This window comes from Heterocephalus glaber, unplaced genomic scaffold (assembly GCF_053883595.1).
Source record: "Heterocephalus glaber isolate CG9 unplaced genomic scaffold, H.glaber_assembly_v1.0 deba00001429, whole genome shotgun sequence".
NCBI lineage: Eukaryota > Metazoa > Chordata > Mammalia > Rodentia > Bathyergidae > Heterocephalus > Heterocephalus glaber.
In genome coordinates, this window is record NW_028258294.1 from 20,865,916 (window position 1) to 20,938,004 (window position 72,089).

The 72,089-nt window shown below is 35.4% G+C and overlaps 2 protein-coding genes and 1 pseudogene across 5 annotated transcripts; 1 reads left to right on the forward strand and 2 right to left on the reverse strand.

Moving 5' to 3' along the window:
• Nucleotides 1–3,541: 3,541 nt before the first annotated feature.
• Nucleotides 3,542–26,131, reverse strand: LOC101725179 (caspase-1). 4 transcript variants are annotated; one of them, XM_004874014.3, is made up of 9 exons: nucleotides 26,046–26,131; nucleotides 25,182–25,448; nucleotides 22,060–22,107; nucleotides 18,418–18,533; nucleotides 17,599–17,772; nucleotides 16,826–17,060; nucleotides 16,228–16,371; nucleotides 5,190–5,299; nucleotides 3,542–4,136 (listed from the first exon to the last, which is right to left on the reverse strand). In XM_004874014.3, exons 1-9 carry the CDS (start codon nucleotides 26,050–26,052, stop codon nucleotides 4,038–4,040), a joined length of 1,200 nt encoding a protein of 399 aa, XP_004874071.1. In that variant the 5' UTR covers nucleotides 26,053–26,131; the 3' UTR covers nucleotides 3,542–4,037. The 4 variants fall into 4 exon arrangements, 3 of the variants coding, with proteins under 3 accessions (XP_004874071.1, XP_021107230.1, XP_021107231.1); XM_021251571.2 differs by having other exon boundaries at nucleotides 25,957–26,083; XR_015451644.1 differs by lacking the exon at nucleotides 3,542–4,136 and adding an exon at nucleotides 6,043–6,205 and having other exon boundaries at nucleotides 5,201–5,299.
• A 6,699-nt stretch (nucleotides 26,132–32,830) lies between these two features.
• LOC101700439 (histone acetyltransferase KAT2B pseudogene) lies at nucleotides 32,831–38,370 on the forward strand (annotated as a pseudogene).
• A 10,119-nt stretch (nucleotides 38,371–48,489) lies between these two features.
• On the reverse strand, nucleotides 48,490–51,013 carry LOC147827906 (caspase-4-like). Its single transcript, XM_087212034.1, is given in 3 exon segments — nucleotides 48,490–49,521; nucleotides 50,793–50,942; nucleotides 50,997–51,013. Coding segments are annotated over 3 exon segments (648 nt in total). The 3' UTR covers nucleotides 48,490–49,040.
• Nucleotides 51,014–72,089: the final 21,076 nt, after the last annotated feature.

The following is a 72,089-nucleotide window of genomic DNA, read 5'->3' on the forward strand; positions in this document are numbered from 1 at the left end:
TGAATGAGGATGCAATGATCATAAAAACAGAGGGAATAATGTAGAAGAAAAATCTCAATACCCCAGCTTCAGTCTTTAGAAAATTGATATAATGATCTGACACATTAGATAATACTACTTCTTAGGTAATTTAGTTAACAATGATCAAATACCTAGGTTGTTTATATTTACCAAACCACTTAGTTTTGTCTATTGCCTTTCACTTTTCTCACATCTATTATTTAGTGGTGTTATGATTTCAATCCAATAATCAATGAAGTCAACCTGTTTAGCCAAACAGGTAGCCATTGCTCTAATTTAACTTACTGTTCCACAGACAAATGCCTATTTAGATTCACGAAGAAGACAAGAAAAGAAAGCAATCCACTGCTGCATTTGAGGAGCTTAAATTAAATGTAAAATAAAATGCAATGCCTGGAAAGAATTGTAGTACAGAAAGAATCAAAGGAGTGACACAATGCAATAGCAAGGAAATATACGTGGGGTGAATACAGTCAATACACTTTTTGACTATGTGTGTAAACTGAAATCATGCTTTAGAGGGCATATAAATCACTTTTCCATCTTTGGGACAAAATATTCAACATCCAAAACCTTAAGAAAAATTGTACTTTGGCTCATGGTTTTCAGGACATTTGGCCCATGGTTGGCTGTCGCCAAGAGAGAAATGGCATAGTGGAAGGGACTAGAGGAGAAAACCTTTCAACCCATGACAACCAGGAAGCAGAGAAAGAAGAGAAGAGCCAGGGTCAAGAATATATCCATCTAGGTCGCACCCTCAGTTACTCATCTCCAACCAGACCCCACCTTCTGACAGTTCAGTCATGTATAAATTCACTAATGGATTAAGCCACTGGTGAGTATATAACCCCCATGATTTCATCACCTTTTAAAAGCCCCATCTCTGAATACATGAGCCTTGGGGAGGACATTTTTATCTAAATCATAATAGAGGAATTAATAGACAAATAGATAAATATATTACAAGAAATTTTAAAACTTGTCTGAAAAGTTTACATTTTTTTGATAGCTAATAATTAGCTATTACATGTTCTAGAAAAAGAAAATTACCTTAATTTACACCTAGAATTTGAGAACTGATCATTAACTAACTGATCATCTTTCTTGAAAACCTTCAGATAAACTTATGTCATGCTAATAACACAATACTTCTCTGTAGATATGTGAAAGAATCTGTATGTTCTGAGTCTGTTTAAGATCAGTCTGTCAGAGGACAGGAAACTGATTTCTTAAACAACTACAGATTATTTAGATATGGTACAAGGTGAAGAAATACTAATATAGTCCAATGTGTTCATGCCATGCTCAAATGATGGGAATAAGCCACAGAAGTGGTGTTACATGTTTGAATACCAGCAGCCTAAAAACCTCATGATTTTCTATCTTATGCTCTTAGCAGCTTTTTGGTATAGACAAGTGACCTGAGAGTAGAGTACAGGATGGATCAGAGGGTTAAGTCCAGCAAAGAGGGAAAGAGAGAGGGAGAGAGGGAGGGAGGGAGGGAAAGAGGGGGGGAGAGAGAGAGAGAGAGAGAGAGAGCAGACAGACAGAGAGAAAGAGAGAAAGAGACAGACAGAGAGAGAAAGAGAGAGAGAGAGAGAACCCTGATAGCAATCAGAGAAATATTGTGCCAGGCTTGTTAATCAGGGACTACAGAGACAGGGGAAATTGGAGTTACATTAAACACACCAAGAGTATAATTCAATAAAACAGGTAGGAAAGGGGTATGAACTCAAAGGCTCTCTGATATATTTCTTATGACCTGAATGACAAATTCAGAATCAAGAGGAAGAGGAGAAGATTTCCAAGTGCATTTATAAATTTTTCAAGTTTTTTCACACACAATACTTTACCCTCCCTTTATTATGAGGAACGAAAAAAAAACTCCTTTCTGGTTTAAAGAGGTCTGGAGTCCATATTCCTGTTCAGTGTCTCTACCTCCATACCAGTTACACACAGTAAGAAGGGGAAGAATTTCACTTGTACACTACTGGCTTGCTCCCCTTTTGTTATTTCCACCTATCACCCGGCAATAAATAAAATGTTTCTTAGCCAAGTCATTTTCAGGAAAAGACCCTGACTCACCAGCCATGGATAACAGGTTCAGTTCCTTCTTGCTGTAGTAGGGTATGGAGAGCGTCACACTGGAAAATAAGAATTGCTGGACATTTCTTAAGTACAGGGGGTGGGGACAATTAATCAGACTGTGAATCTGTTTCTCAGAACTTCTAGTTTCCTTGTTTTTAAATCCCCTCCAGTTATAACATTGGAATGTTGGTCCTGAAGTCTAGTTTCTTCCTTTTGGAAAGGAAAACTTAGAACTAGAAATGATGAAACATTGTTCTATAAGATAACTCCTCTAACTAGTGTTTCCTCCCGTTCCTTTTCTTTGTCCAGGGGTCCCAGAACTCCTACACATCCTTCCTTCTGTTTTGATCTCTTGTGTTTCCATCTCTACATGTTAAAAAGCACTAGTCCTACGAGAGTTAATGAATTTGCCTTCCAATTTCCCAGGAAAAATTAACCAAGTCACTTCTATCTTCTGCTTAAAGTTTTGATAGTATCTTTCACTCCCTGTATCTCCATCACTTTAATTTTTTATTGCAGATAGTTTCAGGGAACCCTTTTCCCTTCTCCCCCAACACGATTTTCTTTAGTTGCCTAAGATCAATGTAAGGCCTATTTTTACTGCAGGTTATAGTTCTGCCTTGGGTATCTGCCTTTTGGTGTCCTAAACAAGCATTCTTCATAGAAGCAGTTTCAGTCTGTAGTAGAAGTAATGATCACACAAAAGAAATCTGTCCTGAATAGTTAGTAACAGAGGGAAAAAGACTGGGATATGTTTAACTCTGAAAGTTTTCAAAAGGTCAGAAATTCACCTTCACTTTAAAATATTTTAGGACTAGAAAGGATTATTTTTCCAAGTGAAACTTTCGTTCTTCTAATTGAGTGGATAATTTGCCCCAAATTTATTTTCTCTTTTTCATATAAGGATATCACACCCTAGTATTTATTCATAGTATCATGTGCTGTCTGCTGATTGTTTCATACTTGTTGACTATTTTATATTCTCAAGAAGCCTACAAACTACTAGAAGCCTAGTGTTGAATCAAAATTTACTTCACTTTCCTCATATGTTTTAACAATCTTTAGAAATTTTATTCATAACTAATTATATTCATAACTTTGTTAGTAGTAAACTCTGGGTTCTGGGATGTCAGTTAACACACTGTGCTGTTGCTCTCATAACTGTGTGCCTTCTCTGTGGTACTCAACTCAGGTTCCTTCTGTGAGTGTGCCTTTTTTTTTTTTTTTTTTTTTTAATCTGTATTCCTAAAGCAGAAAGCCCAGCAAATAGTATCTTAAAAATTTAAATATAGTATTATTAGCTAGTACAACTCTTATAGGTCAGGTCAAAAGACTCTACATGCATTTCTTTACATTGCACCTCTTGTATTCCCAGTGTGGCAAAAACAAACAAACAAACAAACAAACAAACAATAAAAAACTCAAGACATCCTTTCATTTTCATTTCAGGTTTATTAGATTTTTTTAAAGAAATGTTTGTTTCCAAGAGACATGATTCTAAGCATCAGTACAGAAAGAACTTTTGGCTTCCTAGAGAAAAAGAAATAACACAAACATGAGAAAGTGTTCTGCTAAAAGATATGCAATTGGTAAGGTCTCTTTATCAATGGGGCCATACACATAAAAAGGAAGAACCCATACTAGATTTAAATGTTCCCCTAAGGGGAGCCACATCCTAAAGTGGGCTTTCAAAATCTTCTAACTACCTTGTGATTTATAGTATTTTTCCCTAAGGAATACTCATTCACTTCTGCAGAACTTTAAAAGCACTGTGCTCTGAACTGAATAGAAAAAGAGATATTCTTTCAGTACCTTTCCTTCATTTTATCAGAGAATGACTGGGTCCCAGTACTCTTCCCCCAATTTCCTTAACCCCTTAGCACACTCACACAAACCTACACACAGATATTGATACAATTCATGATATTTTAATGTCCTGGGAAGAGATAGAAATATCTTGTCAAAGTCACTCTGTCAGTAGTGGGCATCTGTGCAAAACGATCTGAATTTTCAAATGAAAATCGAACCTAAAAGAGAATGAAAAGTTTGTAGACCTTTTTCTCTGAGTGGAGAATCTTGATTTGATCTGGAAAAACTATAATAACTATGTTAAAAATAAATAATTTAAACAAAAGGGGCCTGCATCTCTAAGAACCATAGCAAGAAACATATCCAAGCATAAATGACCTTACAGACTTTTAAAATCTATTGCTGGATCTGTTAGCTACGTTGGACACTGGCAAATTAAAGTTTACTCATTTGCATAGATTTTGTTTCCATTTTTTTCTCTTTCAAATTAAAAATTATTCATTTTGATCATTTTAATCCTTATTTACATTTTTAGTTTCTCACACTAGAGAAGCTATTGTTTATTTACACATGTGTCCTATTTATTTCACTTAAGAGTATGGCCTCAATATGCTTCCATTTAGCTATAAATGTATCCAGTTTCTCGTTCTTTATGGCTGAGTAGTACTCCATTTTATAAAAAAAACCCACATCTTCTTTATCCAGTTTCCATTTGATGGGCACTTGGGCTGTTGCCAAGCTTTAACTATTACAAACTGTGCCACAATAAACATGGGTACACATATATCGCTGTGGTATGATTCTTTTAATTCTTTGGGAAAGAACCCAGCAAAGGAATAGCTGGGTCAAATGGGACCTCTAGACCTAGTTATTAAATAGGGAAGGGTGGAGAGGGTGAAGAGAGCACAGGTAATGGGGAAAAAAATAAGAACCAAGATACATCATGTATAGATAGGTACTAGCAACCAATGATAAATATACTATGTATTGTATACCTAAAATCTACCAATAAAAGAATTTAAAGGAAAAAAAAGGTTTACTCATTTGTCTACTCATGGGAGAATAAGAGTTAAAGTGCTTGTTTCCTAGGGGTTTATCTTAATACATTGGATCTCTCGTCCATGTTTGCTGACTCATCAAAGATCGTCAAAGTTCCTCTGGAGAGAATAGCATTATTGGAAGATAAACATGTCTAGAACTGCCCCCTAACATTCCAGCAGGAATAGCCAAAAGCCTGAAAAGTAGAGTAGATGAAACATGTAGAGACTCACCTTTCGGAAAATTTCCTGCAGGTCACAGCACCAGGCATATTCTTGCATATTTTTGATGAGTTTTATAATAAAAACAGACCCCCATTTGGGATGTCGCCAAGAAACATTGTCTGTAAATAAACCATATTCCAGGTCTTATGACAAGTTTTTGCTTGGACATAGAGGTAGCTCCAGTACTTTCATTCCAGTTTATGCATGTTAGTGAGAACATCCTGTTTTCTATATGCTCCCTGCCATTTTTCAATGAATATATTCAAAGTTAGTAAGTATATTTTACTGACACTGAAGACGGTGTTGTACACAGTGTAGGAATTAGGGTGGCATAGTCCCTGATTTCAAGGAAATGAAATAGGGTAGAGAGAATGGAAAAGGCAGAATAGCACAGAGGAGAATGGTTGGATCTGAAGGCTGCTATTTAATGACTTAATTGTGGCCTAAATTCAGTGGCAGGTGTCAAGCACCTGCACCAACTGGCCAGATCCAGACATCAGCAGAGAGCAGAAAGACCATCACTCTGAGCTTGGAAAGATGGTGGAGTAGTGATCAGCAGAGAGAGGGCCTCTCTGAGGCTTGGTGTTGAGAACTGAAGCCCAGCAGGAGAGAGAAGAGAAACATGGTAGTAAAGACATAGTAGACTACAGCAATTGGTGAATAGTTGGGATCAGCACTCCCTATTGGAACACAGACTTGCTGTGAGGGGAGGGCTGCTGGAATTTGCAACAGAACCAAGAAGAGTTCAAACCCATAGAGGTCAGGAAGTTCAACTCTGGCCTGGCAGTCAGAGAACAGCCTGAGCAACAGTGTACTAAGGGTGGCTGGCTGAGATTAATTGACTTTAGTCTGCATGACTCACCTCACATTGTCTACCAGTGACAGTAGAGACATGCCTTGAAGAGACATCTCTCTTTTTTTCCCTTCTCTTACTTTTCTTCTTCTTTTTCTTCTTCTCCATCTTCTTCTCCTTCCTCTTTTGCCTCTTCTTTTTCACTTTTCAGCTTTCCTGTTCCTATTTTGTCCTGTTCAGTTTTTTCAATTATTATTATTTTTATAGGTGTGTGAATACAATTTCCAGTTTTCTTGTTGCTGTTAGTTCATCCTGTCCTTGTATTTGTTCCCCCCTTCTCTCTTTTCCTCCTCTCTCCAACAGTGTATCTTCCTGTGTCCTCTAGCCTCACTTCTAAACTTTCCCTCTCCTCCTACTTCCCTAACTCATTCTAAGTATTCTTCCCAGAGGGTAAAGTTGCTATATTGATGGGCTCATTTACTACAAACATATTGCCAGTTGGTCCTTGATTTTAATGTATATCCACAAGTCTAGTTTATGCGGTTAAAAGTGACAGATTAAAAATTACCACAATTTGTTTTTTTTATAAAATGGAGTACTACTCAGCCATAAAAAATGAGAAACTAGAGACATTTATGGCTAAGTGGATGCACATTGAGGTGATACTCTTGAGTGAAATAAATAGGACACACATGTGTAAATACCAAATAGTTTCTCTGGTGTGAGAAACTGAAAGTGGAAATAAGGACTAAATGTATAATAGGTAATGTGAAATAGGAAGAAAAAGGGCAAAGGGGAAGGAAGTGGGAGGGCTAGGGGAAAGGATAGAAGAAAATGGGATTAATATGAGAAAATGGAAAAATACGAACACAATCTTTGTAAATAGGGAGGACTGGAGGGGTTGAAGGGAGGGCTGGGCAAGGGTGAAAAATAAGAACCAAGAGAAACTATGTAAAGGTGCAAATTTCCAATGATAAATGTCATTAAATTGTATACCTAAAATGTACCAATGATTAGAATGAATAATCGATAAGGTAAAATAAGAAGAAAAGGTCCAAAGGGGTAGGGGTAGTGGGAGGGGCAGGGGAAAGGAAAGAAGGGAAAGGAAAAATGATGAGAAATGGAAAATATGGAAATAAAGTCTTTGTAAATAGGGAAGGGTGGAGAGCGTGAAGGGAGGGCTAGGAATGGGGAAGAAATAAGAACCAAGATGCATTATGTAAAGGTACAATTCCCAGTGAGAAATGTAATTGTGTTGTATACCTACAATGTACCAATAAAAGAATTTAATACAAAAAAAAAAAACCACAATTTGTCATTTTCTAAGCTGTGTATGATGCTGTTGTTGATGCTGAGAGTATTATTCTGGCCAAGGTTATGTGATTGTTCTAGTTAATTTTCCTTCCTTGTATACCAAAACTGAGATTGCCTAAGGGTCACCACAGATTCAAAACCCAAAGATCAAACGAGGAATTAAACCAAAAACAACAGCAAAAAAATAGAAAGGATATGACACCTAAACAAGACACAAAGCCAGACTTCCAGCTCACCAAAGACAATTCCAGGGGGCATCGAGGTAGAACAACCCGAAAACCAATAACCTGGACTTCCTGAACTAATAACAAGGGGAATAACAAAAACAGAACAAGACTCTAGAAAAAATTAAAGGAGAAACAATTTCCCAGATAACTACAGTGATGGAGACCAAAATGAAAGACATGCTTGGAGACTCTAGAACAGAAACAGATTTAAAACAATAGAGGAGCTCAGGAACATGATGGAAAACATGGGATAGGAAAGAAATGGAATCCATGAAGCTGATTCAAATAGATATCCAGGAGATTAAAACCTCCATTGAAAGTATACACAGTAGAATGAGCCAATATGAAAATAGAATATCAGATATAGAAGATAAGACTGCAGTTAGTGACCAAGAAGAAACAGATTTCTTAAGAATTTCAAGGGACCACGAGAGATCAATCCAGCAGCTGTTAGATGATGTAAAGAATAACATAAGATTGACCAAAGCAGAAAGGGCTTTTGGGCCACCACCCATCCCATCGCTCCCAGCCCCAAGGTAGGGGCTTCTGAGCCACCGTCCCACTGCTGCTGGTCCAGAGGAAGGGGCTTCTGGGCCACCATCCAGCCCACCACTCCCAGGCCAGAGGAAGGGGCTTCCCAGCCACCATTCCTCTGGCCACTCCTGGCCCAGAGGAAAGGGCTTTTGGGCTGTTGTCTTTCCCACCTCTCCTGGCCCAGAGGAGGGCTTCCAGGCCACCTTCCCTCCCTCTGCTCCCGGCCCCTGTCCCACATCTCCCAGATCAGAGGAGGTGAGCCACGTGGGTGCCAACAGCAACCCACCCCCCCAGTTGAAATGAAAAGACATATAAATAAGTCTCAAAACAAGACTTCCAGATAACCTCCAACAAACCCAAAGGGAAAGGAGATGGAACACTCTAATGTTCAACCAACTGGACCCACTGAACTGGCCAAAAAAGGGGATCTGGAAAAAGTGAAATCAGAAGTAATTTTTCAGATAACAGCAGAGATTGTGCTCCTAGTGCAATACATGATTAATAAATCTAGAGAGGAGCTGAGGAACATGATGGAATCCCAGCATAAGAAACAAATGGAATCCAAAAAAACAGATGCAACTAGATTTCCAGGAGATGAAAAGCTCCATTGAAAGTCTACACAGCAGAATGAGCCAATGTGAGGACAGAATTTCCAGATATAGAAGATAAGACTGCAATTAATGACCAGGAAAAGAAAAATTGCTTCAAAATTGTAAGGAAACACAAGAAATCAATCCAGGAGCTGCTACACAATGCAAAGAAGAATAACACAAGACTGATTGGAGTCAAAGAAGACACAGGAGAGAGTGCAGATGACATAAAAAAAACTCTTCACAGAAGTGATGGCAGAAAACTTCCCAAGCAGGAGAAAAGAACTTAACATACAGATAAGTGAGGCATATGGGACTGCAAATAGCCTTGAGCAAAAAAAAAAATCTACACACAGGCATATAATTATTAAGATTCCAGAAACTCAGAAGAACAAAGTTCTACAAGCAGTGAGAGAAAAGAAACAAATCACATACAAAGGAAAGCCCATCAGAATCACAGCACATTTCTCAACACAAACCTTCAAGGGAAGAAGAGCTTGGAGTGACATATTCCAAGCCCTCAAAGAAAAGAGCCTCCAACCCAGATTGATGTACCCTACAAAACTATCTTTCAAAATGGATGGAGAAATAAGATACTTTCACGACAAAGAGAACTTTAGGAACTTCGTGAATACCAAACCAGCACTCCAAAAAATTTTACACAATATCCTAGGAACAGACAATAGGATCACAACCCCAGGAAGCAAAGCAGAATGAACCCATCTGGTATGACAAGAAATTAAATGTAAAGGGGGAGAACCAAAAAAAAAGAAAGAGTCATGGCAATGACAAGTCAATACGTTTCAGTTATAACCATCAATGTTAATGGTCTCAATCCACCAATAAAAAGGAATAGACTGGCAGAATGGCTCAAGAAGCAAGATCCAACAATATGCTGCATACAAGAAACACACTTATTTCAAAAAGAAACTCATAGACTGAAAGTTAAAGGGTGGAAAACAATACTCCATGTGACAGGAACCTGAAAAAAAGCAGGAGTAGCTATCCTCTTTGCAGATCAAGTAGATTTCAAACCAACACTGATTAAGAGAGACAAAGAAGGACACTACATCCTTGTAAAGGGAAGAATCCAAGAGGAAGAGATAAATATCTATGCACCAAACACTAGTGCACCCAACTATATAAAACAAACACTAAAGGACATGAAAAGTCATATATGCACTAATACAATTGTAGTGGGGGACCTCAACACCCCACTGTCACAAATAGATAGACCTACTAGACAAAAAAAAGTAATGAAATATTAGAACTCAAACAAACTCTTGAACAAATGAACTTAACAGATGTTTACAGAGCCTTCCATCCCACAAAATCAGAATACACATTCTTCTCAGCTGCACATGGGTCATTTTCCAAAATAGACCACACACTCACACATAGAACATGTTTAAGTAATTCCAAAGGAATTGAAGTTATGCCCTGTGTATTACCAGACCATAGTGCAATCTAATTGGAGATCCATAGCAAAAGAAACTGGAAAATTTTCATAAGCACTTGGAAATTGAACAACACACTTCTGAATAAACAATGGGTCACAGAGAAAATTAAAGAAGAAATCAGACAGTTCCTTCAATTAAATGACAATGACCATACAACACATTGGAATCTATGGGACACAATGAAAGCAGTCTTATGAGGGAAATTCATAGCAGTGAATACACATGTTAGGAAAACAGAACGAGCCCAATTAAACAACCTGATGCTGAACCTCAAGATTCTAGAAAGATAAAAGCAGGACAAACCCAAAGCTTATACAAGGGAGGAAATTATAAAGATCAGAGGAGAAGTCAATGCAATGGAGACTAAGAGAATGATACAAAAAAAATCAATGAAGCCAAGAGTTGGTTCTTCGAAAGAATCAACAAAATTGACAAATCCTTAGCCAACCTTATCAGAAAAAGGAAAGAAAAGGCCCAAATCCATGCAATTAGGAATGAAAAGGGTGAAATTATAACAGACCCAGCAGAAATCCAGAGGATCGTCAATACCTACTTCCAGAACCTATAAGCCAATAAGATGGAAAACACAGAAGAAATGGACAGATTCCTAGATACATATGAATTACCAAAGTTGAATGAAGACCTAAAAATTCTAAACAACCCAATATCAACCAATGAAATTGAAAAACATAATAAAAAACTTATCAACCAAGAAAAGCCCAGGCACTGATGGCTTCACTGCTGAATTCTACAAGACATTTAGAGAGGAACTGCTGCCATACTGTTTAAACTTTTCAATGAAATTGAAAGAGAAGCAATACTCCCAAATTCATTCCTGGAAGCAAGCATCACCTTGATCCCCAAAGCAGAGAAAGACCCAACTGAAAAGGAGAACTATAGGGCAATCTCACTAATGAACACAGATGCAAAAATCCTTACTAAGATATTGGGAAATAGAATGCAGAAGATCATCAAGATGATCATACACCCTGATTAAGTGGGATTCATCCCAGGCATACAGGGATGGTTCAACATATGCAAATCAATCAATATAATACACTATATCAGTAGTGCCAAGGACAAAAACCATATGATTATCTCCATAGATGCACAAAAAGCATTTGACAAAATCCAACATGCATTTATGATAAAAACCCTACAAAAAATTGGAATAGATGGTCTCTAGCTCAAACTGATAAATGCTATCTATGAAAAACCAATAGCCAAGATCATACTAAATGGTCAAAAACTGAAATCCTTCACACTAAAATCAGGAACAAGACAAGGATGTCCACTATCACCACTCTTGTTCAATATAGTTCTGCAAACATTAACCAGGGCAATTAGACAAGAGAAAGAAATAAAAAGAATAAAGACAGGAAATGAAGAAGTCAAATTGTCATTATTTTCAGATGACATGATACTATATATAGAAGACCCTAAGAACACTACCAAAAGTCTTCTAGACTTAATAACCAAATTCAGTCAAGTAGCTGGTGACAAGGTCAACACACAAAAATCAATAGCTTTCCTCTACACGAATAACAGACTCACTGAGTCTGAAGTGAGTGAGAAATAGGGCAAATAATTCCTTTCACAATGGCATCCAAAAAACTGAAATCCCTAGGAATCATCCTAACAAAAGAAATCAAAGACTGCTTCTCTGAAAATTTTAGCTCTCTGAAAAGAGAGATTGAAGATGATATCAGAAAATGGAAAGACATTCCCTGCTCCTGGGTAGGAAGGATTAATATAGTGAAAATGGCCATACTTCCAAAACTGCTATATAGATTTAATGCAATTCCAACTGAGATCCCAGTAGCATACTTCAAGGACCTTGAGAAAAAAATCCAAAAATTCATTTGGACAAAGAAGAGACCCAGAATAGCAAAAGCAATTCTATATAACAGAGACATGGCAGGGGGTATCACAATCCCCAACTTGCAACTATACTAAAAAGCTACTGTGATAAAAACAGCATGGTACTGGCAAAGAAACAGATTTGAGGACCAGTGGAACAGAGTAGAAGATGCAGAAACAATGCCAGACACACTCAGCCATCTCATCTTCAATAAAGGAGCCAAACACCCTCACTGGAGGAAAGCTAGCCTCTTTAATAAATGGTGCTGGAAAAATTGGGTTTCAACTTGAAAGAGATTAAAACTAAACCTGTATCTCTTGCCATGCACTAAACTAAAATTGAAATGGGTTAAAGATCTAAATATTAAAATAGAAACACTGAACCAGTTGGAACAGAGGTTAGGTAGAACTCTTGAAGACATTGGTATAGGAAAAGATTTTATGAACAAAACCGTAGTTGCCTGTGAACTAGCACAAACTATCAACAAGTGAACTGTTGGGAGCAATGCTACATAATTCTAGGGAAAAATCATTTGAGTAGGCCTAGTTCTCCTGCCTACAGACCAGCAATAACACTCCAAGACATACTTCCATTTTGGCCTCAAGTCACAAGGGAGATCTCAATGATCCCATGATGCTGTAATCCTCCAGGACAAGACCACACCTGTGGGAGACACCCTGGGAGGAACAAAATCTTCATCTGTGTAGTTCCTGGGAGGAACTAAAGCTTCATCTGCATAGTTCCTCATTGTTCTTAGATTTCTGCCACCCCCACCCAGTCTTTTGTTACACCTTGTTCATCCCAATATGATACTGAAATCTACATTATTCATTTGTTACATTTGTTTCTTTGGATGTACTAAATAAAAGGTGCTGCAAGCTAGGGCTTCTTGTCTTTGCTGCCCAGAGTAGCACTGATCAGACCCAAGGCTCAGCTTCTTCTCAGTCTCATTTGTCTACCTTTCCTGTAATTCGCCGTGTGCTGCCATGGCTCGCAGGAGACCAGGACTCACTGCAGAGGTTCTGGTAACGTCCCCTTCCCCTGTTCCCTACAGTGAACAAGTGGGATCTCTTCTTATTAAAAAGCTTTGGCACAGGAAGAGAAACCACCAGCAGTGTGAAGAGACAACCCACAATGTGGGAAAAAATATTCACTTGCTTTTCCTCAGATAAAGGTCTACTATCTTGAATCTATAAAGAATTTAAAAAGATCAGACCTCCCAAATTTAAAGACACAATCCAAAAATGGGCATCTGAAATGAAGAGACATTTCTCAGACAAAGAAGTAGAAATAGCAAATAAATACATGAAAAAATGTTCAGCATCACTGATCATTTGAGAGATGCAAATGAAAATAAGGCTGAGATTCCACCTCACTCCAGAAAGAATCAATGCTATCCTGAAACCAACCAATAACAAATGCTGGCAGGGCTGTGGGGAAAGAGGAACCCTGCTCCACTGCTGGTGGGAGTGTAGACTGGTGTAACCACTGTAGAAATCAGTATGGAGAAACCTCAGAGAACAAGAACTGAAAGTCCCATTTGACCCTGCTATTCCCCTGCTGGAGATCTTCCCCAAAGAATTAAAAGGATCATACCACGGTGATATATGTGCACCCATGTTCGTAGCAGCACCGTTTGTGATAGCTAAAACTTGGAAACAGCCCAAATGCCCATCAACTGGAGACTGGATCAAGAAAAATTTTTTTTAATAAAATGAAGTACTACTCAGCCATAAAAAATGAGAAATTAGAGACATTTATAGCTAAATGGATGCACATTGAGGCAATACTCTTGAGTGAAATAAATAGGGCACACATGTATAAATACCAAATAGTTTCTCTAGTGTGAGAAACTGAAAGTATAAATAAGGACTAAAATGTATAATAGGTAATGTGAAATAGGAAGAAACGGGGCAAAGGGGAAGGAAGTGGGAGGAGTAGGGGAAAGGGAAGAAGAGAATGGAATTAATGAAAAATGAGAAAATGGAAAAATAGGAACAAAATCTTTGTAAATAGGGAGGAATAGAGGGGTTGAAGGGAGGCCTGGGCAAGGTTGAAAAATAAGAACCAAGAGAGATTATGTAAAGGTGCAAATTTCCAATAATGAATGTCATTATATTGTATACCTAAAGTGTACCAATGATTAGAATGAATAATCGATAATGTAAAATAGGAAGAAAAGGTCCAAAGGGGTAGGGGTAGTGGGAGGGGCAGGAGAAAGGAAAGAAGGGAAAGGAAAAATGATGAGAAATGGAAAAAATGGAAATAAAGTCTTTGTAAGCAGGAAAAGGTGGAGGGGGTGAATGGAGGGCTAGGAATGGGGGAAAAATAAGAACCAAGATGCATCATATAAAGGTACAATTCCCAATGAGAAATGTAAATGTGTTGTATACCTACAATGTACCAATAAAAGAATTTGAGAAAAAAACAAAAAAAAAGATTGATTGGAGTCATTGAAAAAGCAGGAGATAGTGGAAACAACATTAAATTGTGGCTTCAACTACCAAAGTTGGAGGTAATAATTTCTGTGGCATAGACATATTTGAAGGACAGATGTAGTACAATAGAATTGTCTGAGAAATATTGGATTATATGACAGAAAATGCTAAATAAGAATGAAAATGGTACCAATATAATGAAAGCACAAACCCAGAAATAATTTAAGAGGGAAAGATTACATTCTATTGGAGAACAAAAAGATATATTGGAGAAAAGAATTACTAAAGAAGGGCAATATTATTTAGATAACATATTAGACACATGGAAGTAGTGGAAACATTTAAAAAGTATCCAAGGAAATGCATATAGAAAAAAGCAGTAACAATAACTGTATATATTCATGGAAATATTATTTAACCAAATCTTTTAGTGAATGATAATGGTAGTAAAATGCATGTTAATAATTAAAATCCTATTAAAATACAGATGACTTATTTGGCTTATGCCCACTAAAGAAAGAATAGAGGAGAAAAGGTGGAGCCAGGTATGTCTGCAGGTCTTTTGTGTAATTCAAAAATTAGATGATCAGTTTTCTTCAGGAAAACACTATGACATCATTGGGATTTACACAGGGGACTGTGAAGTTGAAGATAACTAAACTGGAATTTCTAAGAGTCATCTGGAGGGGTGAAAAACACAAGAGTAAAAGAGACAGAAATCAGAAGGACAGCTGTTGAGAAGTCAGGGACCTGCAGACTAGTTTGTAGCCAGTGGTGAATGTATTATAGAAGTCCAGGATCAAATGATTTAAAAAACCAATTATACCTGATATTAAGGCTGCTGAGTAAGCTGGGAAAGTATGCATAGTATCATTATTTTTGATTATTGGAAAATGTATTGTGCTCTACATCTAGACATGGTCAACATAATGCAGACCCAGGCTGTCTCTAGAGGGATGTATCTAATTAGAAAACATAATCTGTAAATTATTTGAACAGAAGCAGGATGCCATAGGGTCCATGGTGACTAAGAGAATGTGAACTCCAGCAAATTGCAAAATTCAGTAGATAAAAGAATTCAAATGTCTTTTATTTAAAACCTTAATGAACAAAGTACATTGAGTTGTTATAAAATGCAAACTCTTTGATAATAGCAGTCATTTAATGTGTGCATTACTCTTTACCATGCTCATGACTTCACATACATCATCTTATTTAATCCTCAGAACCAGAATATTATATTTGCATATATTAGTGAGTAATTGAAAGAAAGCCCAGTGAGGTTAAATGACTAAAACTAGTTTACAAAGTCCTAAATAGAAATGTCAGGATATAGTTTCAATACTCTGACTCCATAGGTTACATTTAGAATCATTCAGATTTATTTTCTATTATACACTTCATAACTCTAGTTAGAACTCACTTTAAGATCTCAATGTGCCTTGTTTGCCTTTATGTCCCTCTTTGCCTCCAACACAGTGTTCTATAAATGCATAATGTCTTGGCAACAATATTGTGAGTATTTTCTTCTGTGAAGTCAGAGTGTAATTTACTTCACTAAACATAGTTTTTCATTTAATTCCCTGTTATCTTTTAAAGTTCAAAGACAAAATATTGTGCAACAGGGTGAAATTTTACCAATTATTAATTCAGTGAAAATATATGTACACTATTTTTTGTGAATGACAACTGGAGGTGTTATGTAACAAAACTGAGTTGATCTTCAAAAGTTTCATCTAAAATTAAACACAGGTATCCATATTTTAGCAGAATGATGTGAGCTTCTCTATCAATAACCCTACAAAACTATTCTGCATAGAAATTTATTACCTGGTGTTGTAGAGTAGAAAGCAATAAAATCCTTCTCTACATGGGCTTTCTTAATGGCATCATTCTCAAAATCTTCTGGATTGAATAAAATTTTGTTTCCAGAGTCTTCTGTCAAATCCTCTACCCACACCACTCCTTCGTTCTCTGGAAAGAAAAAAATTGGGTTATTTTACTACCAACTTTCAGGAGCACTACTTGCTCCTCTAAACCTCTACTGAACTACAGCATAATTATTAATTTATTCATAACTTGGGTACATTTCAAGCATATATCACATCATACACACTGTCATTCTTTTACATATACACACACATTTCGGGAGCCATCTTATCAACAATTCTTATTTCTCCTAACCGTCAAACGAATGCCATTTAAACATCAAAACTTCAAGATTAAAAATGGTATCTCTTTAGTAATACTAACCATAAACACAATTCACAGAAGCCAAAACTGATTGAATGGCAAAAATAGATGTTTCTTGATATTTACAGCAAACACAAACACACACACACACAAAGACACTGAAAAATACTGGATGTGTACAAATAATAAAGTCAATAACTAAAAGTTTTATGTACTAATGGAGAACAGCACTCACCACCACGGCAGGCTTGGATGATGATCACCTTGGGCTTGTCCTTCAAACTTGGACAGTTCCTAGTGTTCAACACTGAAAAGATGATGTCGACTTTCAATACATCTGAGACTTCTGTAGAGTGTTTCTTTCCACAGATGCCATCTGGATTACCATGAGACATGATCACCAGGAAAGTGCTGTCAGATGTCTTGTGCTCTGGCTGGGCAGCAAATGCCTTTACCTCTGTAGCCATTTCCTGAAAAAAGTCACACCACCAATTTTGGACTGTGTGATTATGGCACCCTGAGAGTCCAATAAAGAGACAATTAAGGAATTCCCTGAGTCATTTCATCCATGAAAATCAAGGAAGTAGGAAAGAAAGTTTAAATCTCAAATCTGTGAAAAGTGATGAAAGCAAAGGTTATAGGAAGTCATCCTGAGTTTTCTAGCAGAGAGAAAGTGATCTTACTGAGTTAATAAACTACCCAATTGAAAGTTACACCAGTCTTGCTAAAAGACTACTGCATTTGAAGAGGACATTTAACATCAAGCACTTTCGAAGGGAAAATTTTAAATATGAACTATCAAGATATAAGTCTCCTGGGCCGGGGATTTAGCTCAGTGGTTTCACCACCTGCTGTGCAAGCGCAAGGACTGGAGTTCGATCCCTGGTACCAAGAAAAAAACAAAAGCAAAAAACAAGATATAAGTCTCCTAGTATGATGAACATGCTTTCTAAAATTGTTTATGAGTATAACGCACATAATCATAATCTCTATAGTTCAAAAAATTACCGAAGCAGTGAGATTTTCTCTCACAATCACTTGGTATCCCAGACCTTCTAACAGCATTTTCATATCTCTGACGTCAACTTCAGCTCCGTTCCTTCTGGGCAGACTGTCAAACTCTGTATTGCAGATGATGAGGGCAAGACGTGTGCGGGTCAACTTACCCATTATTGGATAAATCTATAAGAAAGGCAGATTGGATGACAGTTTTACTTTCTTTAACTCAATTTTCATCTTGTGTGTTTGAAATAATTTCTTCTTTAACCTTACTAAGAAACCTAATCCCATGAATAATAGATTAACATTATGGAAGGGAACTGAGGCTTAATCCAGAGGTGGGAATGGAGTTTGCAAATGCCCAGATCACAGCTGAACATCTGCCTGTATTTTTGACAAATGATATTTTTAAATATATATAATATTTGAAGCCAGAATTCCAGAAAATAAAAACTGACACCTTCACTTTCTGATTAGTGACTCTGAACAAAGTATTTATCAGTCCCCCAATCTTTAAAATGCATGATTTTTAAGGTTAAAGTCATTAATATGCAGAATTAGAGTAATATCTGACTCATAGTAAGCATTCAATACTAGCCAGTGGCATTGTTTTTATTATTTACTATTATTATTTATTCAGGGAAATAGAACTCTCTACATAAACCTGGGATTCTAGGAGGTAGGAATCTGTTAAGTAAGAGGAGCTGCTTGATGATTTTTCAGAATATCTCAATGGATTTAGTTCTAAAAACTGCTTTACTTCACAATAGACTCAAGTACTGTATATATCTTTCAGCCTGCTCCATCCTGGTATTCTGAGCACAGCACCTCTGCTGACTTTTCTTTCCATATTCTTTTGGCTGTTTCCAGAGGGCAAAGCTGAAGGTTTCCTACTGGTCTTGGGGATGTGAACACAGCTTGGTTGACCTGTACTTCTTGAGAAGCTACAAGAGATAAGAAACATTATGAATAATCACATCTCTGATAGCTACCCTTTGCGTTTTGACAAAATCAACTATATGAAGCCACAGAAGAGGAAGTGCAGTCTTAGGGGGACAACCCTGGGTTATTTGCTAATACTGTAGAGCAAATTGAATGCTAATGGAACACAATTCCAGCCAGATGACATGTCCAGTGGTTTGATACAGGGATATATATTTACCTGTTGGACTAACCATTTTGACAGATATCTTAAGTAAACATTTATAGAAAGAGAGCTCCTCCAGGCCATACATGACAAAATACTCAAACAAGGTGTTAGAAGAAAATTAAGATACAAATTTATTTCAAAAGATTTAAAGACTACTGTAGGATAAAATATGAGATTGTTAGGAGGTAGGTCTTAAATCTATTTAAATGTTTTGTGAAAGATACATTTTTTATTTATTAATTAAAGAAGCATGATAGTAGTAGATATTAGGGGTTTTTTTTTAAAGATACTCTGTCCTGTTCTTCAGGATCATTTTCTATAGTGTACTCATATAAGGAGGAGGGACAATATTGAATATACAAATAGAATGGCTAAAGAAGAATGATAAGTGGCATAATCTAGGTACATACTAGATGGAATCATCTCACAAAACACTGATTGTACAAATGTGTATGGAAAAGTTTCCAAAGTCAATATGAGAAAATCCCAAAGGCTTTTATTTGATTACAAGTATAATGCCATCCAACAATGCAATGCAATTGCTAAATAAATTAATTATTCTTTATGTCTTTTAAAATAGAAATAAACTATCAAGATATCTGGAGGATCTTTTAGAAACTAAACTGTAAAAATTAAAAACATAATCAATTTTAAAAAGGAAAGTAAAAAAAAAAACTGTTGTATACTCAGCCAAGTAAAAGAAGGCATCATTAAGAATTTTGACTGTATTTTTTTTTGTTTGATTTTTGGTACTGGGGATCAAACTCAGGTCCTTGTGCTTGTGAGGCAGGCAGCAGAACCACTGAGCTAAATCCCCAGCCCAAGAATTTTGGCTAGAGAGCCGGGGATTTAGCTCAGTAGTGCCGCCACCTGCCTTGCAAGTGCAAGGTCCTGAGTTTGATCCCCGGTACCAAGAAGAAAAATTTTGACTGGAAAAAATAAGAGCTATTTAAAATGGATGTATTGGGGAAAACAATTCAAATAATCATTTGTTGGGACAAATGTTCTATTTCTAATAATGAACTCTAGAGAACAATAGCCAAAAAAAGTAGAAATATTTAAATTGTATGAGAGCTATTTTTCCAGTAATAGGATAAGGTATTTAAATATATAATGAGTATCCCATTCTAAGAAAACATGTATGGTAAAATCACCAATAAAATGTTTAGTAATTTTTCTCTTGGTGTCTAAATTTCTTTCAAACATAAGCTCCTATTGTTTTAAGAGAAAAGGGTCACATGTGGATTGTAATTCCACAATTGTTGGTGAAAAATCTTTATAAGAAACAATAAAATAATGATTACTTGTTAGGAAAGAGGCTAGTCCCCTACAAAAGTAAGATTAGCTGCCAAGGAGCCTAGCGTGTGTTGACCCCTTCAATAAAGAAGAGACTGGCATTTAAAGGGTTGAACACAGACATATTTAAGATGTTCCTTGTCACTTGGGACATAGGCATTCCCTGCCCTACCCTTAGTACTGTGTGAAATGAGAAGTCTTTCTTAAATTTTTGTGGCAGAGACTGCACACTTTCAGTGTCTATAGTCAGAGTCCAGAAGACACTTTTCTGGCGCACAGCTAGTTTCAAAGAACAATAACTCCAGAACATAGGTGTGGCCAAAGGGTTAGTTTTAGCCAAGAGAATGCAAGAACATGTTTGGTGAGACATATCTAGACTGAGCCTAGAAAAATCTTCCACAAATTGTCTTCTATGATTTTTACAGTGTCACTGCCTGGATGGTTCTCACAGGTTTCTTTTTGTCATTGTGTGGTGCAGGTATCAGAGCCATGAGATCGAAGAAATATTAATATCTGAAGGAGAGCTACCTGCTGATCATGAATGACCATTCTGAAATTCTCATTCATAAGATGTGATTTTCTATCATATAGGAACCACTATAAATATTTGAATTTGATATTACATTTTGGATTATCTTTGGTTTTGTTTGTTTTTGTTTTTTTGGTACTGGGGATCGAACATGGGACCTTGCGCTTGCCAAGCAGCCTTGGCACCACTGAGCTAAATCCCTGGCCCATCCTGCATTACCTTAATTGAAACAGATGTGTATAGTATAAGTTATATTTCTAAATGTTTGATAGCTTTAATTTTGGAGAGTACTAGGGGTTAAATCCAGGACTTTTACACTGAGCTACATCCCCAGGCCTTTTGTATGTTTTATTTTGTAACAGGTTCTCACTACATCACAAAGAAGCCCTGGTGGGGCTCCAATTTGCAATCCTCCTGACTCAATCTCCCAGAGTGCTGAAACTGCATATATAAATCAGGATACATATTTGACTTTTCTATTGGATTCCACATAATTTTAACTGATACAGGTATGTACACTATCATTTCCATTGCTAAATTTGGGGTAACTTTAATTTGATAGTAGATGCTTCCATACCTATTTATTCATCATTTAGGTGGTCATAGAAGTTCAGTTAAAACAGGAGCATTATGTGACTTGTTCATTATCAGACATGGTTAACAGTCTGTATATAGAACAAGATTTGTAATATATGAAATATTTTTGAATGTCCTTCTAAAATAGTAATTCTGATAAATTGTATTTAGTGAAACAGTCTTTTAACAACTATATAGTATGGCAAACCATGAATCAACAAAAGTTAGAGGAGACCATGATTATGAATTAATCAGAAAGGTTTAATTTTATTATGAAGCATGAAGTCCAGTGATGGTAAAGGAAAAATTTATTTGAAAACTACAAGCAAAATATAGTGAGAATTGTGGATGGAGAATTAATGTACACAATAGGAATAGGGCCTCTGAAATACAGCAGTAGGAGTAGAAAAAAGAGATGAGTCCAGGTTTGAGAGAGGAATCAAGAAAATTTAGCCACTCCCTGAAATTTGAAAGTTAAGAATGAGAAAGAACCAAATATAAATTCTGGAAGTCAGGTTTGAACAAATGATGAAGTAAAACCATTACTCAAGGGAGCAGAAACCGGAAAAGAAGTAGGATAAGGGAAGAATGGCAAATTAAGCTCTGGGGAGGTTGAGATAAAGATGTCTCAGGGAGTTCTGAATGAATATATTTAGTAGGCAATGAAATAGTAAAATCTGACACTCAAGAGAGAAATTATGATTTGAGACATAGGGTCAGAATTTTTTAGTATAAATATGGATAGTGATGCCCAATGACAGCTTCTGGTAAAGCAGAATAAATTCAGAAGATAAAAAAGGCATAATATCAATCAATGAAAATTACTACACATAGTGCACCCTCTCTGGATTCACCCTAGTAAGTTAATGACTAGGATGGTAAGGTTTCAAAGAATATGCTTCTTTGAAAACGCAATTACCTGAGGAAGAAGAAAATACTTCTTGAGGGTTATTGTCAGTTTGTTGACCTGTAGAGAGATACAGAACAATGATATAGCACTTATGATCTCAGATGAATTTTCTCAAAGTTTTGGATACCCCCCTCTGACAATTCCATCCACAGGCATGATGGACTAAGAATCTCGTTCAAGATGAGATGCAGGGGAGCACACACTCAGCGATGGGAAACAAAAGCCTTCACACGCTCATCATTAGACACTTACTGAGTGAACAAAAGTGTCTGTAAATTACTCCCTTAATGAAAGTGGCATTGAAACATCATCAGCAATGGAGATAAAACTGCATGTGATATGTGGACATCAAAGTGGCTCTTGGGGTAAACGCTAGTGCATAACAGGCATGCACAAAGTGAAGCTGTCTAAGAGGTGGTTTTGGGCTTACAAAAAAAAAAAATTGACAACATGACCTCAGTACTCAGAAAACTACTGTTACTGAGATTTGCCACCGCAGAAAAAATTAACACGATCTTCTGCTGAAATTATAGAAGAAACTAAGTTCTAAAACTGAGATAAGTTGATGACATTGCTAGAGGAATATCTGTATCCAGTGAAGGATGAGTCAAATAAATACTTTCGCTTATAGGATATTTCAATTTGCTTCTAAAACTGTTTTTTTGTGGTACTGGGGATTGAACCCATGACCTTCAATTTTTTAAAAAAATAAAATTTCATAATCAAATAATAAGAGAACAGAATAATTATTATACTATGTATGGTTGTCTTCACAGTAGTTGCTCAGAGTATAAGACACAAACCAAAAAAGATTCTTACTAAACAGAAACAAACAGTAGCACACATCTTACTTTGAACAGCAGAGCTTTGAACAACAGCACTTTTTATTTTACTTTTTAGTTTTGAGACAAGGTTTTGCCAAGTTGCTAAATTGTCAAACTGCCTAACCTGAGATCCTTCTCCCTCAGCCTCTGAGAATGTTTTTACTATGGGCATGCACCTTTGCACCCCACTTACAATGTTTTCTGCGACCCAGAAATCATGGATTTTTGTACAAAGTCAATAAAGCTTCCTTATGAAGTTGTGAAAAGTATTTCATATATATTCATCATTCATATAGTCTCAACTCTTTTGAAGTAGTGAGAGTCCCATGGTGCACAGAGACTTCTGAGGCATAGATAGACCATTTCATAAAGTTAGTGTAATGATATATATATATGGGTGTTATGGGAAAATACTGTGCAACATCACTGTAAGAATTATGTTCCCTGACCATTTTTCTATATTTAGTTGTCTGTTCTATATGCTGTCTCTTCTCAGTATTCTGTAAATTTGACCAAAAGTAGGAATAAAATTAATAATACTAAGCAGACTGGTTATTTTGTGGACTGGACTGGCTTTTTAGAAGCAGTAGCTCATTAAAATATTACCTCAGAAGGACTAAATAAACTTCTTAAACAAGTTAGAATATAAAACTGGTAGATCTAGCACAAAAGCATAAATTGGTCTTCACTATGAATTCTTGGCTCTTAAAAATTAAGTTATTCTGCTAGGTGGCACATGTTTTGCTCATTTATACAGTATATGGAACAAGAACTCCAACCATGCTCTCTGGAATTTCCCAGGTAAATGCAATTTGCTGTTAATATCGTGATTTATTTTCTGAGGAGGAAACCTTGGAAATCCACACTTAAATTACTTAGTTGTATAAAGTCAATTAGATCTCTTGTCAATATTTCTACTATAATCTATTGTATTATCATATTCAAGAATAAAAATTGAATTGAATTTTATTTACAGCTTATAAATAACACTCACCTGAGAAATATATCCAGAAACCTTGAGGAACTAAAAAATGAGGAATGCTTCAAAACTTTATTTCATAATGTTTATTGAATATAAGTTTTCTGCAGAAAAATATAGATTATACTCTTGCAGATGGAAGAGAGCCATATGATGCCCTAGAAAATTTCAAGTCTAAGGAATAAGGCTACAGTTGTTCCATCTTTTGAATCCTGACTGCTGAACAATATTCATCATCAAAAAATTCACGAACCTTTGCTTGAGGGGGCTTTGTTATAGCAATATGTACTGCTATGAACTTTCTTTTAGAAGACCTCATCTACTAGAATACATTTATATATTATCTGCAAGTATTAGACCTATGGCCTGGGAACAAGAGTGAATGAGGAAACATTCTCTAATTACTAGAAAGCCAGACTTTGTTGTTAAAATAGTCACAGTAGGCTGTGCAAATACCTCTAAAAATCAAAGTCAGAAATGCAGCAAGGAAAAGACACCTTGGTTATTTTACAATCATTCCTGATTCTTACTATTGCTAGATTATTTTTTCTTTAGGGGATTATGTAGGATATAAAATGGAAATGAAATACTGAGAGGAAAAACATAAAATTCATTGCACAGTGATGAACACAGAAAACACCTACAATTTCAGCCCAAACCAGCAAAGGTTTCTGCCAACACCTAAAAGACTTCTGGCTTTCAAGATATATAACTGGAGAGCCTTTGGGAGGTACAAAATAATTCACTTCCTGGTAGCCCACTGTGCTGGTGGACAATCTTGAATAAGAAAAAACATTCAAGGACACAACTGAAAGAATGAGACTACTTAAAATTTTTACTTTCCTATAAATACTCAGCTTATTCTCTGAGTGTCCACCATCATTCAACTATATTATATTTTCCTAGAAAGTCAAATTTTGGAGAAAATTTCCAAAAATTGTTAGATCGTATGCCTCATGTCTTCATATCAAACCAGTACATAACTCCATATTGAGTTTGGGACTTAACATTCATGAACCCAATAAAGTGCCTTGCTTTGAGGATTAAAGTAAATAGTTTGATACTTAAATACTATTTTCATGAACTTCAAGAAAATTGTGGCCATATATGCAGTATAGGAAACAAGCTTCAGTGAAAAGAAGGCCATTGAGACCAAACTCGTGGAAAAAAAGAGAGGGAATGAGCAGAAATGTTGCTGACACAAAAAATGGAGCCCTGAAGAAAGAGGTAAGAAATTTATCTGCACACTCACAATAAATAAATAAGATACTGTGTGCAAAAAGAGTTCACTCATTATATGAACTCTAGCCTGAGTCATTGAGCCTTACCTGAGGAGAGCCCCAGTGTCTCAGCAAGGTGGCAATCTTCTTCACAGATGTAACTGATACAAATTTGGCAGGCCTGGGGCCCTTTTCCAATGAGGGCATCCACCAAAGCTCGGGCCTTATCCATAAGTATCACATTTCCAGATCTTACAATCTCCACTTCTTCCTTGTTCAGCACTCTTTTCTCTAGTAATTCATCCAGCAAACCATTTATTGTACCTGTGCCAACTGAACGAACAAATTGCTTCCTTTTTCCCTGCAAGATCACATCTGTTTGGAGCACAAAAATTTCTCAAGTCAAGAAAACAGCTTTATTTCCTCTCAGATCATCAACAGGAAATGGCTTCTTTTAGAGTAAATCAGTAAATAATCCATCTCTGTAGAATTCAGTACACTCTTATTCTATTATTATGCCACATTTTCCCCTTGAACATTGTCTAACTGTGCACACGGAGTGGCCTGAACACTGAGTTACTGAGGACTCTGTCAGTAAGTATAAGCAGTGATTACTCTGTCACATCTCAATTTATTTATCTATGAAAAATAAAATACAACAATAAAAACTCATTTTCTTTGTGATTACAACTTCTGATACTCATTTTGTTCTGATTATTCTTCCTCTGTCAGACTTTAGACACTTAACAGTTAAGATTGCAAAACAACAGCTGATTCCAGTAAAACCCATCCCAGGCTAGCACAGGACTTTACACCCTGACTCCATTAAGAATCTTCTGAACCCTTTTCTTCTTCTCCTTCTCTTCCCCTCAATTTTACTCACCTACACATCCACAGAAAGAGCCACACCATTTCAGAGCTATTTATTCCCTAAGAACTGTCCTTTCATCAGTCAAAAAACCAAAAACTCACCAGCCATGGTGTTTCTCTCCTACCCTCCTGTGTGATGTGAAAATGAAAGTATACTACACTTCCTTTTCAGTAGTACAATTATACTTATTGAGAAATAACGACTGCACATGCATTTGCATGTGCTTGATCTTAGCCAAAAGGCCCAGAAGTGATTGCATTTGTATGCTTTTATTTTCATAACAACACTTTAAATTACTGAAGTTTAGACTGCATTTGAGAGTGGATCCTTTGGAAGTTTTCTTCCGTATTCCTTGGAACAGCTCAGAGTAGGAGAGGAGTAGAGCTTCCAGAATTAAAAAGTGAAAGTATTTGTCCAACACCTTACTAAAATCTATGCCAAAAATTTTAGAAGTTGGCATGAGCTACAAGGTTAGAAACCCCCCTGCTCATTTAAAAAAATAACACTTCATTATGCATTAGTATTTATGCAAATGAAAGGCAAATTAAACAGAATGAATGATGTTTATCTTGTTGTGAAAAGTGCAGAGCTATGGTGTTTCATTATGTTGTGCAGCCCCCAGCTATGTTCACAGATCAGGAAGGAAGCCAAATCCATCCATTTTGACATGAAAGGATATATTTACTATGAGCAATTTTATCAGTATGTTTTTGAGGTAACTTAATTTCTGGCAGTGGAGTAATTGTTGTAGACCTGGCTCTGAAAAATTAGAAAGGAGATTACAAAAATGGTAACAATATTACAAAGATATGATGCTTTTGATAACCGAGTGACAGCTGCATATGTTTCCCATCTCATCAGATCCCAGATAATAAAAACTGCAAAGTATATTATTTTTGTATCTACAGGATTGCAAGGAATTCCTGGGCAAAAAACAAAGGAGAATAGAGAGACTGTTTCAATTACATTACCGTTACCCAATGACCTTCGCAGATACTGATGTATTAACATTTTAGCTTGGATTGAATGGGAAGGAGAAGAATGAGAAATAAGCAGGTGAGAGATTTATTTGAAACAGAAAATTTGGATAAGATTAGCAAAATAATAGCAGATAGTAATAGAGCTCCAAAGTCTTCTGCCCTTTATCTTTCCTTCGCAGGTGCTGTGAAAGCATAGCTCATTTTCTCCCTCACTCCTTTTTTCCTCCTCCCATTTCCTTCACCAATGGCAAGACTGCACGCAGGAATATTCATAAAACCTAATAAGAAATAGTCTTTTTCAAACTACTTCTTCAAGATTATTTCTTTTACACTGTGACTCACTAATCTTGGCTCCTCACACTGGCATTGGATATACAATTGAAATGACCATTGAGTTTGTACTGTCTTTGTAGGCAAAACATATATATAGTTTTATAAATAATGATTATACCTACTTATATGTGTTTATGATTATTGTTTCTTAAGAAGTTTGTATTTATTTTAAATTTCTGAGATACTTTCAGGTCCCTGAATCTTAGGTTGTAACCAAAATGTGCCTGTAACATATTTACTTCACCTTCCCTTCAGGATAAGAATTAAGAATAAGAAAGAAATGAGAAAGCCATACAAAATTAAATGCATGGAAAAAGAATCTTTAATAAGTTTTGAATAGAAAGTCAAGCCAGAGTACTGCAAACTTTGCCACCAAAATTAAGTACAAAGACTTTTTTATTTTCAATTGTGATATAATACACTCAACATAAAATTTAACAGTGTAACCATGTTTTCAGTATCTGGTTCAGTGACAAGAAACACTTCACAGTCTTGTGTACCACCATTACCATTCATCTCCAAAGATCATTTCATCTTGAAAAACTGACACATTCTAGTTATCAAACAGTCTCTTACCATTTCCACTTCAGTCAGCCTCTGAAATCACCATTCTACTTTCTTTCTGAATTCAACTACTTATGGTACCTTATATGACTGGAATCATACAAAGGGATCCTTCATTGTGATATGTCAACTAAACTTCAATGAGAATCACCCAGATTAGTCACACTCTAGATGTATCTGTGAGTGATCAACATGTAGGCCAAAAAACTGAAGAGGACCCACCTTGTATGTGGGTGGCCTTTGCCTTTTGACATTGGTCTCAAATTCCTTCAGACTTCCAGCACAGACTTTTCAGCATTCCAATACAGACTCTTTGATCTAGACAATCATTTTTTTAAGGCTCATTCAGGTTGCTGGCTGAACTGATTTCACCCAAGTTACAAAACAGAAACCATTTCCTTCCTGGCTGTGAATACCACATGACCTTTGACTCTCTGATCCTTGTACATACAAAGCCCCATACTTTCTGAGTACCTATAAGACTATGTCAAGTCCTCACACATGAAGTCTGTCTAGCTCAGCTTTGGTTGGATCTCTTATGCTACCAGTTGGAGAGGGATCCCTACTTTTAAACAATTACATGATTCCATTGGGACCAAGCAAGAGATAATCCAGGGGAGCCTTCTTATTTTATGGCCAATTAATCAGTAAACTGAATTATATCCACAAAGACTCTCTTACCACATATAGTGTCTAGTCCAGTGGTTTTATGTTTGTTTTTTCTTTCTTTTGTTTGTTTGCTTTTTTGTGTGTGAAAACTAACACCTCTGAAGAAGCTGGGAGATGGAATATAAAGAAGACAAGAGAGATGACTAGTCTCCTATAGGAACAATTTGTTTTCATTTGTATTACAATGAGATTCCTGTACTTTTCATTAGGATGTGAGAGATAGGCTGACAAGACACTTGTTTTAGATTTTTTATTGAAATACAAAGCATTAAATACATGTGCTTACTTGCAAATATCCTTCTTGAATGATGAAGGCTGCCTGTGGTTTCTGTAGGAGAGCAAAAGAACAGAAGGTGAGGATCCTTATGTTGTTCAGCCTTCATCCTATCCCTCATCATATTTCTTCCCTATTCTTCCCCATTAACTTGCCAGGCTTCACTTCCATCTGTATATTCTGTAACGTATTCAGGAAATAATACTGAAAGTAACCTGTTAAAACAAAGGTCATCAAGTATGAATGAAGTATATGATGAATATTTAAATGTTTAAAAATTATTACAGTAAAAAATATACTGTCATTAAATTCCTTCAAACTCCCTCTTGCTAAAACACAACTATTCCATCATTCTTGACTTTTCTGAATCAGTCCTGGAAGTCCTCTTTATTAGTGTCTTTAGTTGTGCTGTCATGGCTGCCTCCATGTCCTGATTCAATTCAAAATGTTTAAGTTTGATGGTAGTTTTGACTTTGAGGAAGAATCAGCAGTCACATAGTTCCAGGTCTGGTAAATAGCTGGGGATTTAGCTCAGTGGTGCCGTGGGCTGCCTCTCAAGTGCAAGGTCCTGAGTTCGATCCCCGGTACCCAAAAAAACCCCCAAAAAACACACAGATCTGGTAAATAAGGTGGCTGAGGATGTACCATGATTACTAGCCAGCCATGGGACATCACCAGGCAGCAGAATTCACTGTATTTTTGATAACATTAAAGAACACTTCCAGATCTCCTTCAAAAATGGTAGTGATATAGGAATATGATATATGGACTTCCAAGTAATATAAGGGAAGTATAACTCCAAACCTGCTAGATGTCTCACATGCTGAGTTCATGTTCTCTAAAATAGAAGATGAATTTTAAGAACAATGGATGTTAAGAATAGTAAGAATTTATTGAGATAAAGATAGCTTCTGTCTAAGAAAGACAGAAGGGAGCCTGAAAAGTGGGTTGTCAGGAATCCTGCTTCTCAAGGAAGCTTTATAGATGTTAGGTGGTTATAAGGTGGGACGAAACTATAGCCAACTAATAACATTACAAGTATAATTGCTTAGGCAATATTGATCCAGTGGAAAATCACAAGGTGGGTAGAAGGTGGGGCAAGACTTATATGGTCAACTAATAAGATTGTAAGTATAGTCACTTAGGTAATATTGATTAAACAGAGATGAAATAGGGAAGAAAGACACATAGGAAGGATACATGGACAGAGGACTTTCCTGGAAGGGATGGGTAAAGGTCTTGGTCCCCCACTCAGGTGACTGCTGCCTATTTAGAATATTAATCATTGCTGTTAATCTCTAGGGAAAGTAAATGGGTGTAGTCAATTCTCTTTGTCTTGAAGTTTGGCCTTCAATGCATGCACCTCCAGCCACAAGTGTCATCTGTACTGACTTCTTCCAAGGTCTAGTCCTATCTGACTGCCTATAATATTTCTAATTAACTTAACTGTCTACAGTAGTAAGAACAAGGGATAGGAATGTTCCAAGTGAGGGAAACATTTAAAGGGGATTAATGGCAATGTATCTTTTACTATAATAAATTGTTTTAACACTTGCCATATATTTTGGCCACATAAGGAATATTACTTATCTGTTTAAAAGCATTTGAAGGGATTTCATTCTCACTTAGGATACAAATTTTAAAAATCTTTACTATGCTACCACCAAAGCCCTCTTGTTCAAGTACTTTACCATTTCTTTAAGCTATCTCTGCTATTTTTTCCTCTGTTGATCTCCTCTATGCACCCTTTCCTCATGCAATTTTTAAACACATTTGGCACATTCCTGCCCCTGGTCATTTGTCCTTGCTGTAACCTGGTGTAGGGCACTTCCTTCATGAGAACCATGAGGTTCACTCCCCCATTGTGTCTCCTCTTTGTTTTCTGATTTCATCATTTCAAAGAAGCTTTCCCTATAGCCCTACACCATCCACCACTTTGTATTCCCCTGTTGCTCATGCATTTTTCTCATGAATTTTTTTTCTGACCCACAATAAATGCTTCTGTTTATCTATCTGGGTATGTCTCTAATTATTAGAATTTAAGCTTTATTACAGTCAGGATTCCATTTACTTTGTTCACTGGTATATTTTATGTACATAGAACAGAACCTGGTACTTGGTACATTTGACAAACATTAGTCAAAAAAATTTCAATGCCCAATGAGGTACTATGTATCAATTAGGCAATGAAATCTGATCTTTTACTATTTCCATGTGCTTTTATTTTTGCATTTTTTTGTTAAATTCTTTTATTGGTACATTGTAGGTATACAACACAATTACATTTCTCATTGGGAACTTGTACCTTTACATGGTACATCTTGGTTCTTATTTTTTTCCCCATTCCTAGTCATCCCTTCACCCCCTCCACCCTTCCCTATTTACAAAGACTTTACTTCCATTTTTTCCATTTCTCAGCATTTTTCCTTTCCCTTCTTTCCTTTTCCCTGCCCCTCCCACTACCCCTACCCTTTTGGACCTTTTCTTCCTATTTTGCATTATTGATTATTCATTCTAATCATTGGTACATTTTAGATATACAATATAATGACATTCATCATTGGAAATTTGCACCGTTACATAAACTCTCTTGGTTCTTCTTTTTCACCCTTGCCCAGCCCTCCCTTCAACCCCTCCATTCCTCCCTATTTACAAAGATTTTGTTCCTATTTTTCCATTTTCTCATACTGATTCCATTCCCTTCTTCCCTTTCCCCTACCCCTCCCACTTCCTTCCCCTTTGTCCCTTTTCTTCCTATTTCACATTTTATGAGTATAGTGCCAGATGGTAGAAATAAGAGATGATGTATATAAATGATTGAGGTGTGGAAATAAACTTTAAAATAAAATGCAATTCAAAGTATTTTTCTGTGAGGGAGCTTACTTATATGATACACTGTGATATAAAATTGTGCCCATAATAACCAGTGGGTTAAATTTATTCTATTTTTTGAAAAATATTTTAATCAAAAAATGTTTGAAGGTTACCATGGGAACTTGAATTTTTTGAGCCGTAAATAGAGGTCTGAAGGCTGACTGAGCAATCTGTCATCTATACTGTGAGAATATTGTGAGAAGCAGATCCCAGAGATAAAGGACACAGACATTCAAGTATAGCATATATTTTATGCTGTCTGGTAATATTAGGAGTATGTCAGTCATGCAGCATCTTCACTCGGTGGACCAAAGTCCTCATTTCTCTACAGATAGTTCTTTCATATTTTCCATTTTGCTCAGTGTCTGAAGTAATGCTTGGCATTTCTGTGTGTGTGTGTGTGTGTGTGTGTGTGTGTGTGTGTGTTTCCATGCAGAAAGAGAGGTATGAGGGTGGACAGTGAGATGAATATAAATAATGGAAGAATGAATACATTTTTACTTTATGAATTGCTAACCAGGTCTTCTATTGCTTGTCACTTTGCCTTGGTTTTGCTAGAAGAAAGAACACTAACTTGATCCTCCACACAGTCAGATGCCATTGACTGTTGGATCTCACCATCAATATTAATTTCTCATCTATGTTACCTGAAAACAACTCTTTGTACTTACTATTTTTAATGACCAGGGGTGAGATAAAAAAGTCTTCCCATGATTGATTTGATATTAATTGGCATCTAAGCTATATCATTTGGCTTTTCATATGATAGCTGTATCTAAAACCAAAGACAGGCTCTAGGTGAGATGAGATTTATATAATCTCAGAAGACATTTTGCAACATAAAACAGGTAATTCCAGGCATGAAGATTGTTGCTTAGGTGAATGGGATGAAATCTAGAGATTTTCTAACTTGCTGTCACCACTATCTGATCTCTTAGTGTTGACAGCTCATGTATAGTTGTTGTCTTCACTTAAATGTCTTATCCCTAATCCAAGTCCTTTCAATTTCCATTTCTTCTCTGTTCCTTTTCTGAATTACAGACCTGAATTACATACCTTCAGATCTGTTCAGAAGAACTGAATTTATAAATACTGTCAAGGCAGAGCCTCCTCAGAGGACACTGAAAGAGGTGTTTGTTTAGTTCATCCAGTCTTTGGTATGGTGAGTTAATTTCCCAATAAAGAACAAGACATGGAGCCATTTTTCAGGGTAAGGGCAGCATCCAAGCAAGAGAGCCAGAACAAGAGCTCAAGAGCTCAAGAACTGCTTGTCTTTATTCTTTTAGCAAAAACAGCTACAGTGCTCTCTAGCTCACGGCAGTTACAGTGCCTTATCAGCTTACTAGAACATGGTTACACAGAACACTTACATGACTTTAGAGGGCTGTAGGGCAATCCATGGTTGAGTATGTTAAGTCATTCTTACATAATTGTAACCTGTTATGCATATATCCCAGACACTGTAGTCATGTCCTTACGTGTACCTCCATTTCCTGGGCTTTGTCTAATCAGAAAGTGGTACCCACAGATACCCTACATTTACCCCACCCAGGCTCATGCCTCAGTCCATTCAAGATAGATCCTGGAATCCCAAGATTTTGTATGTAGACTTGAACAATGAACAGCTTACATAACCCCATCAAAAAACAGACTTTTGAAGTATTTTGCCCTGCTTCTTTAGACCACAACTAAAACACCTTAAACATACCATTCCTATCTTTTTCTAAGCATATCTTTAGCATTCTCATTTCTAATCCATTTTCACCAAACAAAATTTAAATTCCTAGGAGCCTATGCACATAAATGTTCATCTATACAATGATGAAATGTTCTCTTACATAATAAAGATATATCTCTTTTCTTACAAGAATGTTACTCTCCTCTACAGTTTTGAATTTAAAAAGAGCCACAATTCCTTTGGTTCTTAACACTAATACCCATTTCTATAAGAAAGAAGAAGCATTTATCCATTCATTTAACAGTTTCTTTATTCAGTAAATTGTATCTAATGTTTTCTGTATGTCAGGAGTATTGAGCTATTGACTAAATTCACGCCCCATGGAGCATATGATTTAGTGAGTAAATACAGGTAAAAAGCAAACACATAAATGAGATACTTACTGAGTAGATGGCAATAAGCAGTGAAAGAAATAAATTAGGAATGGAGAAGGAAATAAGGAATGTCCTAAGTTGAAAGAGAAGTTTTATGTTTCCCTGTCTGGATCATTTCATTTAAGTGTCTTCCTTCTTTTATACAAGTGTATAAAAGGTCTTTGTCTTTATGGATACTATGATAATCTGAAATCACATATTTGTTTAATCCCTTACATTTTTTGGTATTCATGTATCTCACAAAAAAGTGATTTGTATTTAGGGTAATGCTAACATATGTCTAATTTACTACTGCATCACCAGGATAGAGCCTGTTTCCTAGCAAATACATGGCAAATTTCATGAGATCATAACTGAACATGATATGTATTTATTTCATATATGAAATAATGAAAGTTAATTTTATAAACTCTCCATTCTCTACAATTTAAGAACTCAGAGACTCATAGCCTAAACATTGCATAGTGATTCTAGGAGTTATCAACCATGTGCATTATGCACATTCTCCAGGCTGTGGAAAGAGGCTTGCTAGATAACTAGAATTATCCCATTTTACAGAGAAAGAGCAAGAGGTCAGCAGGATAAAATAACTTCTCCAAAAAAAGTAACAAAGTGACTTTCTGGCTCCATGCTGGTCTACAGTTTATGTCATGCTTTCTTTAACAACATAGCACAGAGCATATGGAAATTGAGCCAAAGTTTCACTTATAAAAGATAAGTCATAAAGATCTACTACTCTACAGCATACTACTAATAGCTACTAATAATTTATTATATGCTTAAAATATGTTAAGAGGGCAGATCTTTAACACATGCAAACAATAATAAAATAGAAAAGCAAGAAACTTTCAAAGATTAACAATATCTTTATGGTATATATTGTGATGATTTTTTTATATTCATCTCTGAAATCAGTTGTATACATTACATTTATAAGATTTATTGAATGTTAATATAATTTCAATGAAATGGTTTTTAAAAATTAAACTTAAAAATTGCCAAATTAAAAAAATTAAATGTAAGGTTTCTTAAAATGGTTACTTAAAGGAAAAATATTAACCCCTGTTCTCTGTTATTACACCTAATAATCCCTCACTATGTCAGTTTTTATCACTTATAATATGACATCCACATTACTGTGGAAATATGCAATGATGTCACTATATATATATATTGACATGTGAAATATGTTAATTTTATCATTTAAGAAAGGCAGGCCATTCCATGCTCCTAGGGCAGAGAAGGTGAGCTATGCGGGCAGCAGAAGCATGCCCCCCCCCACTGTGGAAATGAGAAGATATGTAAACAAGCCCCCAAAACAGACTTCCAAATCACCTACAGCAACCCCAACGGGAAATGAGATGGAATAACCTGATACTCAACCACCTGGACTCCCGGATCTGGCAACAAAAGAGGATCTGGGAAAAATGAAATCAGAAATAATTTCTCACATAACAGCAAAGGTTATGCTCATAGTGCAAGACATGATTAATAAGTCTAGAGAGGACACAGATAAGAAAAATAGAGGATCTGAGGAACATGATGGAATTCCAACATAGGAAACAAATGGAATCCATAAAACAAATGCAAACAGATTTCCAGGAGATTAAAAACTCTACTGAAAGTCTGTGCAGCAGAATGAACCAATGTGAGGACAGAATTTCAGATATAGAACATAAGATTGCAATTAGTGACTAGGAAAAGAAAAATTGCTTCAAAATTATAAGGGAACACAAGAAATCAATCCAGCAGCTGCTAGACAATGCAAAGAAGAATAACATAAGACTGATTGGAGTCAAGGAAAAAACAGGAGAGAGTGCAGAAGACATAAAAAAAACTGTTCACAGAAGTGATGGCAGAAAACTTCCTAAGCAGGAGCAAAGAACTTGACATACAGATAAGTGAGGCATGTAGCACTCCAACTGGCCTTGATCAAAAAAATTCTACACATAGGCATATAACAGTTAGGATTCCAGGAACCCAACAGAAGAGAAAAATTCTACAAGAAAAGAAACAAATCACATACAAAGGAAAGCCCACCAGAATCACAGCAGACTTCTCAATGCAAACCCTCAAGGCAAGAAGAGCTTGGAGTGATGTATTTCAAGCCCTGGAGGAAAACAGCCTCCAACCCAGATTGATGTACCTTACAAAACTATCTTTCAAAATTGATGGAGATATAAGGTACTTTCATGATAAAGAGAACCTTAGAAACTTCATGAATACCAAACCAGCACTCCAAAAAATTTTAGACAATATACTAGGAAAAGACAATGAGGATCACAACCCCAGGAAGCTCAGCAGAATGAATCTGTTGGGCATGACAAATTAAACACAAAGGGGGAGAATCCAACAAAAACAAGACTTGACATGGCTTTAAAAACTTTTAACTTCATCTCCCTAATTAGGGTATAATTCAATCTTGTTATTGTACTGATAAGTATTTTTCACATTCTAGTGTTGCACACCTTTCCTTGTGCTGTACTGGCTATTTGTCAGCTTGTGTCTACTTTTTAATTGGGTTGACTAGTAATGAGCTGGAAGAGTTCTTTAGATATTGTGGTCATAGGTTATATGCATTGTAAATATGGTCTGCTTAAGGACTACTTTACATTTTAATGATGTCATTTAAAGTTCTAACAGCCAGAGCGGGACCCTGGCCTCGGTGGCGCCTCAGCTCGGTGCCCGAGCCGCGCTCCCGGGCCGCAAGTCCGAGGCTGGCGGGGCCGTGCCGGGCGGCGGCGGGGCGGGGGCCGGTCCCGGGGAGCTGCCCTCCGCGCCCCCGCAGGGCCCCCCCTGTGCAGCTGCCGCCGCAGCCGGGGGCTCGGGCGACTGCCGTCCGGCGACCGCAGTGGCGGCGGCGGGCACGGCCGAGGGCCCGGGAGGCGGTGGCTCGGCCCGTATTGCCGTGAAAAAGGCGCAGCTGCGCTCCGCGCCGTGGGCCAAGAAACTGGAGAAACTCGGAGTGTACTCCGCCTGCAAGGCTGAGGAGTCCTGTAAACGTAATGGCTGGAAAAACCCCAACCCTTCTCCCACGCCCCCCAGAGCCGATCTGCAGCAAATCATTGTCAGCCTGACTGAGTCCTGTAGGAGTTGTAGCCACGCCCTCGCTGCTCATGTTTCCCACCTGGAGAATGTGTCAGAGGAAGAGATGAGCAGACTCCTGGGAATAGTGTTGGATGTGGAATATCTCTTTACCTGTGTCCACAAGGAAGAAGATGCAGATACCAAACAAGTTTATTTCTATCTATTTAAGCTCTTGAGAAAATCTATTTTACAAAGAGGAAAACCTGTGGTTGAAGGCTCTTTGGAGAAGAAGCCTCCATTTGAAAAGCCTAGTATTGAACAGGGTGTGAATAACTTTGTACAGTACAAATTTAGTCACCTGACATCAGAAGAAAGGCAAACAATAGTTGAGTTGGCAAAAATGTTCCTAAACCGTATTGGCATCTGGAGGCACCATCTCAACGAAGACTGCAACCTCCCAATGATGATATTTCTGGATACAAAGAGAACTACACAAGGTGGCTTTGTTACTGCAATGTGCCCCAGTTCTGTGACAATCTACCTCGGTATGAAACCACCCAGGTGTTTGGGAGAACGTTGCTTTGCTCGGTCTTCACCGTAATGAGGCGACAACTCCCGGAACAAGCAAGACAGGAAAAAGACAAACTGCCTCTTGAGAAACGAACTCTAATCCTCACCCATTTCCCAAAGTTTCTGTCCATATTAGAAGAAGTTTATAGTCAAAACTCTCCTATCTGGGATCAGGATTTTCTCTCAGTCTCTTCCAGAACCAGCCAGCTAGGAATCCAAACAGGATAAAAGAGGAAAATGAATGATTCTCATGTTCTGGAGGAGGCCAAGAGACCCCGAGTTATGGGGGATATTCCTATGGAATTGATCAGTGAGGTCATGTCAACTGTCACAGACCCTGCCTCGATGCTTGGACCAGAGACAAATTTTCTGTCAGCACATTCAGCCAGGGATGAGGCGGCGAGGCTGGAGGAGCGCAGGGGTGTGACTGAGTTTCATTTGGTTGGCAATTCCCTGAACCAGAAACCAAACAAGAAGATCTTGATGTGGCTCGTCGGCCTTCAGAACATGTTCTCCCATCAGCTGCCCCGAATGCCCAAAGAGTACATCACACGGCTTGTCTTTGACCCGAAACACAAAACCCTTGCTTTAATTAAAGATGGCCGTATCATCGGTGGTATCTGTTTCCGAATGTTCCCATCCCAAGGATTCACAGAGATTGTTTTCTGTGCTGTCACCTCAAATGAGCAAGTCAAGGGCTACGGAACTCACCTGATGAATCATTTGAAAGAATATCATATAAAACATGACATCCTGAACTTCCTCACATATGCAGATGAATATGCAATTGGATACTTCAAGAAACAGGGTTTCTCCAAAGAAATTAAAATACCTAAAACCAAATATGTTGGCTACATCAAGGATTATGAAGGAGCCACTTTAATGGGATGTGAGCTAAACTCACAGACTCCATACACAGAATTTTCTGTCATCATTAAAAAGCAGAAGGAGATAATTAAAAAGCTGATAGAAAGAAAACAGGCCCAGATTCGAAAAGTCTTGTTTTAGGGTTTTAAAGATGTTTTAAAGATGTTTTAAAGATGGAGTTTTAAAGATGTTTTAAAGATGGAGTTCGACAGATTCCCCTAGAAAGCATTCCTGGAATTAGAGAGACAGGCTGGAAACCAAGTGGAAAAGACAAAAGTAAAGAGCCCAAAGACCCTGACCAGCTTTACAGCACATTGAAGAGCATCCTCCAGCAGGTGAAGATCTGAAAACCATGAGTGAACGCCTCAAGAATAGGCACTATGTGTCTAAGAAATTATTCATGGCTGATTTACAGTGAGTCTTTACCAATTCCAAAGAGTACAACCCCCCAGAGAGTTAATACTACAAATGTGCCAATATCCTGGAGAAATTCTTCTTCAGTAAAATTAAGGAAGCTGGATTAATTGACAAATGATTTCTCTTCCCTTGGGTTTTTAGAAACTAATCAAACAGTGTGCCTAAAGCAAGGTGGTTTATTTATTTTTATTTTTTTAAAGAATTGGACATAATATTTTGAAGAGACATAATAATTAGCACTTTTGAAAAACAAAAAACCTCCTTTTAGTTTTTCAGATATATGTATTTAAATTGAAATCATAGAACATTTTTATTTTATGGAATAGATTTTAATCTGTTTACTATTATGTGAATTTTCTATGGCATGTCCATTAGCCGACTGTCCCATAATAGAGGATCAGGGGTTTCCTCAAAACCTGTATGTGAGGAAATTCCACATAGTACTAAGATTTGGGGGAATCCAGACAGTTTTCAGACCATGAATGTTGCCATTTTTTTCCAATGGAATGTGAGTTTATTTTTATTTTATTCTGAAGGACTTTAAGGAAGGGATTCATGATAAAAAAAAAAGCCCAAGCCCATAGAAAGTGAAATATGTGATGTTTGAAGTCCCTTTGCAGACTTTTTATATATATATATTTTTAAAACACTCATCTAGATGAGGTGCTTTGAGCAGTTCTGAAAAATGCAGTTCCACAAGAGTGACTACTTTGATTCCTAAGGAAGAGAGTCTAAATAATCCAAACTTTTTATAAATCTGGGGTTTTGATAATTTTTCTACCTACAACAAAGTTGTGAGCATATAACCACTATTTCTACACAAATATGTGATATTTGACTTTGCTTATGCAGGCCATAAGTTCCAAAGGGTAATTTCCCAGGCCATCAAAGCATAAACTTGAAAACATTTGAAATTGAACCAACAAGCTTTAATAGGAAAAGAAGTACAGTCTATATATGTATCAATCTGGTGAACCCTTATTCTAATAAATGAGGATTTTTTTCTGTGATATACACAACCCCATCAGTAATGTATAAGTAAACCTTTTTTCCTTTTGCATCTCCAGAATATGTTTATTGCCTGAAGTGAATTAAATTCCCACCAAGGTTTGGTGTCCATATTTTAACACCTGCATTGCTATGTAGGTCCAGGGTTACATCCCACTAAAATCTATTGTACAACCTTATCAGCTAACCTATTGTGAGATTCCACCTTAGTGCTTGGGATGATTTCCTGATTACACTACATTAAAAAAGTGGGACTTCAGTCACTGCAACTCTGGGAAAACTAATACACAACCATCCTGAAGGTCTCGACACATTTTTATGATGCAAATTTATAAACTGATTTTTGTAAAGGTTGAAGTTTTAAAAATGTATTTAACTTATGTTTTTTATCAGGATAAATTAAAATGGGGGTCATTAGTAGTCATTACAAACAGCTGCCACAGGTAATCTGCCTGAAAGAAGACACCTGCACATGGCCATTATGTTGGAATATGTGCTGCCCAAGCCAGCACTGACTATTAACTTGGAAGTGTTGCTTCTTACAGAGGAGATGTTCAGAATTCTCACATTGAAAAATGCCTCTTTTTAAGTATAAGAAGCCACCTTGAGTGGTGTCTAGATTTCTAATGAAGAATGATGATACAGTTTGGATTAAGTATCTTGGACTGGTTTTACACAGAGCTTTGTAGCGGATTTGCTGAAGCATCTGTCCAGCTTGGTATCCTGTGAAAGTTTATTTTCTGGGTAGATATTCTTATAGAGTATTGTCTTTAAAAATCAGATTGTCTCTTCTATATTGAAAGCATTTTTATGTTTTCTAATTTAAAAATTAATATTTTCTCATAGATATTGTGCAATAAAGCTGAAGTAGGATGTGTAGTTTTTGCAAATGCTTTAACAGCTGATAAAATTTTACATTTCTAAAATTAATATATTGTAATGGTACAAAATAGTTTTAAATTATATTTTAAAAATCTCCCCCCCACAAAAAATAAAGTTCTAAATTATGATGGAATCTCATTTATCAATTTTTTTTCTTTTATACATCATGTTTTTTGTATCCTAGGAAGTTATTGCCTCCCCTAATTCATAAACATTTTCCCTTATAATTTCTTCTTAAAGTTTTATAGTTTTAGTATTTCATATTTAGGTTCATAGATCCTTTCAAGTTATTTTTATGTATGGAAATAAAGGGTTTAAGTTAATTTTTTATGTGCGGATACCAGGCGTTCTAGTACCATTTGCTGAAAACACTATCTTTTCCTTGGTTCCTGAATTGAGTTTATATTTTATAAAATGTTAATGTTAAATCATCTTTCAAAACTCAGTGAACCATATATGTGTGGTTGTATTTCTAGATTCTCTGTTTTTTTCCAGTGACCTATATGTCTTTCCTTACACCAACACTGCCTTGATTACTGTAGCTTTAGAGGAAGTCTTAAAATTAGGTACGAAAAGTCTTCCAACACTGCTCTTTTTTTTTTTTTTTACTTTTCTAGGTCCTTTGTACTCATACATAACTTTTAAATTTCAATATCCAATTCTTCATTTATAGCAAGTATACACAGACCTGAATGTTTATATATACGTTGTGTTTTCTAATCCTGCTAAATTCAAATACAAGTTCTAGGGGCTCCTAGAGACTTCTTAGTATTTTCTCTGTAGATGATCATTTCATCTACAGATAAAGATTTTGCTTCTATATGGCCAATCCTATCCAAATTGTGTCATTTTATTGCCAGACGATTTTGGTTTGGGCCAGCCCTATGTTTCAAAGTTTAATGGACAGATGAAGAGTAAACATATCTGCCCTTGTTCCCCACCTTAAGGAGAAAGCATTGTATCTTCTCCATTCAAATAAGGCATTCTCGGTGGAAGTATGAAGTACTTGTCTTTAATCTGTTGAGAGGTTTCTGTTCTATTTGTAGTCTCCTGATAGTTTTTATCATGAACAGCTGCGGAATTTAGTCTAACACTTTTTTTCCAACTAGTGACAGGATCATATGGCTTCTTCCTTTCCTCTGTTAAAATGATGACTTTTGGGGTGGATCTTGCAATGCTGAACCAAAACTGCCATTTCTATAATAAAACCACTTTCTACATCCTGCCAGATCTGACTTCTAAGAGTTTGTTTTGTTAAACAAATTTCTATCCCTGTTCATACTTTTTTCTTCTATTATCTTTATCCAGTTTTATGATTAGGACAATGTTGATTTCCTAAAATGAGGGGAGAAGTGTTCCTTTATTTCTTCTGCTTTAAATGTTTAATATAATTTATCAGTTAAAATGTATACAAGCCTGTTGTTGTCATATAGGTAGGTTTTCCAGCTAGGAATATACTTTCTTTAATAGGTGCTATTCAAATTTTATATTTCCTCCAGAGTTAGTTTCATTAATTTGTCTTTCAAGGTACTTCTTAGAAGTTGTCAAATTTATTTCAAAACAGATTTTTGAAATATGCTTTCTATATCCTTTTAAATTCTGTAAAATCTGTGGTTATGTCTCCTAGGATATTGAAATTTAAAAGTTTGGAGTACAAAGGACCTAGAAAGGTTTTTTTTTTAAAAAAACAACAGTGTTGGAAGATGTTTAGTACCTAATTTTAAGACTTCTTCTAAAGCTACAGTAATCAAGGCAGTGTTGGTGTAAGGAAAGAGATATAGATCATTTGAATAAAACAGAGAATCTAGAAATAGAAACCACACATATATGGTCCATTGAGTTTTGAAAGATTATTTAACATCAACATTTTATAGAGTATAAACTCAATTCAAGAGCTGAGGGAACAATAGTGTTTTCAGCAAATGGTACTAGAACACCTGGTATCTGTATATAAAAAATTAACTTAAACCCTTTTTTTCCATACATGAAAATAACTTGCAGGGATCTGTGAACCTAAATAAGAAAGCCTAAAAGTATAAAACTTTAAGAAGAAATTATAAGGGAAAATATTTATGAATTCAGGGTAGGCAAGAACTACCTAAGATACAAAACCATGACATATAAAAGAAAAAAATTGATAAATGAGATTCCATCAAAATTCTTCATTTATAGCAAGTATACACAGACCTGAATTTTTATATATACCTTGTGTTTTCTAATCCTGCTAAATTCAAGAACAAGTTCTAGGGGCTCCTAGAGATTTCTCAGTATTTTCTCTGTAGATGATCGTTTCATCTACATATAAAGATTTTGCTTCTGCCATGCCAATTCTATCCTAGTTGTATCACTTTATTGCCAGACTATTTTGGTGGGGACTATGTTTCAAAGTTTAATGGACAGGTGAAGAGTAAGCATATCTGCCCTTGTTCCCCACCTTAAGGAGAAAGGATTGTATCTTCTCCATTTACGTAAGGCCTTCTCGCTGGAAGTATGGAGTACATGTCTTTAATCTGTTGAGAAGTTTCTGTTCTATTTCTAGGCTCCTGATAGCTTTTACTACGAACAGCTGTAGAATTTAGTCCAATACTTTTTCTCCAACTAGTGACAGGATCATATGGCTTTCTCCTTTCCTCTGTTAAAATGATGACTTTTGGGGGTGGATCTTCCAATGCTGAACCAACACTGCCATCCCTATAATAAAACCACTTTCTATGTCCTGCCAGATCTGACTTCCAATAGTTTGTTTTGTTAAACAAATTTCTATCTAGGTTCATACTGTTTTCTTCTATTATCTTTATCCAGTTTTAGGATTAGCACAATGTTGAGTTCCTAAAATGAGGGAAGAAGTGTTCCTTCTTTTTTCTGCTTTAAATGTTTGATATAATTTACCAGTTAAAATGTATACAAGCCTGTTGTTTTCATACAGGTAGGTTTTCAAGCTAGGAATATACTTTCTTTAGTAGGTGCTATTCAAATTTTATATTTCCTCCAGAGTTAGTTTCATTAATTTATCTTCCAAGTTATTTCTTAGAAGTTGTCAAATTTATTTCAAAACAGATTTTTGAAATATGCTTTCTATATCCTTTTAAATTCTGTAAAATCTGTGGTAATGTCTCCTAGATGTTAATATTGTAATTTAAAAAATGTATAACTGATATTGTGTAACAGGAAGAAAAAGTCTAAAAGAGCAGGGTATTTGGGAAGGGTAGGGGAAGGGAAAAAAGAGAAAGGAAAAAATATGAGAAGAGGAAAAAAAATGGAAACAAGGTCTTTGCAAATAGGGAAGGGTGGAAGGGGTAAAGGGAGGGCAAGGGAAGGGGAAAAAAAAAATAAGAACCAAGAGACTCGTGTAATGGTACAGGATCCCAGTGATGAACGTAACTGTATTTTATACTGAAAATGTACCAATAAACTTAATGGGGGGAAAAAATGAAAAATAGAGACAGTATAAATGTGGAAGAAATCATTTGAAGAGATGAAAAAAAGGGTTAAAACCTCATCTGCAAAATTTCAAAACATAGCTACCAGATTTTAAATAAATTATTTTTGCTTAAAATATTTAGCTCCAAATTATCAGGAATAAATGAAAAGAAATATTTTTTTATTATAATGTCTCCATAGTCCATGAACTCAATATTCACATACCCACTAATAATATGTGAGAAATGGAGGTATTTTTTTATTATACAATGAATCTATTTTCTCTCTTTGAAATGTTTTATTATTATGATATTTAACACATATTGTTAGAATTAATGTATTTCACTGTAGCATTTCCACACATGTACATTTTGTGCTCTGATCATGTCCACCTTACTTTCTACCATCTCTCACCTCTCCTCACAGACCAATTGCCCTTCACTAATGGGCCATCTCCTAGTTTAAATTCATCTTTATTTTTTATTTAGTTTGCATATATGAAAGAAAATATCTGATACTTGTCCTTTTGTGTCTGCCTTATTTCACTTAATGTTTTCCAGTTCCATCCATTTTTCTATAAATGATGATTTCTTCTTTATAAATGAATAATATTCCATTGTGTTGATGTACTATATTTTCTTTATCTTTTCATTTGTTGATGTCCAAGTAAGATGATTCTATACCTGAGCATTTTGGATATTATGTCAGTAATTATTGGTAGGCAGAATCTGTTTTGCACGCTAACTGCATTTCATTTGTCCACCAGGTTTGGTGTTTCTGTATCATATGGTAGTTCTATTTATAGTTTTCTCAGTAAATCCCATACTATTTTTCATAATCAATATACAAATTTAAGTATTTGCAAACATTTTATATAGGTTTATTTTTCTCCATATTTGCCAGGATGGATGATTTTTGGTTTGGGGAAAATAGTTATCCTGTCTAAAGAGAGAGAAAATTTCAATGTCCTTTTTATTTTTCCATTTATTTATTTATTTATATATTTTTGCTTAAATTATTGGTACATTTTAGGTATACAATACATTTACATTTATCATTGGGTGCTTGTACCTGAACATGATGTATTTTGGTTCTTATTTTTTCCCCATTACCTATGTGCCCTTCACCCCTCCACCCTTCCCTATTTACATACTTCGTTTACATTTTTTTTTCTTTTCTCATAATTTTTCCTTTCCATTCTTTCCTTTCCCCATCTCCTCCCACCACCCCTACCCCTTTGGACCTTTTCCTATTTCAAAGTATCAATTATTAGTTATTAATCCTTTTAATCCTTATTTACACTCTCAGTTTCTCACACTAGAGAAACTATTCGGTATTTACACGTGTGTCTTATTTATTTCACTTAAGGGTATGGCCTCAATATGCATCTATTTAGCTATAAATGACTCTAGTTTCTCATTCTTTATGGATGAGTAATACTCCATTTTATACAAAAATCACATCTTCTTTATCCAGTTTCTAGTTGATGGGCACTTGGGCTGTTTCCAAGCTTTAGCTATTACAACCTGTGCCACCATAAACACGGGTACACATATATCACTGTGGTATGATTCTTTTAATTCTTTTGGGGAAATACCCAGCAGGGGATTAGCTGGGTCAAATGGGACCTCCAGCCCTAGTTCTTTGAGGTAGCTCCACACTGATTTCCATACTGGTTGTACCAGTCTGGACTCCCACCAACAATGGAGAAGGGTTCCTTTCTCTCCACACCCCTGCCAGCATTTGTTATTGGTTGATTTCTTGATAGCAACCACTCTTTCTGGGGTGAGGTGGAATCTCAGTGTTGTTTTCATCTGCATGTCTCAAATGACCAGTGTTATTGAACATTTTTTCATATGTTTATTTGCTGCTTTCTTCTTTGTCTGAGAAATGTCTGTTCATTTCAGATGCCCATTTTTGAATTGGGTCTTTGAATTTGGGGGATCTGATTTTTTCATTTCTTTATAGATTCTAGGTAGTAGCCCTTTGTCTGAGTTACAGCTGCTAAAAATTTTTTCCCACGTTGTAGGTTTTCTGTTAGCTCTGTTGTTGGTTTCTCTTACAGTGCAGAAGCTTTTTAATAAAATGAAATCCCAGTTGTTGATTCTTTCTGCTAGTTCCCGTGCTACTGAGGTTTTGTTCATAAAGTCTTTTCCTATGCCAATATCTTCAAGAGTTCTACCTAACTTGTCTTCCAGCAAGTTTAGGATATAAGGTCAACATTCAATGTCCTTTTGCTTTGCATTTTCCTGACAGCTTAAGATGCTGAGCATTTCACAGTAGGTTGCTTGGCCAGATGTAGTTCTTTTAAGAAGTGCCCATTGAGGTCCTTTCGCCATTTTGATTGGATTATTTCTCGTTTTTCTGTTAATTTTTAAAATTCATTATATATTCTGGATATTAATCATATGTCAGATGAATAGCTGCCAAATATTTTCTTGCACTCTGCTTTTTTGATTTCATGGAATCCCATTTGTCTTGTCAATTCTAGCTTTTGTTTCTTGAGTTATTGCAGTCCTAAACATACAAGATATTATTGCCTATGTCCATATTTGAAGTGAGTCTCATATGTTTTTTCTACAAGCTTCAAAGCTTCTGGTGTTACATTATAGGATATAATTGTTGTTTGGTTGATTTTTGTGTACCATGAGACATAGGCTTGAAGTTTTCATCTTTGACATGTGGCTATCCAGCTTCTAGATCATATTTTGAACAGGCTGTCCTTTCTCCACTGGATATTTTTGGCATTTTTGTCAATTGTCAGTGGGCTGTAAATGAATAAATTTATTCTGGAATCTCTATTCTGTTCTATTCATCTCCATGCCTGTACCATGCTGGCTTTGTTGTTATGACTCTGTAGTATGTTTTAAAATGAAGAGTTATGATATATCCAGCATAATATTTTTTGTTCATAATTGCTTTGGCTGTTATAGAATTTTTATGCATCCATATAAATTTTAAGATTGTTTTACTAGGATATCATTGTTATTTTGATGGGGATTTAAATCAAATCTTTGGTAGCCTTGGTAGTATTACCATTTTAATAGTATTATTTATCACAATATATTTTTGTGGGAAGTCTCCACTGAGTGCCACCTTCAGTGTATTTCTTCAGTACATTTTAATTTTAATTGTGGAAGTCTATACATCTTAAATGAGATTCATTTCTAGGTATGTACATACATACATATGTATGTATGTATGTATTTGAGTCTATGGTGAATCTGATTGCTTTACTGATTTACTTCTCAGCCAGTTCATTATTGGTGTATAGGAAAGTATTAATTATGCTGTGTTGATATTCTGCTTCTTTATTAATTTTATCAATTCTAAGAGTCTTTTGGTGGAAACTTTAAGGTTTTCAGCTAAAACTTAAGAGTACTATATTGAAAAAGATTGATCAGAGTGGATACCTTTATTCCAGGTTCTAGAAGAAATGCTTTTAGTTTTTCACCATTCAGTATGATTTTGGCTATGGGTTTCTCATACATAGATTTTGGGGGGTTTTTTGTATTATAATTCCATGCCAAAATTATTCAGGGCTTTTTTCATCATGGGATGTAATCATGGCTTTTTCTATATCTGTTGAGATGACTATGTGATTTTTTAAAATCTTTGATTGTATTTACGTGCTATTTATTGTTTTGTGTTTATTGAAAAACTATTGCATCCCTGGAATGAAATCAACTAGATGATGGTGTATAATCTTTTCAGTGTGCTGTTGAATTCAATGAAATATAATTTTATGAAGGATATTTGCATCTATATTATCATGGGTACTAATGCATTGTTTCTTTATTAATAGGTCCCAATTGGGTTCTGGCAGCAGCATAGTACTGCCCTATACAGTTTTGTTGGAAGGGTTCCTTCCTTTTGTACCTCATGAAAATTTGTGTGGAGCATTAGTTATTTCGTCTTTAAAATTTAATACAATTCAGCAGTATATCTATCCAGTCATAGGATTTTATTTACTGGGAAATTTTATTACTAGTTTAATCTCACTACTTTCTATTAATCTTTTTACTTTTTTATATACTTTTGGTTCAATCTTGTAAGTCACACATGTGTAAAATATGACCATTTATATATATCTTCCAATTAAAGGCAAATAATTTATCAAATATTCCTTAATGATTCTCTGGACTATGTTGTTATCTATTGTAATACTCCACTTTTTTTTTTTTTTGCCTCTGGATTTATTTATTTAGGCTTTGTCCCTGCTTCTTTTGGTTAGTTTGGCCAATCTTGTTATCTTTTCAAAGAACCAACTCTTTCTTTAATAGATTATTTGTATAATTTTTTTGTCCCTATGACATTTAGTTCCCCTCTGATCTTTATTATTTCTTATTACTCATTTTGGATTTGCCTCATTTAGTTTCTAGCAAAGAGAAATCCATTATTACATTATTTATGTAAAATATCCATCTGTCTGATTCTCTCCCTCTCTCTCTCTCCCTCCCTCCCTCCTTCCTTCCTTCCCTCTCTTCTATCCTCCTTTTTTCCCTCCCTCTGTCTATTGATGAAGGCACTCATTGTATAAAATTCCTGCTCAGTACTGTTTTTGCTGAATCTCATTGGTTCTAATATATTGTATGTCAATTTTCATTATATTCTAGATTAGCTTTTCCCCCCTGACTTCTTCAGTAACCCAATGTGCTAAAAAAATGTGCTGTTACATCCCCATGTGTTTATATAATTTGTGTGGTTTCCCTTGCTGTAAATTTCCAGATTCACTGCATTTCAATATTATCTCAGGAGATGTAAGGAATGATGTCACTATTTTTGTATTTACTAAGATTTCTTTATGGCCTAAAATATGATCTATCTAATAAAATGTTCCCTGTGCTAGTGGTTTGATAGAATAGTCTATAAATATTAGGATTTTTGATCTTTAGTATATTTTAACTCTGATGATTCTGAATGAAACTTTTGCCTAGATAATCTATGTATTGGTAGGATGGGGTATCGAATTCACAATTGCCATATTGCAGAATGGTCTCACTATCAAGTACCAATCTTCTCAAGTCAAATAATGTATAAATAATTGCAAGTGAAGTCGTAATTAAAATGATTCAATTCCAAGGCTCGACTATTTCTGTTTATCTGCTTAAGAGATTTTGCAGACTTCTGTACCACTTACTATGGATTAAAATTGTAGAAAAATGTATGAGCTGAGCAGCCATTTTTTTATGACACCATCTCAGGAAGGCTTTCCTAGTAGTTATGTTTAGTTCAGTTACACTAGATGGGACATGTGGTTGTTTATCATTAATGTACAACACGCATGCTATTCCTCTGGAAACACCTTCAGAACTATTAGATTTTCTGTCTGATAACTCACCGCCTCTGCAGGCCTGTACAATGATGACTTTGGGATTGTCTCTTAGACCAGGGCAATTGCAATTGTTGAATATGTCAAAGATGGTGTCATACTGAAGCACATCAGGGATTTTGTCACTATGCCTAGTTCCACAAATCCCATGCAGGATACCATGAGACATAAGTGCCAACAATGTTCTGTCTGACTACTTGTGCTCTGGTTTGCCAGCAAGTTCACGCAGCTCTGATACCATATTTTTGAAAAGGCCAAAGTCTTATTTCAGTAGGACAAGTCATAAGATTAGTCTGATCCCCAGATTTACTTTGATCAGTATAGGAAACATATATAATGTTCTGAATAAGGTGGCTGTACATGGTGATACTCAACAATGTCAGTTGTTTTATATTTCCCTCTTAACAAAACAGTGGATTTGAAGTTTATTGCACTTTCTGATATACCACAAATTGTCTACTTAATATAGTATATATTTACTATGTAGATCATATGACTTCTGTCTTTCATTCTTTACCTTTTTTCTCCTTACCCAATGGACAGCATTGTGTTATAAATGAATTATGTAACTTTCCCTCTGAAACCATTTCCATATGCTAAGAATAAAATCAAACTTTTGATCTGATTGTTTTCCAATTCCCAGCTATGCTTCTTCTCCTATAAACTCTAGTTGCAATGGTCTTCTTTGTGCTCTTGGATGACAGTTTTATTCTCAGGTTAGCCCTTTACTTGGATTTCCTTCTCTGTATTATAAGGCATTTCCCTCACATATTTCCAAAACTATCTTATTCCTACTAATAATGTCTCAGTACCTATGTTATCCACTCACAGAATCTTTTCTACACCACTTCAAACATTAATCCTCACTCTCATTTCTATCATGCATTCTTTTTTTTTTCCTTTATTATTCCCATATGTTTTATTTATATGCCACATCTTTAAAACTATGATGTCTTTACATTTGGGTCATCTCCCTCTAACATATATGAATGCAAAGTAGTCATTTCCTATCTCATTTATACACCTATATCCAGTGACACATAGAAGCCCTACCAAGTCAGAACTGATATTTGTGTTAATACACACCTACTTAATATTCATTACTCTGGAAATCTCTGCCTGAATCCCAAACATTTGACTCTGAAGATCACTAAGAACTATTGGACAGGGCTGGGGATTTAGCTCAGTGGTTTCACTGCCTCCTGCGCAAGTGCAAGGACCCGAGTTCTATCCCCGGTACCAAAAAGAAAAAAAGAATTATTGGACACCCATTCCAATCACTTTCTGTGAAGTTACATGGAACTAAAGATAACTGCTGTTCAAAAGAGGCATAGGCATAGATATAGCCTATCTAATTACCTCATTTTGATAAAGCACGCACACACACACACACACACAACACACACAAATATCCTCATAAGGTGTTTGGGTTTTGTTTAACACTATAAAGCTAATTTGTTAGTAGAATGTATGTTTTGTATGCACATGAGTTCGGGGTGTGCATGTGGCTCTCACCCTGGCTGTAAAATTCTCTTTCACAGTCACAATGTAGTCCAAGCCCTCAAGTAGCTTCTTCATTCCTGTGATGTCATGTTCAGCCCCATTCCTCACACTAAGATGGTCAAATGCTATATTGCATATGATGAGAGCCTGGCAAGTGCATTCTGTCCTTTATTAGATAGATCTGCAGAAATTGATATACAGTGAATTCTATTTATTTGACTTCTTTGAAAGCCCCATAGACCCATATGTCTTGGTTTATTAAGGTCTCATCAGTTTCCCTCTACCAGAATACACTGCCTTCCTCACTACCACAAGATTAGAGACAGATACTAAACATATCTGGGATGATCAGAAAAGAATCTTTAGGAAACTTAAATAATTTCTAGGCTCTCTTCTTCCTTCTTCTCCACTTAATCAGATCTTAGCATCCATGTTTCAGATCAACTTTCATGAAAACCAACTCAAAATGTCCCACTCAAAATGAACATAACAAAGATCCTTTGCCTTTCTTAGAATTATTAGTTTGATACTATTTTTAGTATGATAATTTATGATGCTTTGTAAGCTTTAAAGATTTTTAAAATATCCATTATGTCTAGGATTTTCAACTAAAGTACAAATATTTAGTATTTAGCCCTGTTATCTTATAAATATCTTAAACTATCAATATAGTTGAAATTCTCATAGTTCTCAAATAGATATTAGAGTAAATAAATGGGCAATAGGTGATGTATATTTTGTCATGGAGTTTAATGAATATTGTCATCTGTGTGAAACCACATAATCCCTTCTTTACAACAAAGCATCTATTTAAAAGGCTAACCCTGTCCACATCCCTCTGAACTTGGTTTCTTTAAGTAATCCTTGGGGGAGAGCAAATGCTGCTGTTCCTTCTCTGTTCCATGGCACAGTACCTCTTCAGCCCTTTCTGTATGCACTCTCCGGAACTCGGGACATGTCTTGACAGTGATCAGTAATTTCTGGAGATGCAACTGGTACAGATTGATTTTCCTTAAGAACTGCAGGATAAATTACATAATGTAAATTTTGATTTATACTTCTTTAATATATTTTGTCACCTGAGAGGTTTGAGAGAGAAAAACTTTATACAGAGTGATTATGATAATACCTATCCTCCATACAAGGAGATATATTATTGCTAGAAAAGAAGATTAAATTCTTTGGTAGAGAATGCAAAAATAACCAAAATACAATAGATTTAGTAACTTGAGGGAAACGTCTTCATAATTCGGGGTTAAACTTGGCCTTTTCATTTTCAACAAAAAAACTTATTTTTTCCACTGGTTTATTCTAAGATACTTACTTATGCATGTAGTCTTACTTTGTCTCTAAGTAAGAAAATATTGAATAAATATTTATAAGACTATTCACCTTTACAAATATAATATGAACTGCATGTGCAATTTAAAATCTCTACATTTGTAAAGTAATATTAAGCAGGGAAAATTGAGTTTAATAATATGCTTTATTTAATTCAAAATAAGCCAAATATTGTTATTTTACTCTGTGTTACCACCCATAATTGAACCACCACATATGGTTATTGACTACCATATTATATGATAAAATACCACATATTTATAATACAGACTAATCCATACCACACATACAGAGTATACATGAAACTTTAAAAAAGCTTGTATATTTCATCATCCAAGTATTATTTTTTCAAGAATCTTAATCTGAATTCTGAATCTTTCTAGACGACATGAGCTTCAATTATCCTTTATAAATTTAAGTCAACCATTTAATGAAGAAATTTTACCTAGTTATAATAATACTGTATCCAAGGAAAAAGTGATAATTTTTTGTTACAGTTTCTGACATTCTCTGGATATCTTGCCTAAACAGTGCTGAGCAACCTACACTAGGCTTTTTAATACATACTTTAAAATGTAGAGAAAATAATTCAGCCTTCTGAGATAAGTCTATTTCTGAGTCATCTTGATGTGTCCCATAGAGGAACACAGTACTATTTGAAATTGTTTAACCTCATTTCACAGAGAATGTGCTGAGCTACTGAGAAGTAATAGACCCCTCCCTTGAAGAAACAAAGGGAGAGGAATTCATAAATAGAAATCAAATTTTACTGAGATCTATTGTAACAAATTTCTATTCATGAAAGAAATGGACCGTTACATTATTCCTGTTTAGTTACATAAGTCAACCAAGACATTATCTGGTTTTACTTTATTTAAATGAAAAAGGTAATATGACCCTGTGAAATCTGTTCACTTTATATATTTTATAATATTTATATTTTCTTATTTCATTCATTTCTTTCCATGAGTACTTAAATAAGTATCTTTCTAAAAATATGACCCTAAGTTCTTGAGATGTAGCAAATTACAAAAGCACATAAAATATCAAACCTTTTGAGGATTTCTTTTCATAGGTGAAACGATGACACATGTTCTCCCATTCTACTTCAGAAAATGTAGCCAATTTTATGACCTATAGTGTCCTGGGATAATCTTTGGGCAAATGGTATTTTTTTATCCAAATTTTCTGCAGTTACCAATTTATTTACAAGTATGGACAATTTTCTGACTTAACAATCATCTAATGACCAGATGTGCCTAAATATAGGCACATAGTTTTCCAATAAAATTTAATATTCTGTAAAATTTCTATTATATCCAATAGCAAAATTAGCATGATAGCAAATCTTTTCATTACAAAATACTGAATAACACAGTGCAATCTGCTTCCCAAAGGGAAACCTTATTAGTCTATTAGTACAACAGAAAGAAATGAGGGAATTATAAATTGAGAAAAATTTTAATTTCTGGGGCTTTTGAAATTTTTAAGGATCCCTTGTAATTGATAGAAAAAGATTTCTTATAGAATAACAAATAGTTATATTATTTGGCACATAGGTACTGAAGTGTTTATCTCTGACTAAATAACAAAATACACACACACACCCCAATTACCTTGGATTCTTCATGTTCATCACTCCATAACTTTACATTGTGCTTGGAACTATCCAATCTTATACTTGCCCATAGGGCTGCCCAGGGACTTTACCTATTCTTTTTTTTCCCCTTAAATTCTTTTATTGGTATATTTTAGGTATACAACACATTTACATTTATTATTAGGTACTTGTACCTGTACATGATGTATTTTGGTTCTTATTTTTTCCCCATTCCCTGTCCTCCCTTCACACCTCTACCCTTCCCTATTTACAAAGACTTTGTTTCCATGTTTTCCTTTTCTTATAATTTTTCCTTTCCCTTCTTTCCTTTCCCCTTCCCCTCCCACTTCCCCTACCACTTTAGACCTTTTCTTCCTATTTCAAATTATCAATTATCAAATTATTCATTTTAATCATTTTAATCCTTATTTACACTTTCAGTTTCTCACATCAGAGAAACTATGTGGTACTTAAGCATGTGTGTCCTATTTATTTCACTTAAGAATATGGCCTCAATATGCATCCATTTAGCTATAAATGTCTCCTGTGTCATTCTTTATGGCTAAGTAATACTCCATTTTAATTTTTTTAAAAACCCCACATTTTCTTTATCCAGTTTCCAGTTGATGGGCACTTGGGCTGTTTCCAAGCTTTAGGTATTACAAACTGTTCTGCTATAAACATGGATGCACATATATAGGTGTGGTATGATTCTTTTAATTCTTTGGGGAAGATGCCCAGTAGGGGAATAGCTGGATCAAATGAGAGTTCCAGTCCTAGTTCTTTGACATATCTACATATTGATTTCCAAAGTGGTTGTACCAGTCTACACTCTCACCAGCAGTGGGGCAGTGTTCCTCTTTCCCCACAGCCCTGCCAGCATTTTTATTGGTTGATTTCATGATAACAGCCATTCTTTCTGGGGTGAAGTGAAATCTCAGTGTTGTTTTCATTTGTATCTCTCCAATGACTAGTGAACATTTGAACATTTTTTCATATGCTTATTTGCTTTTTCTACTTCTTTGTCTGAAAAGTGTCTGTTCATTTCAGATGCCCATTTTTGAATTAGGTCTTTAAATTTAGGGGGGTCTGACTTTTCAAGTTCTTTATATATTGTAGATAGTAGTCCTTTGTCTGAGGGGCTGCTAAAAATGTTTTCCCACATTATGGGTTGTCTCTTCACTCTGTTGGTGGTTTCTCTTGCTGTGAAGAAACTAGCTTTTTAATAAGGTGGAATCCCAGTTGTTGATTATTTGTGCTAGTTCACGTGCAACTGAAGTTTTGTTCATAAAATCTTTTCCTATGCCAATGTCTTCAAGAGTTTTTCCTAACTTATCTTCCAGCAAGTTTAGTGTTTCTGTTTTAATATTTAGATCTTTAATCCACTTTGATCTTAGTTTAGTACATGGTAATAGATATGGGTCATCAATACCTACTTGGAAAAACTGTACTCTAATAAAATGGAAAACACAGAAAAAATGGACAGATTAATAGATACATATGAATTGCCAAAGTTAAATGAAGAAGATATAAAAATTCTAAATACCCCAGTTACAATGAGTGAAATTGAAAAGGTAATTAAAAAGCCCAGGTCCTGATGGCTTCACTGCTGAATTCTACAAGACATTTAGAGAAGAACTATCACCATTACTCTTTAAACTCATCAATGAAATTGAAAGGGAAGCAATACTTCCAAATTCATTCCTGGAAGCAAGTGTTACTTTGATTCCAAAACCAGGAAAAGACCCAACCCAAAAAGAGAATTACAGGCCAATCTCCCTAATGAACAGAGATGCAAAAATCCTCAACAAGATATTGGCAACAGAATACAGAGGGTCATCAAGAAGATCATACACCCTGACCAAGTCAGATTTATCCCAGGGATGCAAAGATGGTGCGACATAGGTAAATCAATATATGTAATACACCATATTAACAGAACCAAGGACAAAAACCATATGACCACCTTAATAAATGCAAAAAAAACATTTGACAAAATCCAACACCCATTCATGATAAAATTACCCTACAGAAAATTGGAATAGAAGGTCTTTATCTCAACCTAATTAAGTCTATCTATGAAAAACCAATAGCTGACATCATACTAAAGAGTCAAAAACTGAAAACTTTCACCCTAAAATCAGGAACAAGACAAAGATGCCCACTATCACCACTCGTGTTCAACATAGTTCTGGAAACATTAGCCACAGCAATTAGACAAGAGAAAGAAATAAAAGGAATAAAGATAGGAAAGGAAGAAGTTAAACTGTCATTATTTTCTGATGATATGATATTTTACATAGAAGACCCAAAACACTCTGCCAAAAGACTTCTAGCCTTGACAGATTCAGTAGCATAGCTGGATACAAGGTCATCACTCAAAAAACAATAGCCTTCTTGTACACAAATAACAGAGTCACTGAGAGAGGAATTAGGGAAACAATTCTTTTTATAATAGCATCCATAAAGTGATATATCTAGGAATCAATCTAACAAAGGAAGCAAAAGTCCTCCACACTGAGAACTACAGCACTCTAAAAAAAGGAGATCTTGGACGAAATAAGAAAATGGAAAGATATCCCTTGTTCCTGGGTAGGAAGAACCAATATGGTGAAAATGGCCATATTTCCAAAACTCCTATATAGATTTAATGCAATGCCAATTGAATTTCCAACAATATATTTCACAGAACTAGAGAAAAAAATCATTTGGAAAAAATTCATTTGGAACCAGAAGAGACCTAGAATATTAAAAGCAATTCTAGGCAACAGAGACATGGCTGGGGGTATCACAATCCCCAGCTTGAAACTATACTACAAAGCTACTGTGATAAAAACAGCATGGTACTAGCAAAGAAACAGACCTGAGGATCAGTGGAATAGATTAGAAGATGCAGAAACAACTCCAGACATACGCAGCCATCTCATTTTGACAAAGGAGCCAACTACACTCACTTGAGGAAAGATAGCCCATTTAGAAAATGGTGTCGGAAAAACTGGATTTCAACCTGCCAAAAATTGAAGCCTTTACCTATTTTAATATCTCATCTTATTAATGTACTGGTTGGCTGGACCATTTTACCCAAAGTAAAAATGTGTCACACCCAATCATTCTGGTGACTTGAATTCAAATAGACCAAAGGGGCTTCTGGAACTCTTTGGAAAGTCTACATTTATATCTTTTCCTTTAGAGTTTCTGCTGTTCATATCAGTTCAGATTAGAAGTTAATAATATCCTCTTCAATTCTGATTAAATTACTCCATTATATTTGATTTTTAACACTGTCATTGTTTTCTGGTCATCTCAAGTTTAAAGAAAAGCAATTTGTTCTCTGAAGACCTCTCCCATTAGAGTACACTAATGTATTACCTCTAAGTATTATACCCATGGGCTGGGAAAATCCTGAATAGGAACATAACCTCTACTAGCTAAAGAGATAGACATAAGTTGTTCAAACACTCACAATAGGCTGTGCAAATACCTCTAGGATTCAAACACAGTAATAGAGAAAGCAAGCAGACGTAACTTGATTATTTTACAATCATTCCTTATCCATACTTTTATTTATTGATTATCTTTTTAGGGAATTATGTAAGATATAAGTGAAAATGAAATACTGAGAAAAATATGGAATTCATTGCATGTGGATGAAAAAAGAAAACACCAACAATTTCAGCCAACAGAGTCCTGCCAATACCAAGAAGGCACCTGGAAATGTGTTTGAGAAGTACAAAAGAATTCAGTTCCTGGTAGTCCACTGTGCTCATGGACAATTTTGAATAAGAAAAAAAAAATCAAGGACACAACTGAAAGAATGAGACTACTTAAAATCTTTACTCTGTTATAAGTATTGAATTTATTCTCTGAGTGCCCCATCATCATTCAGATATATCATATTTTCCTAGGAAGTCGAATTTTGGCAAAAATTTATGGTAAGTGTTAGATTATATGTCTTGTTTTTTCATATCCAACAAATAAGTTTGTAGTGAGTGTGGGACTTATCATTTATGATCTGTATAATGTGCCTTTCCTTAAAGATTATAGCATATAGTTGATGGTTATAATACTATGTTGACAAACTTTAAGAAAAGTGTTACTATATGTAGGATAGGCAACCATCTTCAGTGAAAAGAAGGCCATTGAGACCAAACTTATGGAAAAAAAAGAAAAGAAGGAATGAGCAGAAATGTCACTGATACAGAAATGGAGTCCTGAATTCAGAGGTAAGGAATATATCTGTATACTAACAATATCAATGAAGAAATCAGATATTGTAAACAAAGACACATGCATTATATGAACTTTAGCCTGAATCACTGAGTCTTACCTTAGGGGATCCCCAGTGTCCTAGCAAGGTAACAGTCTTCTTCAAATATAACTGATAGCAATTTGGCAGGCCTGGGGCCCTTTTCCAATAAGATCATCAACAAAATCTTGAGCCTTATGAAAAACTGTCATATTTCCACATCTTACAATCTCTTCCTCTTCCTTATTCAGCAGTCTTTTATCTAGTAATGCACCCAGCAAACCATTTATTGTACCTGTGCCAACTGAACAAATAAACTACTTCCCTTTTTCCTGCAAGATTGTGCCTGTTTGGAGCACAAGAATTTCTCAAGTCATGAGAACAGCTTTATTTGCTTCTCAGATCATCAACAAGAAATGACTTATTTTAGATTGAATAGTTAATCATCCATCTCTGTAGAATTCAGTACACTCTTACTCCATTATCATGTCACATTTGTCCCTTCAAAATTGTTTCACTGCACATATGGAGTGGCCTGAAGACTCTATCAGTAAGTAAAAAGCAGTGATTATTTTGTCACATCTTACGTTTATTTGTCTCTGAATAATAAAATAATAAAAACTCATTTTCTTTGTAAGAATAACCTTCGGTACTCATTTTTTTTATTATGCTTCCTCTGTCAAACATTAGGCACTTAAAAGTTAAGATTGCAAAGTAACAGCTGATTCCAGTAAAACCCCAGTCCCAGGCTAGCACACGACTTTACCCACTGACTCCACTCAGAATCTTCTGAGCCCCTTTCTTCCTCTCCCTCTTCTCTCCCCCTCAGTTCTGCTAACTTTCACATCCACAGAAAAAGCCACACCATTTCAAATCTATTTGTTCCCTAAGACCTGTCCTTTTATCAGTCTAAAACTCAAAAACTTACCAGACATGGTGTTTCTCTCCTACTTTCCTATATGATATGAAAATGAAAGTATACTACACTTCCTTTTCAGTAGGGCAATTATACTTATTGAAAAATAACAACTGCACATGCATTTGCATGCTTTTATTTTCCTAAGAAACTTTAAATTACTAAAGTTTACAGAGTGCATTCTTGGACAGTTTTCTTCCATATACTTGGAACAGCTCAGGGTAGGAGAGGAGTAGAGCTTCCAGAATAAAAATGAAAGTATTTGTGCAATTAAATTCACTCAATAAAAAATTTCCAGTACACTAAGAATTGTGAGTCAGAAAAATAATTCATGCTTTGAAGAATCTGAACCACTCTTCTTACCCTCTGCTGCTCCTTTGCAAAGACTCCAGGACTTATACACCTGTCAGTTTTGCTTTTAGAAATGGTAATGCTTTCAGTAAAATCAAATATTTTCTTGAGCAGAACTCTTCCTTTTCAGGCATCTCTCTTCTGAGGGCATCTTTATTATAGTAAGTAAAAACTTATGGTATAAACTCAAAAGGTTGGACTATTTTAATCTTTCCTTCCTGGACAGGTTGTAGAACTTTCCTCTGTGTTTCTTAGTGGGGAAAATCATAATACATAACTACACATTTTTTTTACTATAAATTAATAAAAATTTGAAAACTGGGTAAATTATTGGTGGCACCTATTAATCACACCATAGGTAGTATTATGCTTGTAATATACTTCTAATATGCTACAAAATGTGCCATGGGTAGTTATTTATAGATTCTATATTTAATTTGATCTTTGTAAGAATCCTGATGTATCTTACCCATTCATTCTTGTGGCAAATGAATATAGGGGACACTCTCCATCCCAGACACTGTTCTAGATGCAGAAGTTTTAGTTAAAAGCTGTCCAGTTCCAATGTCCACATGAGAGTGGAAAACCTACTGGCTCCTAGTGTATAACTAGGATATTGAGAATGTTAGTGTGCAGTTAAGTACTAAGAAACCAGTTAGGAACATGGATGAGCAAATATTGGAGGAGTCAGTATAAACTGAGGAGTCAAGCAAGGCCCAATGTAGTTACTTCTTTTTTGAATGCAACCACACATTCGATTGATTATCCCAGAGCAAAATCCATTGTAATCAATTAAATTTATAGATACATTTAATGAAACATTAACTGATAAAAATGCAGGTTATTCCTTCAAGGTTGTAAATTTCATTATCAAATAGTCTTGGATAGAGATGAATGTCCTGCTTCTACTGTTGTATCAGCCACACTTCACCTACGCAGACTGGCCACAGTAGGTTCATCTCACACATTCCATGCAGGCTTACAGGTTCTTAGAAATGAAGTTGATCTTAGTTTAGTGCATAGTGATAGATATGGGTCTAGATTTAATCTTTGGCATATTGAAATCCAGTTTTTTCAACACCATTTTTTAAAAAGACTATCTTTCCTCCAATGAGGATGGTTGGCTCCTTTGTCAAAGATGAGGTGGCTGAGTATGTCTGGAGTTGTTTCTGCATCTTCTAATCTATTCCACTGATCCTCAGGTCTGTTTCTTTGCTAGTACCATGCTGTTTTATCACAGTAGCTTTGTAGTATAGTTTCAAGTTGGGGATTGTGATACCCTCAGCCAGGTCTCCATTGCCTAGAATTGCTTTTGATATTCTAGGTCACTTCTGGTTCCAAATGAATTTTTGGATTGTTTTCTCTAGTTCTGTGAAGTATATTGTTGGAATTTCAATCAAAGCTTGGAAACAGCCCAAGTGCCCATCAACTGGAAACAGGATAAAGAAGGTATTTTTTTTATAAAATGGAATACTACTCAGCCATAAAAAATGACAAGCTAGAGACATATGTAGCTAAATGGGTTCATATTGAGGCCATACTCTCAAGTGAAATAAATAGGGCATACATGTGTAATTACCAAATAGTTTCTCTAGTGTGAGAAACTGAGTGTAAATAAGGATTAAAATGATTAAAAATGAATAATTGATAATTTGAAATAGGAAGAAAAGCTCCAAAGGGGTAGGGGAAGTAGGAGGGGAAGGGGAAAGGAAAGAAGAGAAAGGAAAAAATATGAGAAAAAAAATAGAAACAAAGTCTATGTAAATAGGGAAGGGCGCACAGGAAATGGGGAAAAAATAAGAACCAAGATACATCATGTACAGGTACAAGCACCCAATGATAAATGTAAACATATTGTATACCTAAAGTGTACCAATAAAAGAATTTAAGCAAAAAAAAAAAAAAGAAGTGAAGTTGAGGTTGTCAATTCCAGAGCTGTCAGATATCAGACAGTCAGTTGATCACATCTCAGAAGTCTGTATCCCAGATGGCAGAAAAAGTCTGCAAACATCTGCAGCCTGGGCACTGAGACACTCACAGGTATTGATGATATTTCATAGAGATAGGCTTGGGCAAGTGTAATATATGACCAATGATATAATCCAAAGAAAAAGTGCATTAAAACAACCTTGTGTGTTTGTAATTGTAGGTTGAATTGTGTCATATAAAGGTATATTGAAGTCCTAACTCCTAGTGAATCTTATTAGAAATGTGCCATTATGAGGATGCAGGGTACTTGAAGATCTCATTTGTTCAGATTAGTACATATTAGAGTAAGTTGGGTCCTTCTTGTCCTTGAGGCAGGAAGGATGAGAATGGTAGGAAAGAGAGAGACACAGGACAAAATGTGAAGACACAGAGTCAGAGGACAATGAGTAAAGAAGAAATTGGAGGGATGCAGCCTCAAACAAGAAACAGAAGCATCGCTGGGAACAATTAGAAACAAGAGGAAAAAAAACAGCCCTATTGAATCATTGGTGTCATGCTTGGGGCTGGAGAACTGGGAGAAAATTTTCATCTGAAGCCCCTGAGTACACGGCAATTTGCGGTGACATCCGCAGAACGTGCTTATAGGCATTTTTCATTCCCTCATGCAACAGAAGAGGAAATGACATCAAAGTGAGTAAGGAGGAATGGAAATTTCAGAGCTAACGCTCCAGTAGTAGAGGAGAGAATGAATGGGATAAAACAGAAGGAAAATGTTAGTGATCCACAGACACTTTCATGAGCACAGATGTATGTTTCCTAGCACTCCACAGATTTAATGTCTTTTAACCTAGTTGTCAGAAGTAAAAATAAATTGTGAGATTTAAAAAAAAAATTGGATTGCAGGCCTGTCCAGATTTCCACCTGGCAATAATTACCTGGAAATAAGTCCATGAGCCTGCTTCATGCAATCATAGCTGTCCCACTTTCCCTGTGGCAACATTACCTGATAAATGTAATGTATGTTTTTGTGAAGCCTATATAGTGTGTATATTTGTAGCATCTGCTGAGGAGACTGAAGGCCAGTCTGGCACTCAGCCAGTCTTAAGATTATTATTAATAATTATTCCTGATTAATATTATTCTTAATAGTTTACATTGCTATAATGATTGACATCATAATTATGTACCTGAAACTGCCTGCTGTGAAGAAACCGCCTGCCATCCAGAGAAGTTGGTAGATTAAATTTAATTTCTGAAAAGAATAAAACTGAACAGCAGACACTCAGTAGTGTTATTCATTACTTTAGCTTCATCATTCAAGCATGTGTAAGTGAGCAAAATCAGAAAAGTTTCATAAGAGGAAAGTGTTTATAAGAGAGAGAATTCAACATATTTCCACAAAGAGTTCAGGAGGGAGATGTTGCAGCCATTACAAGAGTGGAGGAAGTATAAAATGTCTTAGAAATTGTGTTGATTATCAAAATAAAATAAATTTAAGTAATAAAGAAAATAAGTCTGATAAACAATGAAGTAGGTGATGTTAATTTGTGCTGTAAATCTTAGAAAACCTTCAGCAATGCCACACTCCTTCAACCCATCTGGTTTTAGTGCTGCTATGGTGAAGAACTCCCCTCCTGAAGCCAGGATCCTACATCAGGGCCTTGTGTCTTCAGTTTTTTCTCCTTTGCTGCCTGGAGATGTTCACCAGAGTCCTGAAGGCCAGACTTCTGTATGCATGGAGGAGGAGAAATTTGATAGGGCTGATGGACTCCCATGGTGAGCAAATTTCAAACAATGGATGGCAGTAATCAGTTCACAACTGCCCATAGTTCCCAATATTCTACTCAGTTCTGCACAGTTTCAGAGGATCCTCCAGAAAGTTTAAGACTGGGTACTCAGAGCTGTAATGAAATCATTAATGCAGTTCTTCACAGGATTGTCTTTCTTTTTGGCCAAATAATGAATTCATTACTGCTCTGAATCTTGGACCCCATTTCTGCTTTCAGATCTATTCAAATGGAGACATCCTCATGGTCATCCTATTTTGAGCATTTTCTTTGTGGAAAGCATCATGCTTACTTTCCTATATATGTAATGTAATCTGTACTATACTATGAGATTGATATTGTTAACTATCCTCACTTTAAAAAATCCGTATCTAGCAAAGATTAGTTACACATAAAATTATATAGATAATAGGAATTATAGGGAACAGGAGGATTTGGATATGTATCCACATTAGTTTATCTCCCAAAATCTAGTCTGAGGTTTAGATTCATTTATTTTTAATATCTCATATTTCCTAGTACAGATTTCTTACCATAGCTTTAAAAATCTTGATGTTATGTTCCACATGATTTTGTCAGACTTCTCACTCATTACTCCCCACATTATGAATACACTAACTGTAGGCAAAGCCATCTACTGAATAATCATTAAATATTCATCTTTTCTCCCTATTTAGACCTTCAGCTGTTTTTGTTTTGGGGTTTTTAAAATTTTGCATTAGTCTGAGGAAGACTCTTGATATTCTTGATATTCACTGTGATGCCTCCACTATTACTTGATGAGATCACTAAATTACAGCTCAAGTGCAAATAGCAGGAATATTATATGTAGGATTATTTTACTGAGAATAAGTGGAACATGGTAAATCACAGGGAATGCACATAAAATAACATGCAAAACTCTTTGTAATTACTAAGACCTTCATTTGAGCTATGTAAGTATCTTCACTTGTCTGAATATCACATGACACCTTCTTTCTTCCATTTTTGAATTTTTTTAACTGTATATTGGTGACTACTAATAATCAAAGAATCAGAAATACAGACTAGAAAACTGCATCCTTGGATTGTAAGGTAGGAAGGAATACAAGCAAAGCCTCCAAGCCAATTTCCTTTGATATATTTCATTAGTTATATCATTTGGTGCCAGTAACCAAGTGTCCCCAGGTATTCTGTTAAGTAGTTCTCCCATTCACATTCATCATTCAAAAAACAGTGTTTATATTGCTTACTGGTGATGAATAAGAAGGATTATTGGTTTACTCATTCATATTTCCTTTTTTTCTAATTCTTTTTGTACTATTTCTTTTCCTTTCTTTTCTTCTCCTTCCCCTTCCTCTTAATCTTCTCCTTCTCTCTTTCTCCATTTCTTCCTCTCCCACATCCCATTCTCCCCTTTTTCCCTTTTCCCTCCCTTGATCCCTGCCTGTCACACTTTCACACTCATTCATATCCTCTTTTGCCATGCTTCTACAATAGTCAACATTACATTTTGTTTTCCCCCAAAAAATGTTAATTTAGTGCTATTCACTTTAAAAGCATAAAAAAAATTATGGCTAGCCATAATATATTGGATTAAACATTCATTTCCATGTTTCTCAGTCACTGGACAGCAAGATAAATGCACTAAGAATCGACAGTCCTAAAAGGTACTGAAAGCACTCTTTGATCTCCTTCAGGCTTAAAGTACCATTGCATCCAGTGAAGAACACTCAGTGGTAACAAGGGACTTGCAAATTTGCTGTGTCCCTTGTACTACAACAAGATGACACTTCAGATTGAGATAGATTATGATGACCTTCATTTTGCCCTTAAAATCAGGAACAGTTCCTGGTGTCCCATGCTTGAAAGATGGTGCTGCAGTCAGTTTGGAGCCGCTCTAGATGGCTGATAGTCTGACCCTCCTCCAGCAGTATTAGAATTCCTTATGGCTCATTTTAAATCCAGATTCTGAGTCTACCAAGACCAGCTGCATCTGAATTGGCATTTAATACCACATAGTTTATTGGTACAGTTGAGTTAAGAACACAGCTCTAATCGCTTCTTAGCACTAGTAACTTCACAGAAAATTTATCAACAGCAGTTCAAGTTCTAGGCTGGAAGCAAATAATTTACCACTGAAGGTATATGTAAAGAAGGTTACAGGGGCACTAGTAACTTCACAGAAAATTTATCAATAGCAATTCAAATTCTGGGCTGGAAGCAAATGATTTACCACTGAAGGTATATGTAGAGAAGGTTACAGAGGCACTGAAGTTGGAGTCAGCTGAAGTACAGCTTAATCATTAAAATAAATGAAACAAACAATAATGAATTTTAAATTAGCAAATACTCTTGTTTCATCGCAAGACGCCACTTAGTCAAGTCTCCATGGACTATTGTATTTCAAATTAAAAAACTCAAAGGCAAAACATTAATTTGTTTTACATTTCACCAGAATACATCTAGAAATACAATAATCTTAAAGGACTGGCAAATTTGTTTCAAGTACATAATGACTGTATTGTTACTTCTTGAAGAAATGAAGTAGAAATAAGAGTTTTGTTGAAAGGCACTTTAAATGTTTTCTGAAATAACAATACCCTCTCCATGTATACTATTAGTCTCAACTCTCCATGTATGATTTTACTTGTTCTAGAATGGCAAGTTATTACAAAGTTACCAAGGGTGTTTTGTCCACAGCAATTCTACATAATTTTGGAGAAAAATCATTTCAGAATTAAATCGTGATTAGGGCCTAGTTTTCCTCCCTACAGGCCAGCTACAGCATGTTGAGCCATAACTCCATTTAAGCCTCTGGTCACAGCTAAGACCTCAGTCATCTGGTGATGCTGTGATGCTCCAGGGCAGGATTACACCAGCTGAAGACATCCTGAGAAGAACCAAATCTTCATCTATACAGGTTCCAGGATTAATACTGCCCTCTCAATTTTCACCAAAAGCTAATCTTCTCAAAATTTACATGCACTGAAATTTAAATCCCAAACACTCATTCTTAAATAAATCACTTGTGATGTGCTTTTATAAATGAGACTTTCAGTTTCATAGATCTTGATCTTGTAACCTATTCTCAAGCTGATTTCTGGTCTCCTTACTATGGTCTGAAATATCATATCTTTATGATCTTCCAAAACTCAATTTCTGATCTCAACTCAGAATGTTCTCTGAAGGATCAATGAAAGATTTTTATTGTTTAACTTTCCAAAATCTCAATGTGAGATATCTTTACTTTAATAACACATTATGAGAACTTTCTTGATTGTTACACTCTAGAGTAGGCTATATATTCTATTAATTTATTTCATAGCTACACTTACATATGAGTCTTAAAATTCCTAGACTTTTATGACACAAAGATATGGCTCAAAGATTCTAAAATTCATATAATTCCATTTTGTTGTCTCCCATCTCTTAAAATTTATCCCATAATTCTTCATTAATATCTTAGGCTTTGTTTGTTTTTGACTGCCATTGTGAGATCTTTCAGGCTTTCTAGTCCAATAAACTAACTTGTTCTTAAATAGTATTATAGGAAAGGAGATGAATCAATGGAAAAGAGAATGGTTCATTAAGAAGAAAACTTTATTTCTACTCTACATATCTAGGCCTTGGTTTTTTCAATTGAAATATTAAATACAGAATGGCAGAACAAACATGAGTTCATACAGGGCCGGGGATTTAGCACAGTAGTTCTGCTGCCTGCCTCACAAGTGCAAGGACCCAAGTTCCATCCTCAGTACCAAAAAAACAAAACAAAACATGAATTAATACAAATCTGAGTGAAAATATAATCCAATCTGTTAATTAGTATTGTAGTACTATATGGTGCCTCCAGGGAATAAGTTACTAGTTGTCAGAAACAGTATCTTAACAGATATTTCCAGACCTATAAACCTATCTAGTGTATAACAGATGTTTCATGGTTTATTTCAATGTGGTAAATTAATGTGCTAATTTTTTATCCACCAATTATGAAAATTATCCAGAATTGATATTATCATTTTTGTAATTAAGTTTGGAAATGGACATTCCCATACATTAATGAAAGGAATGGTCAGCTATCTTTACCATCAAGTCTACATATAGGTATACCCTTGGAATCAGGAATTTGATTTTTAGGAATCATTGTGCAGTTACAGTAGCATATACATATGCAATAATACCACTGTTCCTGAGTGCTTCTGTTTGCAAACAACTGGGTAAAAAAGTAATGGAAAAATGAGACAATGTGTTCAATGACCAAGCTTTCAAAGTATAATTAAAATAACTTAAAGTAATTGGTAATTGATTGTGGAACCTAGAGTTTAAAAAATAATTCTGATATCTTAATCTAAGCTCAAAGAGTGACCAGTTCAGAAAGGCTTTGTACTACATATGTGTGTGGAAAATCCTAGGTCATTATCAACTAAAAAATATTAGATGTTAGTGAATTTTTTTAAAGCCATTTCTTAAAGGATTAAGAAAATAAGATCATACAAGTTGCCTATTTTGATTTCTAGAGGGAATAACACCCACTACTTTTTAGCATATTTTGTTGTATCTTGTACCTTAACATTTTTACCCCAATATGACCTTCTAATCTCTTGCCAAATCAGTAACTATTTTACTGTCAGCATACAGTGCAAATTTTCCATTCTATATGTCTTCATCATTTACTACTGTATTTGTATCACCTTGAATAAATGCTTACACACTCTATGAATATGCATTTAATATATTTATTAATATATTTTTGTAATACAAAATGTTCACATTTCTTGTGTGGAGTTGTTATATATACATAGAGCATTTAAATTCCTTTTTTCATCTCTTTTTCTCTCCTTCCCTCACCCTCCCTCCAACTCTTGTTCCTCTTCCCCTTTGAGAACAATCTTTCTCCCTATTGCCTCTTATCTATCTTCTATTTTGCTCTTTATTTATGTTTTTGTTTTCTCATGTAAGAAAAACCATTCTATATTTAAGCTTGAGTGTCTGATTTTTGTCCCCTATTATTATGGCCTCAAGGTATATCCATTTTCCTACAAATAACTCAAAGTTATATTTTAATCAATATTTTATTTTTCAAATTATTCCTATTTTGTCAGATATCAGTCTATCATGTTTCAAATTTAAGATTAAAAACCTGATCTTTCAACACATTGTCTCATGTTTCCATCACATTTTATTGTTGAGAAATACATATAACCTAAAATGTGCCATTTAAAGAATTTAAGTTGTATAACTTTGTTGTTTTAAATACATTCTCTATGCTGTGCAACAAACAATTCCATAAAGTCCCAAAACATATTCATCATTCCAAAGAGCATTTTGTATTCATCAACAACTCCTATTTCCCCCAATATAGTGACCTCTAATCTACATTACTTCTTTATGATTTTGACTATTCTAGGTATTTCATGTACAATAATGCAATAATTTTTCTACTAATTTTGGCTCATTTCACATAGCAAAATATTTTTTCAAAATTTATCTATGCTTAAGTTTGTGTCAGAAGTCCACTTATTTTTATGGCTAAATAATATTCCAATATATATATGCACTACACATATATGCTCTCTCTCTCCATATATATATATTGTATTTGTTTATCTGCTGATCTATTGTTGGACACTAATTGTTTCTAATTTTTGGTTGCTATGAATATGCCTGCCAAAATGAACACTATCATATAAGTATCTGAGTCCCCAGTTATTTTTTTTGAGAGTATAGTCAGATGAAGAATAGCTGGATTAAATGGTTATTCTAAGGATAGCTGTTGGAGAAAATAACAGCAAATGTTTCTACAGTGGTCGAACAATTGTATGTTCCCTCCTACAGTGGAAGAATTCAAATTTTTTTCTTGCCAAAATTTATTTCATATTTATCTGTTTTCTTGTTTAATTTATCATAGACATCTTGATAAGCATAGAGTAAAAACTCATTATAGTTTCATTTGCATTTAACTATTGATGTTGAGCATCTTTTTATGTACTTATTGTCCATTAGTACACCTTCTTTGGAGAAATATCTATACAGTGCAATTTATTTGTCCATTTTAAAATTTGCTTATAATTTTATTGCTTAGTTGGTGTTATTCATATATTATGAATATTATATCCTAATAAAATAAAAAGTGTGACAAAAATATGGTAAATTTTTAAAACATAATTACAATAAATGACACATTCCAATGAACTCCGTGATACATATGTTCAAAGAGGTGGAAATTTTTTTAGGGAAATTAATGGCAATGTATCTTTTCCTGTAATAAAATTTTTATATTTAAAACTGTATTTTTTTCTCACTGTATTCTTATTACAGTGAGTTTATGAAATGTTTATGGTAATTTCTGTCTACTAAAAACTTTAAATTGTTTCTTTATCTACCCGATTCACTGGATCTGGTACTGTGTGACTTCTGGCTTTTCCACAAAATCAAACTGACCATGAAAGGCAAATATTTTCAATCTGTTCAGTAAATAGAGACAACCACAATAATGCAACTAAAGACACTTCTGAAAAAGATCTTCCAAAACACCCTTTAAAAATGAAAAGGATAATAGGGAAAATAAAAAAGGGAGTTTTCAGAGTGATTAATGGCAATTTGCCTTTTACTGTAAAAGTTGAGTGCTATTGAAAAACACATTTATGAAATACTCAGATGTGCTGTCATTTTTAGATATGACAAAGTAGAAAAGAAACAACATTGGGGGAAGATGATGAACTTAATTTTGGAATGTTGATTGGTGATTGTAGTATCTTCCTAAGGCTGCTGTGAGTATTAACTGAGAGGATACCAAATGCTGCTGCACAGTAAAGACAACCATTATGAGAAGAACAGACAATCAGAATAATGAAAGCTGTAAGTTTATGACTGCTCCCATGGAGAGCTACATCTGAATAAAGGAAAAACACTAGGGGTGTGTGGGTGGGGAGAGCTTTTAGATGAGAGGAGACAGGAGCTAATCCCAGCACCCAGGAGGAGACTTCCCACTGCCATTCCACTACTCCTAGGTCAAAGGAGGTGAGCCAATCCCAGAACCCAGGAGGAGGCTCCCCACTGGCATTCCACCACTCCTAGGGCAGAGGAGGGGAGTCACGCAGGCACCAGCAGCACACATCCCCCCCACACACACACTATGGAAATGAGGAGACACGTAAATAAGCTTCAAAAATAGACTTCCAGATCATCTATATCAGTCCCAAAGGGAAATAAGGATGAAAATTCTGATACTCAACCACCTAGACTCCCTGAACTGTCAACAAAAGAGGATCTGGAAAAAATGAAATCAGAAATAATTTCTCAGATAACAGTGAAGATTGTGCCCATAGTGCAAGACATGCAAAAACAAATCTAGAGAGGACCCAGATAAAAAAATAGAGGATCTGAGGAGCATGATGGAATCCCAATACAGGAAAAAAAATAGAATCCATAAAACAGATGCAAACAGATTTCCAGGAGATTAAAACTTCCATTGAAAGTCTACACAGCAGAATGAACCAATGTGAGAACAGAATTTCAGATATAGAAGATAAGATTGCAATTAGTGACCAGGAGGAGAAATACTGCTCCATAATTGTATGGGACCACAAGAAATCAATCCAGCAGCTGCTAGACGATGCAAAGAAGAACAACACAAGACTGATTGGAGTCAAGGAAGAAACAGGAGAGAGTGCAGATGACATAAAAAAACTGTTCACAGAAGTGATGGCAGAAAACTTCCTAAGCAGGAGCAAAGAACTTGACATACAGATAAGTGAGGCATATAGGACTCCAACTAGCCTTGATCAAAAAAATTCTACACATAGGGATATAATAGTTAGGATTCCAGAAACTCAAAAGAAGAACAAAATTCTATAAGCAGTGAGAGAAAAGAAGCAAATCACATACAAAGGAAAGCCCAACAGAATCACAGCAGATTTCTCAATGCAAACCCTCAAGGCAAGAAGACCTTGGAATGATGTATTTCAAGCCCTAAAGGAAAACAGCCTCTAACCCAGATTGATGTACTTTGCAAAACTATCTTTCAAAATTGATGAAGAAATAAGATACTTTCATGATAAAGAGAATCTTAGGAATTTCATGAATACCAATCCAGCACTCCAAAAAATTTTAGACAATATCCTAGGAAGAGACAGTGAGGATCACAACCCCAGGAAGCCCAGCAGAATGAATCCACTGGGTGTGACAAATTAAATGCAAAGGGGGAGAATCCACAAAAAACAAGGCTTGACATGGCTTTAAAAATTTTTAACTTCATCTCCCTAATGAGTGTATAATTCAATCTTGTTATTGTACTGATAAGTATTTTTCTCAATTTAGTGTTGCACACTTTCCTTGTGCTGTACTGGCTATTTATCATATTGTGTCTACTTTTTAATTGGGTTGTCTAGTAATGAGCTATAAGAGTTCTTTATATATTCTGGTCATAGGTTACATGCATTGTAAATATGGTCTGTTTAAGGACTACTTTACATTTTAACAATGTCACTTAAAGTTCTAAATTGTGATGGAATCTCATTTATCAATTTTTTTCTTTTATATACCATGTTTTTTGTATTCTAGGAAGCTCTTACCTACCTTAAATTCATAAACATTTTCCCTTATAATTTCTTCTTAAAGTTTTATAGTTTTAGTCTTTCATATTTAGGTTCATAGATCCTGTCAAGTTATCTTTATGTATGGAAATAAAGGGTTGAGGTTTATTTTTTATATACAGATACCAGGTGTTCTAGTGCCATTTGCTGAAAACACTATCTTTTCCTCGGCTCTTGAATTGAGTTTATATTCTATAAAATGTTAATGTTAAATAATCTTTCAAAACTCAGTGGACCATATATGTGTGGTTCTATTTCTAGATTCTCTGTTTTATTACAATGATCTATATGTCTTTCCTTACACCAACACTGCCTTGATTACTGTTGCTTTAGAAGAAGTCTTAAAATTAGGTACAAAAAGTCTCCCAACACTGTTCTTTTTTTCTTTTTCTTTTTACTTTTCTAGGTCTTTTGTACTCCTACATAACTTTTAAATTTCAATATCCAATTCTTCATTTATAGCAAGTATACCTAGACCTGAATTTTTATATATAGCTTCTGTTTTCTAATCCTGCTAAATTCAAATACAAGTTCTAGGGGCTCCTAGAGATTTCTTAGTATTTTCTC

Coding starts and splice junctions, on each gene's coding strand:
- LOC101725179 (XM_004874014.3), bottom strand. Junction 18,534..22,059: donor AGTATTTTCTTCTTCCTCAG/GTAATTGCGTTT, acceptor TATCTCTTGTAG/CTTCTCAAGAAGTACAGGTC. Junction 4,137..5,189: donor TGCAGGAAATTTTCCGAAAG/GTGAGTCTCTAC, acceptor ATTCTCTTTTAG/GTTCGATTTTCATTTGAAAA.